Raw genomic sequence first — 72,089 nt, forward strand, 5'->3', positions numbered from 1 at the left:
GAGCATACTCGATCCCTTTTTATACTTTATTACCTTTGGGATGCAATACATGTACTTATATCAAATATACAAACATATGTGTTATACTTGTAATCCAACGTGTTATACTTGTAATCATACGTGCTTAAACCTATATGCTTATACGTAGTCATTACTATGAAAGATTTGTTTAAAACATTTTCGTATATTTATATTCAAACTTGTATGCTCACCAATGCTTTTTGTATTGAACTATGCTTTAACATGTATTGGAGGTTGACTATATAAATAAAGATGCACGGAATCCAATATGAATGCCTTTGAAACTCATTTTAAATAAATTGTAATTTGTTGTATTTCGTTTCCACACGTAAAATATTTCTATAAATGAAATGAAAATTTTATTGTTTAATACATGTTGTGTTTCTATCTTGCTATATATTCTAGTTCAATCAATGTAAAAAGAAATTATTAAATACTTGTCACAAATAGCGTTATAAAGTCTCTTGCAATCTAGTTTTCGTCTCACTCCGATGTTTCCGTCATCGGTTGGGGTGTGACAACGGTGCCATGCCGCATCGCTGCTTGAGGTAACTGCTGTTGTTTCCGCGTCTTTGCTCTGGTCAAGACATGTGTGGGATGCGGTGCTAGGCCGCATCGCCACTTATGGTGACTGTTGATGTTGTCCAGATCCCTTGTCGTGACGAAAATGTTCACAGGATACGGTGTCAGGCCGCATCGCTATGTGTAACACCCATTTTCATACACAAGGTAAGTCTTCTCATCACTTGACCGATTGGATTCGACTGCTGTGTTCGCGCGTGCCCGCACGGACACATATAAGTTCTTGCCGGTGGGGGTTTTTTATAAGGGTAATGGTCACTCGCGGCCATGTTGGTGCGAGATCTGGGACCATACCCCTTCAGGACGCAACACAACAAAGCATTCCAAATGATACAAGACATAGTAATGTACATGGACAGAACATATGTTCCTAGTAAACACAAAACTCCAGTTCGCGAGCTTGGTCTTAATCTATGGAGGGATAACGTTATCCACTCTGTTAATATCCAAACAAGGCTACAAGTCACACTCCTGGATAGTGTTCAGAAAGAAAGAAATGGAGAAGTTATCAAGAGAGATTTAATGAGAGACATAATCAAAATGTTAATGGACCTTGGTCCTTCTGTCTACCAACAAGTCTTTGAACAGCCTTTTCTTGATGCTTCTGCCACTTTTTACCGAGGAGAATCTTAGCGGTTAATCGAATGTTGTAATTGTGGGGAGTATTTGAAAAAAACTAAGAAATGTTTGAATGAAGAAATTGATTGGGTGGTGTGTTATTTAGATGCGAAAAGTGAAGTGAAGATAACAAATGTGGTTAAAATGTAAGATTAAATATATTATGTATTAATATTTAATCTATAGCCATTATAATCATTTACATAATATAGATCAAAATATTTAATAACCTATTAAGATAATTAGTTGGTAATTGTTGATGAACCATATTACCCTTATTAACTAATTAGGTTTCCTCCTAGGTGCTTATATAAGGAGACTTATGTGGAGGTTAAGGGGTTAGACAGTTACACAATTAGACACACCCCATAAGCATAACATCATAATTTCGACCTCCTCTCCTATAGCCGATACCCTTTTCGGTTTTCTTAGTCACCATCATCAGTCAGCACCCTAAGGAGGAACCAGATCACCTTGACAAAGATGTCGAACTCCATGTCGTCTTCTCTCACTGGATTCTCCACTACACTGTCTGCGGTGACAGGTATGTTTTCATGTTTTCCATTATGTTTAAAAAGAACTGATCCAACATGTGGTATCAGAGCATATGTTGATTAGTCAGTTCTGTTTTCGTATCCATAATTCTGGGATTGAAATCATGAAAACAGAAATTTTGAAAATCTTATGAACATCACAGCCGTTTTCGAGTCATATAAAACCACTCGAAATCTCTTTTTCGAGGAAAAGAACTATTTTAAATATATCGAAATCTAAACAGTTAAAATTATGTCCGAAATCTGTTTTAGAAAGCCTTAAAAATTCAGGTTTCGGGTTCCAGAATTTATGTTTTATTTTTAGGGTTCATCATGTTCTTAGGAAAATTCGAAAATTCTATTATGTTTTGGAATATGATTCGGATTATTAAGTGTTTTTCCTGTTTTGATCTGATTTTGTCCTCTAAAGATTTTTCGAAAACTGTTAAAAGATAAACAGATTACATTTTTCGAAATGTTTTGATAAAATTAGATCATCTTAAAACAGGAAATAATATCTCATAATCCCTTAGATTTCGAATTTTCAGTTATGTTATCACAATAAACAGTTGTTAACAGGAAGCTTCGAGATCATCAGATTACGACCCATCAGTCTCGACTCGAGACCATAAGGTCTCGACTCGAGACCATAAGGTCTCGACTCGAGACCATAAGGTCTCGACTCGAAATCATAAGGGCTCAAAGGTCTACAACTCGAGACAAAGGTCTCGACTCGAGACCATAACGTCATAACTCGAGACCATAAGGTTGCGACTTGAGACCGTGGTTGCGACTCGAGACTTCATCATGACTCGAGATCTCATAAGATATAGTAGTCGAGACCATGGTTCCCGACTCGTGACAACAAGGTTGCGACTCAAGACCTCATAACTGACTCGAGATCTCATAACTCAGTCGAGACCTGACTCGAAACCTCATTATTTTAGGTTGTTTAAATGTGAACTAATGGGTAGTTTGCTATTAAATAATTGGTTTTGTAATTACTTAGTTAATTAATCAGAATCAGATAATGTTTTGCAAAACCAAAATAGCTTAACTTGAATGAGCTTCTGATGTATCATTTCTGGCCAAAGCTGACTTGATACATCTACTTATCATTCAAGTATTACGAAAGCTATGTTAAGTGTGGGGGGGGGATATTGCACGGTCCTCCCAACCGCTGGAGTGATCCCACTCCACAAGCTAGCTTAGCCCCATAGCTGCCTGGCGGTGAATACCCCATCCCGAGCTGAGTCCGTTTCCTTCTGGGAAGAAGGTGGCCGATTGTCCCCGTGCCTGGACTCGAACCCGGGTCTCTATGAAGAGTAGGGGTGAGGCTGGCCAACTGGGACACCCCAGTTGGTTAAAGCTATGTTAAGTGTGCATCATAAGCATGAATGTTTTAATATCTGGCCAAAGCTGATTTAATTCTTTCATAGATGGCATACTTAACAAGTGCATAACTAAAGTGATTGTCTCAATTTTGGCCAAAGCTGATTTGTTACAACCACTTTGCACATATGCTTAAATGATTACACTTCTGGCCAAAGCTGTTTTGTCTTCGTTTAAGTAGAATTTTTAACTAAGTCTATTATTTTGATGTTAGTAATAGACAATATCACAGCTTCATAACGTAAAATGGTCATTATTTATGCCTGCCTTAGTTTAACGTGCCCTTAGATCACATTAGGACTTCTTCCTTAGTATCATAACTTGCTCATCTTATTTCCACTATCAGCGCCCAACTGCGAGATTCCACCTTTGACTGGTGATAACTTTGCTGCATGGAAGGATGCTCTCATGCTTACACTTGGATTGCTGGATTTTGATTATGCTCTAAGAGAGAAAAAGCCAGCGGACCTTACCACTCAAAGTACTGCTGCTGAGCAGTTAACTCATGAAAAGTGGACTAGGTGTAACCGCATGTCTCTCATGTTTATGAAGTAGTCCATAAGCAATGCAATCAGGGGAGCTATTCCTGATTTTGAAGATGCTAAAACCTACGTGGAACATGTGGAGGCGCAGTTCAAAGGGACGTCTAAAGCACACGCTAGTACCCTTATCCTCAAGCTGGTGACAACTAAGTATGATGGGAGGAGCGGCATTCGCGAGCACATCATGATGATGAATGACATGGCCGATAAGCTGAAGGGGCTGGAAATGGAAATCAGTGATGGTTTCCTCGTTCATTTTATCATCACTTCGCTTCCTTCGTCTTTTGAAGCATTCAAGATCAACTACAACACTCAGAAGGAAAAATGGACGATGAGTGAGCTGGTCGCCATGTGCGTACAGGAGGAAGAGCGTATGAGGATGGATCGCCATACTGATGTTGCAAACTTCACTACCTCCAATCCTAAGAAAAGGAAGAACAATTATCAGAGGAAGGATGCTTCAAAAGTCCAAAGGCCTAATCCTAATCCTAATACATGTGCACCTTCCAGCTCTAAGAACTCCTTAGGCAGTATCCGCTGCAAGTTCTGTAAAAAGACAGGACACATGCAGAAGGAATGCCCTGACTTTAAGGAGTGGCTGGCTAAGAAAGGTAACGATTATTTTATGATACTTGAGTCCTATAATTTAAGTGTTCCTGCTAATTCTTGGTGGTTTGATTCTGGTTCTATGGTTCATGTTACCAATTCAACTCAGGGATTCCTTTCAATCCGGAAGCTGGAAAGAAACCAAAGAACGCTTAAGGTTGGGGATGATCGAGAATTAGAAGTGAAGGCCATTGGAACATTACAATTAGTTATGAAAACTGGTTTATGTATTAAACTTTATGATACCTTATATGTTCCTGAGGTAACTCGGAACCTTGTATCAGGACCAAAGTTAGACATGGACGGTTTTATTGTTTCCCATGGTCATCGTAAACTCTCTATCCTTTATGATTCTGTTCTTTATGGTACTGGTATTCTGGATGGTGGTCTTTATAGATTAGAACTAGAAGATAACTTTTCCAAATCTTTGTTGTCATATAACATTAATGAATCACTCACAAAGACGGAAGAGAAACGAGACTTAGAGACTTCATCCATGTTGTGGCATCAGCGTTTAGGCCACATTTCAAGAGAACGATTAAATCGTCTCGTAAAGGATGAAGTCTTACATCCTCTCGATTTCTCTGATTTTGGAACATGTGTCAAATGTCTTAAAGGTAAAATGACATTAGCGAATAAGAAAGGTGCCACTAGGAGTTCTAATTTATTAGAACTCATTCACACTGACATTAGTGGTCCCTACCAAATCGATGGCATAACAGGACATACTTCATTTATCACTTTTATTGATGATTATTCTCGTTACATGTACTTGTATCTTATTAAGGAGAAATCTGAATCTCTTACAACTTTTAAAGATTATAAGGCTGAAGTTGAAAAGCAATTAGATCGTCAGATTAAAGTTGTGAGATCAGATAGAGGCGGTGAATATTATGGAAGACATACTGATGTGGGTCAAGCTCCTGGTCCATTTTATGAGTTTTGTAAGGGCCAGGGGATTGTGAACCAATACACCATGCCTGGTACACCTCAGCAGAACGGTGTCACTGAAAGAAGAAACCGTACCCTTATGAACATGGTGCGCAGTATGTTAGCCAACACTAATTTACCATTATTCCTCTGGACTGAAGCGTTAAAAGCAGCTGTTCATATACTCAATAGAGTTCCTTCTAAGTCTGTCCCTAAAACTCCTTATGAACTTTGGACAGGAAGGAAACCGAGTCTTAAATATATGAAAGTATGGGGCTGCATTGCTGAAGCAAAACTTTACAATCCTTTCCTAAGGAAACTTGACCCTAAAACAGTTACCTGTTTCTTTATCGGGTATCCTGATAATTCTAAGGGTTATCGTTTCTATTGTCCTTCCCATGTCACCCGTATTGTTGAAACCAAGCGTGCTGCGTTACTGGAGGATTTCAAGGTCAGTGGGAGCAGTACCAACCCTTACGAAGAATTGCAAGAAGTACAAGACGCGGGGGGGGGGGGGAGAGACTCGTCGCTTACCATTACTCCGATTACTCCTCTTGTACCCAATGCAACTACTACACCTGAAGCTACTGCACCAACTCCAAATTCACCTCTACAATCAGAACCCATTATACCTCATGACGAAGGTACATCAAACGCTCAAAACCAAGACAACGCTGAACCCGATAACCCACTCAGGAGGTCATCTAGGCAAAGAAGGCCTACTAATTGGGATGATTATGTTACCTACCTGACTGAAATGGATCCCGGAAAGCTCAATGATCCTATCTCTTACAATGAAGCCATTAGCAGTGATCAGTTTTCTGAATGGAATAAAACGATGATTTATGAGCTTGAATCCATGAAGAAAAATGACGTTTGGGATTTGGTAGAATTACCCAACGGAGTCAAACCCGTAGGATGCAAATGGGTGTTCAAAACAAAACTGGATCCGAATGGGAACGTTGAACGCTACAAAGCGAGATTGGTTGCAAAGGGCTACACTCAGAAAGAGGGAATTGATTATCAAGAGACGTTTTCACCTGTCTCTCGTAAAGATTCATTAAGGATCGTCATGGCCCTAGTAGCTCATTTCGATTTGGAGCTGCATCAGATGGACGTTAAAACCGCTTTCCTTAACGGAGATTTGGACGAAGATGTTTACATGAAACAACCTGAAGGCTTTAAACCTGAGGGTCAGGAGCATCTAGTCTGTAAGTTGAAGAAATCCATTTACGGGTTAAAACAAGCATCACGTCAGTGGTACCTCAAGTTTGATGAAGTCATGAAGAGGCAAGGTTTTATGAAGAATCAAGTGGATCAATGCACCTACCTCAAGATGAGTGGGAGTAACTTTACTATACTTGTCCTTTATGTAGATGATATCCTATTGGCAAGTAATAGTTTAGACATGTTGCATGAGTCGAAGCGTTTACTCTCGCATAACTTCGACATGCAGGATCTTGGAGATGCTTCTTATGTCATTGGCATCGAAATTCACCGAGATAGACACAAAAGGATCTTAGGATTGTCCCAGAGGGCTTACATAGATCGTGTCCTTACACGTTACAACATGCAACAGTGCAAACCCTCCGTCACTCCAGTAGTTAAAGGAGATGTTTTCGGTTCATTCCAGTGTCCGACAACAGAGGTTGAGAAGGAGCAAATGAGCCAGATACCTTACGCGTCAGTAGTCGGGAGCTTGATGTATGCTTAAGTCTATACTCGCCCAGATATCGCTTATATTGCTGGAATGCTAGGCCGTTATCAGACTAATCCTGGCCTAGATCACTGGAAAGCAGCTAAGAAGGTACTTCGATATTTGCAAGGGACGAAAGACTATAAACTGACTTATAGAAGAAGTGATCATTTAGAAGTGGTGGGCTATTCTGATTCTGACTTTGCCAAATGCAAAGATGACAAGAAATCCACTTCGGCTATATCTTTATGTTAGCAGGCGGCCCTATCTCATGGAAGAGTCATAAACAACAGTTGACCACAACTTCCACAATGATGGCAGAGTACATTGCTGTTTATAATGCAACCTGTCATGGAATGTTGCTTAGAAATCTGATCACTTGACTCAAAATCGTTAATTCCATTTCTAGACCATTAAAGCTTTACCGTGATAATTCAGCTGCCGTTAGTTTCTCGAATAGTAACAGTTCGACTGGAGCTGGTTTATATCTCGATACAAAATATATATTTGTACGTGAACGAGTTGAGGAAAATAATCTTTGTATCGAGTATATTAGTACTAAGGATATGCTTGCGGATCCGATGACTAAAGGTCTCCCTCCTAAGGTTTATGAAGAACATGTTCGGAATATGGGATTTAGTAAAGACCTTATTTAAGCATATTGTACTAGCTTATGTTTTATGATTAATGAAATTTCCTCAGTTTGATTTTGTATGTCTCTTAGAATATGTTCAACCGGTATAATGGCATATAGACAAATAAAGTTACAAGTCAAACAAAGGGCTTACGCGTATTTTGATCAAGACGATTAGGTTTTAAATTAAGGCTATAGTATGATTAATGGGGGTCCTGAGTCGCATAATGATTCAACGGTTGTATTTCTCTGCTATAGTACTTATTTAAGGCTAAAATGAGTGTTAACTCCTGATCAGGCTTATCTAATACTCATAGTAAATGATTACTCGGCTAAGTGGGAGAATGTAAGATTAAATATATTATGTATTAATATTTAATCTATAGCCATTATAATCATTTACATAATATAGATCAAACTATTTAATAACCTATTAAGATAATTAGTTGGTAATTGTTGATGGACCATATTACCCTTATTAACTAATTAGGTTTCCTCCTGGTGCTTATATAAGGAGACTTATGTGGAGGTTAAGGGGTTAGACAGTTACACAATTAGACACACCCCATAAGCATAACATCATAATTTCGACCTCCTCTCCTATAGCCGATACCCTTTTCGGTTTTCTTAGTCACCATCATCAGTCAGCACCCTAAGGAGGAACCAGATCACCTTGACAAAGATGTCGAACTCCATGTCGTCTTCTCTCACTGGATTCTCCACTGCACTGTCTGCGGTGACAGGTATGTTTTCATGTTTTCCATTATGTTTAAACAGAACTGATCCAACATGAAAAGGAAATGATTGAAAGTCAAATGAACTGTTTAGTTCACATGGAAAATTCTGGTTTGGTTGATATGATTATCGAAGATAAGTACGATGATTTAGCCTGGATTTACAATTTTTTTCGCAGGCTGCCTAATGGGTTATCAGTGATACGTGATGTAATGACTTCTCACATTCGGGAAACAGGTGAACAACTGGTTATCGATCCTGAACAGGTTAAAGATCCCGTGGAGTTTGTGCAGCGGTTATTGGAAGAAAAAGATAAACATGATAAAATCATCAATCTTGCGTTTAACAACGGTAAGACGTTTCAAAACGCTTTAAATTCTTCGTTTGAGTATTTTATTAATTTGAACCCACGGTCCCCAGAATTTATCTCCTTGTTTCTAGATGACAAGCTTAGAAAGGGATTGGAGAGCAAAGAGGATGTCGAGGTTGCACTAGATAAAGTAGTGATGTTGATCCGTTACCTAAAAGAAAAAGATGAGTTTGAAAAATATTACAAACAATATTTGGCAACACGACTTCGTTTGGGTATAAGTGTATCTGAGGATGCAGAGAGAAGTTTAATACTGAAGCTAAAAACCGAATGTGGGTATTAGTTTACTTCAACACTAGAAGGTATGTTCACTGACATGAACACCTCTTAAGGCAAAATGCAAGGGTTGTTGGACTAATCTTGATCGTTGACGGGTTGCATGGGGCGAATTGAAGGTTGAGTTGGTTTAGAGTTTTGAGTCAAGGTTTGTCTTGTTTTAGTTCGAGTTCTAAATAAGGGTTGAGATATGTATGAGTTTTTATTGATGTGTGTATTTAACAAGTTGACGTCAACCCGCGCGTTGCGGCGGGTTATTGATTATGATTTATGAATCAGTATATGAAATACAAAAATTCTGTAAGTTTTTGCAAAACATTTTTTTTCCTATTTGCCTAACATCTAGCTGACAACACCACATTGATGCATTTAACTTAAGAACTTAGTTTTCATTTTGACCTGCACCAAACACATTGAATAAAAGTAATAATATTTTTTTCTAGATGTATAAAAATTATATTAGTTGATTAAAACATAAAGTTTTTGATTTAGGAAGTCAATAATAGTTAGGGTTAATGTAAATGAGGTAGAATCTCAAATTTTCCGAAGAACACCAAGAAACTTTAGTGTTTTTGTTTGTTTTTTTTTTCAACAAAACTTGTGGATTTTGTGCATTTTGAGAATAGTAACCAATAAAACACCCAAAATACCATATCTTTTATTGTAAACTTATGACACCCAAAATACCATATCTTTTATTGTAAACTTATGACCTATGATATTTCCTTAATTTATTCAAATCGTCTTGAGATGAGGATATGTGTCTAAGATCTGAATATAGATATATATAAATATAAATGAGATAGACCGTGGATAATAATAATAATAATAATAATAATAATAATAATAATAATAATAATAATAATTTATTAGAAGCATAACCACATGCTTTTCACATTGTATAACTATAAATATGCTATGTCGGTGGCACCTTTTTTTATTTATTATTTTCTTTTTTTTTTCTTTTCCTAGCAACCTTTGACTTTTCTTTTTTTTTTCTTTTTTCCTTATTTTACGTTTTCGGCCCTTATGCTTTGTGTGTTGTTTCTTAAATACCAACTTCTTTTACAACTTACAGTTTTCATCAACTTTTTAACTTTACGTTTTTGCCCCTTGAACTAATTTTTTGTGGTTTTATTTTCTTACGTTTTTTTCCCCATCTCTTGTAATGTACGTTTTCGGCCCTTATGCTTTGTTTGTTGTTTCTTAAATACCAAGTTCTTTTGTAATTTACAGTTTTCGTCAGCGTTTAAACTTTACGCTTTTACCCCTTGCACAATTTTTTTTCTTTCTTTTTTCTTTCTTTTTTGTGGTTTTGTTTTTTTTATTTATAACCTTTAATTTTCAGCATCGACTCTTACAACCTCCTAACTTTCTAAATACTTTTTAATCAACTTTGACGTCTTTATTTTTATTTATGTGTCGCTATAAACTTAAGTTGATTAGCATTCACAATGACAACCTTTTTACTTTGTAAATACTATTCTAATCGAGTTTCACACTTGATGTAAGACATGTGTCGACATACTTTTGTATCAGATCAAAAATCGGGTCGCCCCGCTGCGGAGCGCATGTGTAACACCCTAGTTTTAACATAAAAAATGGAGTGCATATTGAACACTAATCTTCACTTTTGAACCCATGTTCTACAACTTCCCCTTTTAATAAAAACAGTGTGCTACATGTTGTCGATTAAAACCACTAATAATCTGGATTCCCTCTAGCCACTGTTTCATAAAAACCATTTCAAATCCCAAACTGTAATCTCAAATCAGATATAGCCCCTCTCCACCACCGCAACCTTTAATCGCCAGTGTCAAACAATCGACTCAGACAAAGTTTTCACGCCTTGGGAGTAGAGGATAATGGCCGGCGGTATACCGTTACTTGCCGGAAACTCACTTCAGGCGGTTCTTGTGGTGGTTCTCAATCGCTGGTGTGATGAACTTTGTGCCGATTAAGGGGCAGACATATTTTGCAAAATTTTGGAATTCAAGATTCAAGCATAAAAACGTATGAAGCCATTGAATTGAAAGGGATATCGGCCAACTCACAAACTTTGAGGATTATAAAGGGTGTGAAACGGTGGTGACGGTTGGAGGAGACACGTCTGAGTATGAAGTGATGATCATAACGGCGCTTCGGTTTGGTTGCAAACCACGTCGATTTGGCTGCATACATATTCATTTGAATGTTCTTGTCGGCGTGGCGTTACGTTACCAATTTTGATTTGAATGTAAAGTTCAAGTCGATTGTTACCATATTGGTGTACATATGTTGGGTGGTGTGGCGGTTGAATTATGACGGAGAAGGGGCGTCGATAGAGTTTACACCGAGATGGGTTGTTGCAGCCGTTCACTATCATGGTTGCCTGGTTGGTGTCTCACTTGGCGGGAGATGCAAAGAGGTTGGAATGGAAAGTGGTGGCCAATAACCGTTTTCTGAGCGATGTTTTTAATAACCGAGAAAGTGGTTGAATTCTAATATATATATCAGTAAATTTTCTAATCGACACATTGCTCAAACGGTGTCTTTATGAAACGGTGTCTTTTGTATAATAAAATCTGATAATAGCCACGCATTATTTGTAAAGGAAACGGTGCCTTCGGCGAAGTGATGCGATGATACATTAAAGGCAACTCTAAGTTGCTTTTTATATATATATAATTAGTGTTCGAGTCATAGTAGGTTTTATTGCTGTGTGTATTTAAACTAAGGTTTTGAAAGTATTCCATCAGAAGACAACCTCATTGATACCATAAACCTCTCCAATTCGTTGTTTTCTTCTTCTCAAATTAACAAATAAAAGTTTTTTTTCTTTCTAAAGACTAAATTACAATTTTTGTACTTTATGTTTCACCAAATTATAGACCATATCCTTTAAAAATTTGACTTCCAATCATCGTCCTTTGTTTGAAAAGTTTTCTCGCTTATTGTCCTTTACACTAACCTCCATCCAATTTCTTTGTGTACGTGAAATTCCCCTTCATTTCTATTAAACTAACTTCACAAGTTGATGTTGACGAGGTTGGTGAAGTTTGGAACCAAGATTTGAGTGTTGAGAGGGTGTTAAGGTTAGAAAGTGGAGTTTGTGGTTGATCCCACATTGGTGGAGTTTATGAAAGAAGTTGGGGTGTGGGGTGTATTAAGATAGGAGTTGGGGGTAATTGTGAAGTTATCTTTGCGCTTGGGGCAATGACGCAGCTAATGAGGTAATAACCGAGGCACGTCAATTGCTGGTTGAAAACTATTTCCAAACCCCCTCCTCAGCTTTGGGTCTCCCTTAGCCGTCGAGAATTTCTGGAAGGACTCCCTCTTGAAGGAAAAGTCCTACAATTACTGGTTTTACTTTTTTTTTTTAAAAAACAACCATATTATGGTCGGTTTTTAAAAACTTGTGTGGTATACATCTATTGTTATTTAAAGGATTTCATTGATTCATATGAAAATGAAATAACAATGAATTTCTTACCTTCTTCGAGAATTTATATATACCTTTCAATAACAAGTATTATATAACAGTTTTTTTTTTTCAAAATGATGTCTCGTTCTTTTAGTTTGAAGTAAAATTATGTGAGTTGTGAATGAATAATGTATGAAGACCGTTTGAGCATATACACACCGTAGAATTATTTATGGTTAGTGCTAAGATCTTTTGATGTGTAAATATGTTTTGTATTAAAAGAAAAAAAATAAATCTTTTAGGAGTTGCACCCTCTATCTATAATTCTATATCAATACTATATATATATAAACATATCCAAAGGGCAGAAATGGTCATTTGCCACTTTTTCAACATTTAAAACTCATAGAGCTTAAGGTACAAGCATATAATACATGACAAAAATAATTAAAGAGAAACCCTAAATCTTTCCGATAAACAAGCGCGGCCAACAAAAACCCAAATTTTCATTTCAAATTTCAAATGGAGAGCCCTTTTCATTTTTGTTCTCTCTCTCCCTCAAAGATCTGGATTTGGATCTGGATTGGATGTGCTATCTCTTCACAATTCACCAACGCCAGAGGTGTCACACCCCGATTTTCACGTGTCTCACCGGTGGGCCCGGTGGGGGGATTATCGTGACGTAGTTGGCAACAATATAGTCAAACCACACAATATATGAATGCACAGCGGAAGCATAAAGATAATTATATTTCAACCATTGTTGTAATATCAAATGTATCACGAATAATCGAAAAGTATCCACAGGGGATCAAATAAAAATATAAGTATTGTTCAACAGACGTAGGCATCTTAAGCTTGCGAGACTCTTTATGATGCTAAGGAGAAATATCCAGCCAATTACGCATAGTACCTGCATTTAGTCTTTTTGGGAAAATACGTCAGTTTACACTGGTAAATAAATTCAACCGACACTTTTGAAAATGTTTATTAAAATTGATTTGAATGCACAAGGCACAAACTCTTTTATAACTTGGGAGAATTATTTAAATATATAATCTTGTGAAAGAATTACATGTTCCTTATGCGTTCAGTAGCCCGGATCAAGTCCGGGTTAAAGATCAATAGACACACCACAGCGATCTATTTATGCACTAACGAGTGTACGCCTACACTCCGCCCTTAGGTCGTGGCCATTTCGTAAAATGATACCAGGGATATCCGGGACATGGTCATTAACCCCCCAAAGGCTTTTATGTAACAAGACTGTTTAAACGAGCCGATCAAATTTATTCAATTACCCACTCAATCGGTGGATAATTTGATGCCCGATCAAGCGGTATACTATATACCGTAACCCAAGCCCGTATAACGGAAAATAAGTTAAAAGTATTTACCTTTGCAAGTATTAATCCTTAATCGAAATAAATTGCAGATAGCTTTTACTGGTCTCCTAATCTGGAACGAAGGTTTAAATTAACCTATTAGAATCCTAACGGGTCTTTAATTTTAGCCGTAGCTTAGACCGGTCAGTTTCAACGGATAGTTACGGTTTAATCGCATGAGAGGCGAAAACCGGGAATGGAATGTGATTTTTGACCCAACAAGTTTTGAAGACTTGTTTTATATGGGTATAATAATCACACTCTGGATTTTGGGGTCAAAACAATATGGTTTGACCCGTTTCGGCTAGCTTATGTAAACTAGTTACATAAGTCGAACCGTGCGCGCAAATGGCGTAACGGGTAACCGTAAGAGTCCTACACTGGTTTCCTAAGTCAATATGCCTTAAAGAGGTTGTGGTATCAGTAGGATACCTTCCATAATGCCCGTAACGAGTTTAAGTTCATATTATGCCCCGTAGGGGTATTTCGGTCTTTTTAAAGATTATCAAAGAGGTTTATGAGTTCTACAGGAAATCTGAGTTTCCCGAACAGTTTATAAAGTCTAAAATACTTTATTTATTATTTAAAATCAGTAGCAACTGGAATCGGGTCAAAAGACCTTGTAGAACTCAAGTTATGGCCGAAAAGGGTATATTCGGTATTTACCGAACCGTTGCCATAACCGCAGGTTATGAGCAGGTTAAAAATAATTAAAAATCTTTAAAAATCCCAAAATATTATTTTACATCAGTGTGTAAAAGGTTTGGTGTCGAAATCTGGGTTTAGATAGGCGTTATGCTAATTGCGCTATTAAATTACTAAAGTTTCCGTAATTTGCGCTATTTAGCATAACTCCTATTCTGGACCTCGGATTGACGTGAAATTTTAGGGACATGCTTAGAAATCAGTAACTAAGGTTATGATTCTTTCACATGTCCGAAATTCTCGTTTTAAATCAAAAAGGGCGTTATGGTCAACTTTTAAGCATTTAACGGAAATGTGTAAAAGACTCGGACAACAACGAACCGGTCACAGAGGGTTATACCATCATGTAACCTGGTCATAAGAGAGTCCTAAGGCATATCTAAATCAAACTTTAACGGGTCAGAACTGAAGTCAAAGCAAAAGTCAAAGCTTTTGCGACTTTCGGCTCCGAACCGGGTCAAAACAGTAAATGGTCGGATCAAACAAGCTTAGACTAATTAATATACTTATTATCATGTTTTATGAGTGTTTAAACAGGTTACATATCATCTACATTACCGATTATGCAAGAAATCGCAAAATAGCATTTCTGTTGACTTTTTCTAAGCACGTTTGACTCGACATTTGGACTAGTTAAAGTGGGAATCAGAGGGTGCCCTTTTTGGGGTTTAAAGCCCACATGATTACTATCATATAACTATCTTTGATTCGACAAACCACTGGACCATTTGTGATTTATCGCAAAGTCAATCGTAAATTACGACGGATTGACTTTTAAGCTAAAAGTATGGAAAAACGAAACCACAAAGGGTTAGGCAACTTACAGAAGCTTGGTGCACGACTAAGGATGTTAGAAGAGTGCTTGAGAGCTCCAGAGATGATCAAGAGAGCAGATTTGAGGTGTGGTGAACATTGGTGCAATGTATGTCCTTTTATAGTGAAAATTTGGACTTAAGATCATTACAACTCACCCTACATTGGATCTTGGATGATCAGCAGGTGGCCCTGGGTGCTAGGGGGCATGTAGAGGGCGCCCATGCTTCAATTAATGCACATAATGTCGTTCACAAGCTCAAACAATGCATCTGTCCAAAGTTTCTGCATCTGGGGTCCTCACGCGGCCCGCATTAGGATTCAACAACTCGGACGCGGGCCGCATGAATCCTAATGTCAGAAAACGAATCAACAGCTGGCTCGCGGCCCGCATTAAATTACCCGTAACCTTAACGCGGCCCACATTAGACCTGATTTTCAAGATTTTCAAATCTTTTGTAATGATTAACCTGACCTTTCGGTTTCGAAGGGGTAACTTTGCGATTTGGCCCTCGATTATTTACCGTTAAGGGCCTCGTGCCTTTTACCCGCATTGTTAAGTCCCCGGTTAGTTTAATTACTATCCGAAAAAGCCTTAACTTTTATTGTTGACGCTTTTAACCCCTCGCGTACGAATTTGATCATAACTTTCTCGTTTTAAAACGGAACTTCGTGAAATTTATATAGTATATTCTAGTGAGCGTATTTTACTGTTACAAAGCCTCGGGTTTGTCAAAGGGTCACTCAGAGGTATAAATTAAACATGTTGACACAATTAACCCCTGTGGCTTGTAATCTCTCATTTCCTTCTGCGTTTCGCTCCGTACGATCCATGATTTATTCGTTTGAAGGTACGGGCATCATTTAGGGTTACTATACAGTATATTTATCCTCCGTTGACATTTATAACCCTCGAATTTACATACTTTCAAGGTTTGTCAACTTTAGTCCTTTATTTAGTATTTAAATGCCACGTGTAAACTCAAGACACGTGTCTATACATCATTGGACACAAAATTTCGAGGTGTTACATCCTCACCCCCTTAAAATAAATCTCGACCCGAGATTTACTGAAATAAATAAGGGTATTTCTCTTTCATCGTGGATTCGACCTCCCACGTGAATTCGGGACCTCTACGGGCATCCCATTTGACCTTAACAATAGGTACATGCTTCCTTCGAAGCTTCTTTACCTGTCGATCTTCAATCGACAAAGGTTTCTCCACAAATTTCAAGCTCTCATCTATATGCACATCTGTATGGGGTATTACCAGTGATTCGTCAGCGAAGCACTTTTTCATATTGCAGATGTGGAACACATTGTGGATTCCATTGAGCTCCTCCGGTAAGTTTAACTTATAGGCAACTAACCCGACATGTTCGATAACCTCGAAAGGTCCTATGTATCTCGGGCTTAGTTTGCCTTTCTTACCGAAACGCATCACCCCCTTCCAGGGTGATACTTTAAGTAGCACTTTTTCACCTACTTCGAAGTGAAAATCCTTACGCTTTGGATCCGCATAACTCTTCTGTCTATCTCGGGCAGCTTTGAGACGCTCTCGAATCTGGACAATCTTGTCCTTCGTCTCGAAGACTATCTCTGGTCCTGATAATTGGACATCTCCAACTTCCGCCCAACAAACAGGCGATCTACACTTTCTACCGTATAATGCCTCGAAAGGCGCAGCCTTTATGCTGGTATGGTAGCTATTGTTGTAGGAGAATTCGATTAATGGTTGGTTCTTATCCCAACTACCACCCAAATCGATAGCACATGCACGTAGCATGTCTTCCAACGTTTGAATAGTACGCTCACTCTGACCGTCTGTCTGAGGATGGTAAGCCATGCTAAAATTCAAACGTGTGCCCAAAGAGTGCTGGAAGCTTTTCCAGAAATGAGACGTGTATCTAGTATCTCTGTCAGAGATAATAGACACAGGTATGCCATGTAAGGCTACAATCTTATCAACGTATAACTGGGCCAACATGTCGGAGATATACGTCTCCTTGATGGGTAAGAAATGAGCTGACTTAGTCAGTCTATCGACTATAACCCATATTATATCATTTCCTTTCCTCGTCTTGGGTAACTTGGTAATAAAATCCATAGTTACACATTCCCACTTCCATTCGGGAAGTTCAGGCTGTTGTAGCAAGCCTGACGGCTTTTGATGCTCAGCTTTGACTTGCGCACAAGTCAAGCATTTTGCTACATAAGCGGCTACAGACTTTTTCAAGCCTATCCACCAATAATTTGCCTTTAGATCCTGATACATCTTATAAGCTACTGGGTGAACAGAATATTTGGAACTATGGGCTTCCTGGAGGATAACATCTCGTAGTCCTCCATAAATTGGAACCCATATTCGTCCATTTAATCGTAAGATTCCGTCCTTGCTAAGAGTTAACTGCTCCTCAGTTACTCCTAACTTTTCTTTAGGGTAGTTAGCTTCCAACACAGCTTCTTTTGGTGCAGCTAACAACCTTTCAATCAAATTATTCTTCACTTCAATGCTCTTGGCATTGATTCGGATGGGTTTCACCCTTTCCTTTCTACTCAGGGCATCGGCGACTACATTCGCCTTGCCGGGATGATATCTGATTTCACAATCATAATCATTTAAAGTTTCCATCCAACGGCGTTGCCTCATGTTTAGTTCCTTCTGATTAAACAGATGTTGAAGGCTCTTATGATCAGAATAGATCACAAACTTGATACCATACAGATAATGCCTCCACAGCTTTAGTGCGAACACAACGGCACCCAGCTCCAAGTCATGGGTGGTGTAATTCTTCTCATGCACCTTTAACTGTCTCGAAGCATAGGCAATAACTTTGCCTTTCTGCATGAGCACACATCCCATGCCAGTGTGTGATGCGTCGCAGTAAACTACGAACTCTTCGGTACCTTCAGGTAAAGTCAGCATAGGAGCGTTGCTCAACTTTTGCTTCAGAATATCAAAGGACTCTTGCTGCTTAGGGCCCCAAACAAATTTTATCTTCTTCTTGGTCAGGGAAGTTGAGGGCGCAGCAATCCTTGAGAAATTTTCAATGAAACGCCTGTAGTATCCTGCTAACCCCAGGAAACTACGAATCTCGGTAGGCGTCTTTGGCTCTTGCCAATTCATGACAGCTTCAACTTTAGCGGGATCCACTTGGATACCACGCTCGCTGACAACATGTCCAAGAAATTGGACTTCTCGAAGCCAGAATTCGCACTTAGAGAATTTGGCATAGAGTTTCTCATGATGCAGGAGTTTGAGAATACAACGAAGGTGTTTCTCATGGTCAGCTTGGTTCTTCGAGTAGATAAGAATGTCGTCGATGGAAACAATGACGAATTTGTCCAAGTACGGCTTGCAGACGCGATTCATGAGATCCATGAACGCAGCCGGTGCATTAGTGAGCCCAAAAGGCATCATTAGGAACTCGTAGTGACCGTAACGAGTCCTAAATGCGGTTTTATGTACGTCCTCATCTCTGAATTTCAGTTGATGGTTGCCTGGCCTCAAATCAATCTTCGAAAAATAACTTGCCCCTTGTAACTGATCGAACAAATCGTCGATCCTCGGCAAGGGATATCTATTCTTTATCGTGACCTTATTAAGTTCGCGATAATCGATGCACAGACGCATCGATCCGTCCTTCTTCTTGACAAACAGAACAGGTGCTCCCCAGGGAGACGAACTAGGTTTGATGAAACCTTTAGCTAGTAGCTCATCCAGCTGGGTCCTCAACTCCTTCATTTCGGTTGGTGCTAATCTGTAAGGTGCTCTAGCAATAGGTGCTGCTCCAGGGATGATATCAATCCTGAATTCCACTTGCCTATCCGGTGGTAGACCAGGTAGATCCTCAGGGAAAACTTCTGGATATTCCGAAATGACGGGGATGTCTTCTATCTTCGGTTTAGGCTCTTCAATAATCACCTGTGCCATGTAGATGACACAACCCTTCTTTAGACATTTTGAAGCCTTGAGCATAGTCACTTGCTCAGGCAATCCGTACTGGGTATCTCCCCGAATGGTAAGCGACTCACCAGACGGAGTCTTTATCACCACTTGCTTTATGTTGCAGACGATTTGGGCCTGGTTGTGAGATAACCACTCCATACCTAATACTAGGTCAAAACCGGCCAATTTAAAGGGAAGTAGAGATAGAGGAAAAGAGTGGTTCTTAATGGATATCACACATCCATCTAACACAGTGGAGACGGTTTCTATGGTGCCATTCGCTAGCTCTACCTCGTAGTTCACATTTAAGGTTTTGACAGGCATATTCAGCAATTTACAAAATTTATGATCTACGAAAGACTTATCAGCGCCCGAATCAAAAAGTACTCTTGCAAAGATATTATTTACGAGAAAAGTACCTGTGATCACGTTATCATCTAGCACTACTTCTTTCGCCTCCATCCTGAAGACTCTTGCATTGGTCTTCTTGGCCTCTTCCGGCTTCTTGGCATTTTTAGGGCAGTTGCTTTTAATGTGCCCTTTCTCGTTGAAGCCGTAGCAGGTTGCATCCTTTATCTTTTTGCAATCCACGGTCTTGTGGACCTTGGACTTGCATAACCCGCAAGCATACGACTTCGACTGAGTCTGCGAGTTTGATTCGAGTCTACACTTTCCAAAGTGATGTCTCTTGCAATTCTTGCACTTGAGCTTCTCACCAGACTGTTGCCCATCCTTCCTTGACTCAGACCCTCTCTTGTTGTCACCGTTTCCGCGGTGTTTCTTGTTCGACCTTCGTGAAGTATCATCTTCACGCTTTCTCTTCTCAGCCTCTTTGTTCCTCAGCGATCTTTGTCGGACCGCATCCAGAGTGAGGGACAAAGATATGTCGGCTACAGATCTAAAGGTCGCTGGCCGAGAGGCCTTCACGCTTGCCTTTATTTCGGGGGCTAACCCACCGATAAAACGAGCTATCCTTTTTGGCTCCGGAGTTACCAGATACGGAACCAACCGGGACATCGTGTGGAAGCTTGTGAGGTAAGCTTGACAGTCAAGGTTCGTCATAACCAATGACAGGAAGTCAGTCTCTATCTTTTCAACCTCATGTTGAGGGCAGTAATTCTCCTTGATGAGAGAAATGAATTCCTCCCATGTCATGCTGTATAGAACAGCCTTTCCCGAGGCCTGAACCAAAGACCTCCACCAAGCCAGGGCCTCGCCCTTGAATGATTGTGAAACAAACTTTACCACATCTTTCTCTGCGCACCCACTGATGTCCACTACGGTGTCCATCTCGTCTAGCCACGTCATACAATCAACTGCGCCTTTCTCCCCAGTGAAGTCTCGGGGTTTGCATGATACAAAATACTTGTAGGTGCAGCCCCTGGCGCGAGATGCATCAGTATACACTTTTTCTGGACGGACACTGTTTTCATTGGACGAGTGATTATCATCGTCCTTTTTAGGCTTGGACGGTGGTTTGCTGTGAGATTTTGAGTGGGTTTTCGGCTTTGAGTGTGGTTTAGATATGGTTCTGCTCCGGGATTCAGTATACTCCTCGTATTGTCGATCCAGGTTTGCCTTAACAGCATTGTCGACAAGAGCTTTTAATTCAGCGCCCGTCAAATGAACCTGGGCGTTATCGTACTCGTCTTCTTTCGAATGACTATTCTCCCCACTTGGATCAGCCATGGTAACTTGAATCTGCTACAGAAGATAACGAAAAATTTTATTTAGGAGTTTATTATGGAATTGTCTTTTATGGCAATTCATTAACCATGGTAAACAGAGACCATATCTGGTTAATTTGTTACTCACTGTTACTTAGGATTTGAACATAACTTATCCTAATTACAAAAATATTGTTAGTGGCATAAAAGCCTAGTCACGAGGACGTTTTTTATATATTAGCCGGGATTTCAGAGAATCAAGGCATGAAGGTTTGAATCGTAGTCCTTTTACCTTTTCTGACAGGGAGTCATAGACTTCCACTGCCTTTTGTCTTATATGACCATAATTATGGCCCGTATGCACTACATCACTAATGGATGTTTTAATAAGTTTGGCCCGTAGGCATTACATCGCTAATGGATGTTTAATAAATGATCATCTTTATTGACGATTTAACCCATGATTTATAAATCATTAATTTGGGCTTTGGAATCTTTAGAAGGATTCTTATATAAGAATGACGCATGCGATTTTTAACGAATCACATCTGCCATGAACGTTAACATGATTACAGAGGTTAACTTGGAATCTGAATCTTTTAAACAGGTCTTACCATCTTGGCCGGATCTTACAAAGACACCTGGCTAGGTTTCACTCTTAAGATTCTTTATTTAGGCAGATTTAAATTTAAAAGGAATGATTTTGATTTATTTCATATATAATAATAACAAGAATGAAATTTATAACATAACATTCCACAAATTTCAAATAGGATTACATGCTGCCCTAAACGGGACTTTTTAAATACATAAATACCTACACAGAGGTTTATAGAAAAACAAGTCCACGCAGGGACCAATACAAGATAGATGTCCGCGCAGGGACTAAAAGATAAGTCCACGTAGGGACTGAAATACGACAAATGTCCACGCAGGGACTAAATTGTAAATACAACAGTACATAAGGAGACTAATGATCTCGTTTCTTCCTCCCTTTTAGTAGGTTTGCTAGGCCCTTGAGAAATCCACGATTACTCTTACGTTCTTGTTCGAAGTCTCGTTCCACACGGTTTAGACGGTGGAGTATTTCTTCTTGCTCCGGTGGAGAAAAACGTGGCTGCTGCGACGGTTGCTGAACCGGAGGTCTAGGAGGTATTGGATACCCATGAGCTGAGTAATCTGGTCTCCAAGAGGTTCCATGGAGGGCATTATAATTAGCCGCTACCACATATGGATCAGCTTCATAGTTATAGTTGTAGTGCGTGTGAGTCGACTGCTCAAACGGATTGTATGCGGTGGAAGCGCCGTACGCTGGTATCGGATTGTCATATCCGAATGGTGGCGGAGGTGGTGCAACTGGTGCAGAATTCACCTCTGCAGGGTGACCTGAAGGTTCCCCTAATTGTGGTTCTTCTTCAGGTACTGACGGAAAGTGACTCGCACTCGAGTGGCGAGGGGTGCTGAAATGGAATTCCCCTCCTCGGGTGGACATCCGTGCGCCTGATCTTCTATGCCTTGGCGGATCCGGAATTACTGGTTGAACCGGTGGCGGTGGCGGTGGCGTAATTGCCACAAACCGCGAATCCTCAGAAGGATCCTGTTGTTGCTGTTGGTCATGAGGCGAGAAATGATGTGAAGGTGTAAAGTACCAATTACATTGGTCAAACCTCGCCTGGTAGCTGTCGGGACCTTGATAGGGTGTTCCATGGAAAGATGACCCATCAGAAATCTCGATTGGATGGTTGGGAGTACCCCTTGCAGGTTCGACGGGGTCTGTATCCTCGTCCATATCCACTGCTCTATCTTCAGAAAAGTGATCCTCTGGTCCTAAAGGGTTATACCCTATTGGCTCTTGGACATAATCCGCCGGGTTAAACTGTCCTACGAAGAAAGGTGAAGGATCGCCATAAGAACGGTGCGAAGCAGATCGCTGGAGAGGTATAAAGGATGGTCGAGGGTTATTGGGATTGTTTTCCGAATCTGGTCCAAACGAATGACGGTATGAGGGTGTCGAACTGTGCGAGGTAGAATGTCTCGCAGGTTCAAAGAGGTTTCTTCTTCGTCTCTGTGGTTCCTCACTTCTTGTACTAGAAGGAGCTCGCATGTTCGAAGGTCCAGCCTCGTGATCATTGCGAGTAATGATCGTCCCTTTGCCTTTTCCTCCTCTTCCTCGTCTGATTCCTGGTGGCATATTTCCTGCTTTTAAAACTTTAAATAATAATAAACAATAAAAAGACAAACTGGAATAACAATTCGAATTTGTCCTGTGTTCTTGTCTAGACTCAAGTATGTGCAATTGTGTCATTGAGATTAAACACATGAGGATAGTGTTTAATTCACTCAACGTTGGCTCTGATACCAACCTGTCACGCCCCGATTTCCACGTGTCTCACCGGTGGGCCCGGTGGGGGATTATCGTGACGTAGTTGGCAACAATATAGTCAAACCACACAATATATGAATGCACAGCGGAAGCATAAAGATAATTATATTTCAACCATTGTTGTAATATCAAATGTATCACGAATAGTCGAAAAGTATCCACAGGGGATCAAATAAAAATATAAGTATTGTTCAACAGACGTAGGCATCTTAAGCTTGCGAGACTCTTTATGATGCTAAGGAGAAATATCCAGCCAATTACGCATAATACCTGCATTTAGTCTTTTTGGGAAAATACGTCAGTTTACACTGGTAAATACATTCTACCGACACTTTTGAAAATGTTTATTAAAATTGATTTGAATGCACAAGGCACAAACTCTTTTATAACTTGGGAGAATTATTTAAATATATAATCTTGTTAACGAATTACATGTTCCTTATGCGTTCAGTAGCCCGGATCAAGTTCGGGTTAAAGATCAATAGACACACCACAACGATCTATTTATGCACTGACGAGTGTACGCTTAGGTCGTGGCCATTTCGTAAAATGATGCTAGGGATATCCGGGACATGGTCATTAACCCCCCCCCCCAAAGGCTTTTAAGTAACAAGACTATTTAAACGAGCCGATCAAATTTATTCAATTACCCACTCAATCGGTGGAGAATTTGATGCCCGATCAAGCGGTATACTATATACCGTAACCCAAGCCCGTATAACGGAAAATAAGTTAAAAGTATTTACCTTTGCAAGTATTAATCCTTAATCGAAATAAATTGCAGATAGCTTTTACTGGTCTCCTAATCTGGAACGAAGGTTTAAATTAACCTATTAGAATCCTAACGGGTCTTTAATTTTAGCCGTAGCTTAGACCGGTCAGTTTCAACGGATAGTTACGGTTTAATCGCATGAGAGGCGAAAACCGGGAATGGAATGTGATTTTTGACCCAACAAGTTTTGAAGACTTGTTTTATATGGGTATAATAATCACACTCTGGATTTTGGGGTCAAAACAATATGGTTTGACCCGTTTCGGCTAGCTTATGTGAACTAGTTACATAAGTCGAACCGTGCGCGCAAATGGCGTAACGGGTAACCGTAAGAGTCCTACACTGGTTTCCTAAGTCAATATGCCTTAAAGAGGTTGTGGTATCAGTAGGATACCTTCCATAATGCCCGTAACGAGTTTAAGTTCATATTATGCCCCGTAGGGGTATTTCGGTCTTTTTAAAGATTATCAAAGAGGTTTATGAGTTCTACAGGAAATCTGAGTTTCCCGAACAGTTTATAAAGTCTAAAATACTTTATTTATTATTTAAAATCAGTAGCAACTGGAATCGGGTCAAAAGACCTTGTAGAACTCAAGTTATGGCCGAAAAGGGTATATTCGGTATTTACCGAACCGTTGCCATAACCGCAGGTTATGAGCAGGTTAAAAATAATTAAAAATCTTTAAAAATCCCAAAATATTATTTTACATCAGTGTGTAAAAGGTTTGGTGTCGAAATATGGGTTTAGATAGGCGTTATGCTAATTGCGCTATTAAATTACTAAAGTTTCCGTAATTTGCGCTATTTAGCATAACTCCTATTCTGGACCTCGGATTGACGTGAAATTTTAGGGACATGCTTAGAAATCAGTAACTAAGGTTATGATTCTTTCACATGTCTGAAATTCTCGTTTTAAATCAAAAAGGGCGTTATGGTCAACTTATAAGCATTTAACGGAAATGTGTAAAAGACTCGGACAACAACGAACCGGTCACAGAGGGTTATACCATCATGTAACCTGGTCCTAAGAGAGTCCTAAGGCATATCTAAATCAAACTTTAACGGGTCAGAACTGAAGTCAAAGCAAAAGTCAAAGCTTTTGCGACTTTCGGCTCCGAACCGGGTCAAAACAGTAAATGGTCGGATCAAACAAGCTTAGACTAGTTAATATACTTATTATCATGTTTTATGAGTGTTTAAACAGGTTACATATCATCTACATTACCGATTATGCAAGAAATCGCAAAATAGCATTTCTGTTGACTTTTTCTAAGCACGTTTGACTCGACATTTGGACTAGTTAAAGTGGGAATCAGAGGGTGCCCTTTTTGGGGTTTAAAGCCCACATGATTACTATCATATAACTATCTTTGATTCGACAAACCACTGGACCATTTGTGATTTATCGCAAAGTCAATCGTAAATTACGACGGATTGACTTTTAAGCTAAAAGTATGGAAAAACGAAACCACAAAGGGTTAGGCAACTTACAGAAGCTTGGTGCACGACTAAGGATGTTAGAAGAGTGCTTGAGAGCTCCAGAGATGATCAAGAGAGCAGATTTGAGGTGTGGTGAACATTGGTGCAATGTATGTCCTTTTATAGTGAAAATTTGGACTTAAGATCATTACAACTCACCCTACATTGGATCATGGATGATCAGCAGGTGGCCCTGGGTGCTAGGGGGCATGTAGAGGGCGCCCATGCTTCAATTAATGCACATAATGTCGTTCACAAGCTCAAACAATGCATCTGTCCAAAGTTTCTGCATCTGGGGTCCTCACGCGGCCCGCATTAGGATTCAACAACTCGGACGCGGGCCGCATGAATCCTAATGTCAGAAAACGAATCAACAGCTGGCTCACGGCCCGCATTAAATTACCCATAACCTTAACGCGGCCCGCATTAGACCTGATTTTCAAGATTTCCAAATCTTTTGTAATGATTAACCTGACCTTTCGGTTTCGAAGGGGTAACTTTGCGATTTGGCCCTCGATTATTTACCGTTAAGGGCCTCGTGCCTTTTACCCGCATTGTTAAGTCCCCGGTTAGTTTAATTACTATCCGAAAAAGCCTTAACTTTTATTGTTGACGCTTTTAACCCCTCGCGTACGAATTTGATCATAACTTTCTCGTTTTAAAACGGAGCTTCGCGAAATTTATATAGTATATTCTAGTGAGCGTATTTTACTGTTACAAAGCCTCGGGTTTGTCAAAGGGTCACTCAGAGGTATAAATTAAACATGTTGACACAATTAACCCCTGTGGCTTGTAATCTCTCATTTCCTTCTGCGTTTCTCTCCGTACGATCCATTATTTATTCGTTTGAAGGTACGAGCATCATTTAGGGTTACTATACAGTATATTTACCCTCTGTTGACATTTATAACCCTCGAATTTACATACTTTCAAGGTTTGTCAACTTTAGTCCTTTATTTAGTATTTAAATGCGACGTGTAAACTCAAGACACGTGTCTATACATCATTGGACACAAAATTTCGAGGTGTTACAAGAGGTCAAATATCTAATCTGAAATCTTTCCCTCTCATTTACAATCTAGGTTTTCATTTTCAATTTCTCTACCTAGGTCAAATCTCAGATTCTTAGTTTTTGAGTTTCTCGAATCTCGGAACACTAACTGATATGGTTTTGTTTTCATGTAGAATAATAATGAACCTGAACCAGCTCCGTTGGATCCATCAGAAGTTGCGGACCTAGGGAGATGATTTTCACAACTCTGGTTGATGCTCTCTTTTTCGTGATGTGTTACGAAACCTGATAGGGTTAAAACCTTGGGGAGAAAGAAAACTAAGAGATAGAGAGATATTTGACTCAAATTATGCTTGATTTTCATTCCATACATAACCCCAAATAAATAAATAAAAAACTTACATAGGACACCTCAAACTAAACCAAAATAGCATACTAATCCCTTGACTTAACAATAGTAATAAAAATAAAAATAAGATACGTAACAATACTCCCCTCTTAACCTACTTTTTGCCCTCAAAAAGTACTTCAAGAAACATTGTCTTCATCCTCTTCAGTTGCTTGTTTTTCATCATCTACCACTTCAAGTATGTAAAGTTGTTTTTTCTTACATTTGTGCCCCGGAACGAACCTTTCGGTACACCAGAAACATTCCCCCTTTGCCCTTTTTTGCTCAAGTTCATCACTCGTCAAACGCCTCGATCTAAGGATTCCCGGTGTAGAACTTGATGGCTCGGTTGTTGGACTTGGCAACAAGGGTAGTCTTGAACCATTAACGGGAGGTGTTATTTTGACGTCTTCGGGTTGCAGCCCATCCTCCATAGCGTTGAAACGCTTCATTAAGCATGTGTTGTTCATAGTTTGAATTCTTGCTAACCATATGCCTCACGTAGTGTCTGAGGCTTGAACATCTTTACCGGCCCTTTTATTTCCGGCTTCAAACCCTTCAAATATAGGCTAACAGCATAAAGTTCGCTAACGGTAACCTTGTTAAGCAAACGATCGAAACCTGGATTATATTCTTGTAGACCCTTGGCGTCATCAGTAAGTTGAACGAGAGATGCAATCTCTTCCATAGGGTCTTCAAACATTGCATCAGAAAAACAGGCAGAGATCGAACGAACATAGTCCGCCCATGGGACCTCGGCAACCGTGGCATTACGGGTCTTCAAGTAGGCACGGTGCCATTGGAGGACATCGCCTTCCAAGTGAACCGCAGCACAGCGTAATTTCGAGTCATCGGGGGTGTCATCCATCGAAAAAAAAATGTTCGCAACGATAGGTCCACCCCTCAACATCGTCCCCCGAAAATTTAGGGAAGTCGATCTTACCGATACGGAATGGTTTGGATGTTCTTGAGTCACCATCTGGGCCGGAGAAGGACCCGAAGGAACTACCCGACGACTGCACGGCTTTGTCACGCACCGCCTTCAAAATCTCTTCCTGCTGCTTCGAAGATTGTTCCTGTTGCTTCATCAGGGCCGCTAACGCAGCTTGGATGTCGCTGATTGCCTTACCATGGGACTTGAGGGTGTTGTCGATTTCATTATTGCGGGTGTTAGTCATGGCGGCGGCAAGGAATTCCGATGAGGAATCGGACTGGAGCTCTGATACCTTGATAGGGTTAAAACCTTGGGGAGAAAGAAAACTAAGAGATAGAGAGATATTTGACTCAAATTATGCTTGATTTTCATTCCATACGTAACCCCAAATAAATAAATAAAAAACTTACATAGGACACCCCAAACTAAACCAAAATAGCATACTAATCCCTTGACTTAACAATTGTAATAAAAATAAAAATAAGATACGTAACAAAACCCTAGGGAGCGCCTTTCAGGTTTGTGTTCTTTATTTTTTTAGGATTTTAAACTTTATTAGGTTTTTCTGATTTGTATATATAGTATAGGTATTTTGGTGATTGTTTTTAGATAGGGATAGATTGAATTACGGCTTACAAAAGGTGAAGAATGACATGATTTTGAGGTGTTAGGGTCTAAATGTTCTGTTACTATATAAATAGCTTGACAATTAGGTCAACTTTTTAAAGATTGTTCTAAATGCTCCACTTACCTGGTGTCTTTATTTTTAATTTCTTATTTCGGTTTGTTCTCAATTCTATATCTGCGCCGTTATTTCTAATTGTTGTCATTTATGTTGCATTATAATGTCATATGACTATATTTACAATGTGTTTAGTGTAATATGTTTTTTTAAGCTCAAAATTACTTGAAGCTACTAGCAGGGGAGGCAAGCTTGTTGGATTATGAATGTTTCGTCATTAAAATACGAAGAACTACACTTGTATGTTGAAGTTTTAAGAAGCATTATTTTTTATTTCTTTGTACCAGCCAGTGCCACATCAGCAATGTTTATTATGGGAATGATTTCAATATTCATAGGAATTTCATTGCTGGCACCTGATGACTCGAAAGGTATATATTTGCTCCATCATTACAAATTCAGCTTGAGATGACAATATGGCTAGGTTGGGTCGTGTTGTGTTGTGTCGTGTCGTGTCGGGTCGGATCGGGTTGTGTCGTGGGTCAAAATGGGTATTCGGGAGGACACACCAAATACACTATCTAAGTAGGATAAGGTATCATTTGAAAGCTGTATAGGATGCGATGATAGTTCACCTCTAATAAGCTAATATTCATTTTCTCAGGTAGATGGGGACAGAAGGCATTCAAGTGGACGAGACTCTACAACAAGTGATGGGTCAACATTCTTATCTGAGCGCACTGGGACACTGGGTACACAGCCTTTGCGTGAGTCTTCTGAACTAATATTACTTCCTTTTTTTCCCATTAATTAATAAATGTTATTATTCTATATCTGGCATTTTATTTCTAATTTCTGATGGGATTTCTTTGTTCTCATATGCTTTATCGTTATTTCGGTTATTGGAATCCTTTTGAATAGCCAATAAGGGAAAAGGTGTTTTAAGACCAGCTATTGATTAAGTTATTGCAAATAAAACGATTTAGGATCTTGTTTTTAAAAAACGAGAGGCGCACAAAAGTGACGAGGTCTAAAACCGAGACGCGAAGCGCGGAGCGCAAAAGCGGCGGGCTATTCGTACCCGAGGCGCAACAGGTCCACCAGCTAGCTAACTGGACTTTTCTCATAGTTTTTTAGCTTTCTCTATCTCTACCAAAAATATTGCTACAAGTAAATAAAACGATTTAGGATCTTGTTTTTAAAAAACGAGAGGCGCACAAAAGTGACGAGGTCTAAAACTGAGACGCGAAGCGTGGAGCGCAAAAGCGGCGGGCTATTCGTACCTGAGGCGCAACAGGTCCACCAGCTAGCTAACTGGACTTTTCTCATAGTTTTTTAGCTTTCTCTATCTCTACCAAAAATATTGCTATAAGTAAGGGTTTTGTATGATTTTAGCGGCATGTACAAGCCCAAAAACCCAAGATACAACAGTTAGATGCATAAAAATGCCTCAGATAGGAGAGGCACGCGCCTCAGGCCAAAAAAGCCCAGAAAAATCCCAAAAAAGTGCCCCTTTTTTGCGCTTCTGGTAATTGTATGAGAGGCGCGCGCCTCATGTTTTATCTGTAAAAAACAATGTTAAGAATGGTATCTATTGACACAGGATTGGTATGTAACAGGAGGGAGCTCTCGGGCTTGAAAACAGGGGCAGCGGCTTAACTTCTGCGATCTTAGCAAAGGTGTTTTCCGGCAAAGAGAAGACTAGATCGGATATTAGTGAAGTTAAAGATATTCGTTGGTACCGAAGAAGCTGTTAGGTTTGTAATTGCTTTATTATTTTGTGTTTGTTATGGTGGTTGTAAAATTATTTATTGGATTATTGTGAATTTAATGTTAGGTGACTGATGCGATTGAGATGTTGGTCTGTATGTCACATAGAGTTTAAGTAGAGGGTATTATATACTTATCTTTGCTGCAATAGATTTTTCATGTTTAATAATTTGAATTACAATCTCTTATTCTCAAGGTTGGTTCCGAAAACCCGATTCCGATTTAGCGGCCGCATGTTATCTTGTTCTTTGCAGGATTCAAATGAAAACCAATGAAGTGCAAACATCAACGCTGACGCCACCGATTTAGCGGCCACATGTTATCTTGTTCTTTGCAGGTGACTTGATTTGATTAATTTTAAGATGGTTTTTTACTGTGTTTTTAGCACAACTAGAAACTAAGTAATCACATAACAAATTTTATTAACCACATGGACCTGCAATATTTGATCGACGTATTAAATTATTAATCATTTCTTGATCGAAAATTGTTTGCAACAATCAACAGATCGGCTGGATTTATGGATCGGTTACAGAGGATATCTTAACGGGATTCAAGATGCATTGTAGGGGATGGAGAACGATATACTGCATGCCAGTAAGACCTGCATTTAAAGGTTCGGCTCCTATCAACTTATCAGATCGGTTGCACCAGGTTTTGAGGTGGGCCCTTGGATCGGTTGAGCTCTTTTTGAGTAGGAATTGCCCGTTGTGGTATGGTTGGGGTGCCGGCCGCTTTAAGTTGCTTTAACGACTTGCGTATATAATTAACACCATTGTTTATGCGTTCACATCTCTCCCTCTTGTTGCATACTGCACATTGCCCGCCATCTACCTTCTGACCGGAAAATTCATCATCCCAACGGTAATTATTATTGTTATTATTATTTTTGCAACTAAACATGTTCAGGTCAATTTTAAGTCGACCATTCTTTTCTAAACATGTCATGTTCTGTTGACTTGACGAGTTTACAGTTTGACCCGTTCAACCTGTTTAATTTTATAGTTATTTCTTTTGAAAAGGTCATTGAGTATTTTATATGAAAATATAAAATACAAATGGTCATCAAGTTATAGCTTAAACACAATAATTTTATATAAAAATGTATTTTTATTGTAAATTTGTAACTTTTAATTATTAATATGAGAAATAAATATAAAATAAAATAAAACTTTGGTTGAGTGGGATATTATCGTGTCATATTTGGTTTCGTCCCGCCTATCCGCGTACATGACCTGTTTAACACCCGCTAATTATCTTACAATCAGGTGATGGCTATGACACGGAGCAACATATGCAAAAACGGGATGATTTCTCTCTCGCGAGGCGGTGCAACGATATACCATGCATCGGTGTTCCTTTACTTCTGGGTGTTCTCAACACCTGTGGTTTCACTTGTATTCGGAAGCTATTTATACATTTGTATCAATTGGCTTCACTTACACTTTGATGAAGCATTTTCTTCCTTACGAATCGCCAATTACAAGGCATTCACATGGTTCCACATAAAAACAGATGGCGATCTCGAAATATTCACTCTGGCAGTCGACATGGTACACAATTCTCTCCGTTCTTTAACCTTAAAACATGCTAAACAATAATCTAAACTTGTCGTTAAAACAATTTACAAGGTCCCAAAGGAATGGAAGCTGGATCCCGGGTGGGATAACGAGGTGCAACAGCCGCATCAAGCAAGCCATCACCGAAAGTTTCCGAGCAAATGCTTTTCATCAAGATCCTGTAAATACTGTACGGATTGTCGATCATTTCGTTATTCAACCTACTCACAGACTGCAGGTAGCGGCAGTAAATGGGCCGGTGTCTTACTGACAGTTTAGATCATAGTTGTAGGGTTACTTGTAATAGAAGTTATATCATCATACTCATGCAAATGACAGTTCATTACAAAACTTTAGAAGCAATACATTAACTTTTCGTTTCACCGCATGATAGTTAGACGAATTATTGTTCCCATATACATGAAACACTTGCTTGTTTCTTTTAAGCATTTGTTCTTCTCATCTCTCGACCAATGCTGCAATGAAAGATTATATAAATTAACATCGTAACATATAAAAAGGTTAAGAAACATGTATAATAAAACTTAAGCTAGGTTAAGACCTGTGCCAACGCGTTAAGCTTATCTCGCATGCCCTTTAGCAACTCTTCAGGGTCCCCGGGCCACTTGCAAATCGCGAGCTCTTTGCCTTCTAGCAACTTTTCAGATACCTAAGTCCGGTATCAAAGAGTTAATTATATAATAACACAATATATAGATGGTAAAAGAACACACCTTACCTTTCTTGCAATCACTTGACCGCCTGCAATGTGTGAGAAGTAAATATTGTAGAGATGACAGAAGAACAAAGGGGGACTTTTGGTTGCAAGTTCTTCCAAATACTTGACATACTTCTTGCTTGTAAACAGAGGTTCAGGTATGGTTACATCTTGTTGGCCAAGCCATTCTATATCCTTTGTAATAATCAAGTTCAAATCCATCATCAAACTTCATGAACATTGTGCAATAATAAAATAACAGTATAACTTTAAAAAATCAAATCCTTCATCAATCTTCATGGTAGGTAATTTAAACTAGCCCCTAGGCACGCCTGGGCGCTCGCTTTAATAACTATGGCTTCCGTTGCATTACGAATTTGGTTTTGGTTATGGCCCAAAACCAAACCGCCCCGTACATAGCCCTAAACTCACCAACCTAAGTGATATGTTTCCCGCTACATCGTGCGGGTCAACGCTAGTCTCGTAATATAATAAAGATAAGGTTTATTATCATTAGAGTAAATTATGATTTTGGCCCATGTGGTTATATCACTTTTACCCTTTTAGCTCAAAAAAGAATTTTTTATCATCTGAGCCCCAAACGTCTTTTTTTCTAACCCTTTTGGCCCCTAACACTAACCTCATCCATTAAATGTTAGGGGCCAAAAGGGTTAGAAAAAAAAGGACCTTAGAGCCCAAAAGGGTTAGAAAAAAAGATGTTGGGGTCTCGGATGTTAAAAAAATCTTTTTTGAGCTAAAAGGGTAAAAATGATATAACCACATGGACCAAAATCGTAATTTACTCTAATCGTTAATTAGTCTCATCCTCCATAGACTACTCCAGCTGGATTGTACTAAGGATGTTTGTATGTGTATTTTTGGACTCCTTTGAAGTTAAACGTGTAAGTTTTTTTTTAATTGACACTTTAGTTTTAAAGAATCCAACTATATTGAAAAGGGATCAATAGCCCTGGAATATTTTAGTTTATGATCATACCTATTATCTGGATGGCAAAAGATCAAATACAAATAATCTTAACATACTAAACATACAAATTGAAGGAAAACCCAAAAAGACAAGGTGACATTTTTGTAATTACCACCAACTATCAAAGTTACAACCAAAAATACCTAAAAAAATACAATTTTTTTTTAACATTTTTTATTAAAAAATCGCTACATTTCGTTAGCAAAAAAAAAAAAAAAAAAAAAAATTTTTTTTTTGCTGCTACTAAAAGTAGCGATTTTTTAATAAAAAATGTTAAAAAAATAAAATAAAATAATTTGTGTGTTTTTTTTTTTTTATTTTTTTAGATTTTTTTTAGGTTTTTTGGGGGGTTTAGTTTTTAGCATTTTAGTTGGGGGGGGGGGGGGGGTTAGGGTTTTTTTAGGTTTTTGGGGTGGGGGTGGGGGGGGGGGTTAGGTTTTTTTTAGGTTTTTGGGGTGGGGGTGGGGGGGGGGGGGGGTTAGGTTTTTTTAGGTTTTTGGGGGTGGGGTGGGGGGGGGGTTAGTTTTTTTTAGGTTTTTGGGGGGTGGGAGGGGTAGGTTTTTTTTAGGTTTTTGGGGGGTGGGGGGGTGGGGGGTTTAGGTTTTTTTTGGGGGTGGGGGGAGTGGTTAGGTTTTTTTAGGTATATTTGTAGAGTAGCTTTGATAGTTATTGATAATTACAAAAATGTCACCTTGTCTTTTTGAGTTTTCCTTCAATTTGTATGTTTAATATGTTAAGATTATTTGTACAAGAACTTTACCCTTATTTGGATATACCAAGAAAAGATATGAAAAGTAAACTCAAAAACCAATCAACCAAATTATGGTCATACATTTGGGTCAAAGTCAATTACCTCAAAACAAACATGTAATCTTTATGCAATAACTAAAATAATTGTGACATCAAAATTTTGTTTATTAATTTTTACATGAGGTAGTGTCGTGTGTATACATACATAGAGAGAATAATTAAAAGAAACATGTAATAAACAAGCTGAAACTAGGCCAAACTCGAACTTATAAACTTAGTTAGAAGTCGAGTTCAAGCTTTGGTCAAAAAAACTCTAAATTTAAACAAGTTAGGATCAGCCTCGTTCAAGCACATGCATTTGTATTCTATTGTACACACATAGGTAAAAGGACACCCACATTAGCGATCGCAGACAACGCTGGTGACTCAGCATGTCACCAATTCTAGGGGAACCCAACGTCAAAAAGCTCAATGTGGAAAAACCCATAGCTTTTGCATGACGTTTTGTCACAAACAATACTTCAACCGCCAACCTCCCTTCGAAAAAGTCATACGAATACCGCTAAAGCACTGGCCCTTTTTAGAAAAAGGATTAAACACTGTTTTGCTTGCATCCGATCTTGAACCGTAAATTACCGACCCGAACCCTAACAAATGGGCATTTCCCCCAAATCCTAAAAACCCACAACGAATTCAAGAACACACACTTGTGTATGAACCGCGGGATCAGTTTTTACCTAACCGTGTTTACAGGTAAATGGTGTATTAGTAATTAAGATTTATGGGTTTGATTTCTTTTTCCATTTTGGAAACTAAAAATTTAATCTTTTTATTATGTTTAATTTTCAGGTTTGCTGTATCAAATAGGCAGTGTTGATTCAGTGATGGTGCCTGCAACCAATTGCTATGTTCTTGACAACTCTAGTCACATTTATGATTTTGTATCCTGCTTATATGTATTTATAGCAATAATATTAGTGTTTTTATATGATGTTTTTGGAGTTTAAATGGCGGTTATATAGTGAAGGAAAGATTTGTTTTGTTTAAGATATTATGCAGAGTAACTGGAATGGGCATAGTATGATGGAGGGGTAATGTCATTAATCTTGATGGTTGTTGTAATTTGAGATGGGTTTTTTTGATCCCTGCTGAATGCGGCTGATATTTGTTTCGTTGTGTTTAGAGTACTGACTGTGCGATTCGGTTCTGTAAAGATGTGGAAACGAGATCACAATCGGTAACCTTTAGTGCCTTACTTCCTTTAAGTTTGACAACAAAAAGTCCACTTTGATGTTTTGTATGTATGAGTGAAAGTGGTTGCTCTCACAAGTTCATTAATGCTTAACATTTAAAATTATCTCATATTCAAGTGATGGAAAGTGTGTGTGTGTATATATATATATATATATATATATATATATCTTTTGAATTTTTAATTTGTACATGATGGCAACTGTATATGTATGGGCTTACTGCAGGGATATGTTGGTTTTGGCAAATTTGAGGGCTTCAACTATTTTGTTGCCGGTTCAGAACGTTATAATTTTGTTCAAGTAAGCGGAATTTGAGAATTTGTATAAGAAATCCATCAAAACTTTTTTCTTTTTTTGGTCTTGCCTAATTGCTTCCTCAAGATCTGTTATTCAAATATTCATTTGAGAGAAATCTTGAACGTAGCCACTTTCAATTTTTCTTAGGTGTGTTATACCTTTAAGTTCATTTCTGATTCACACATGTAGTCATAAGATTCGTGAATCTGTTACATATCTCTTTGTTTCTTGGAATATCACGCCTCATCATCGATTGCAATATCTGTGTGTTTTTTAATTTATTTAAATAACAAATGAATAAGGATTAAGGCAAGTAGGTGAGGGAACCTTGGGTTTTTTCATGACTTGAAATCTGAAACCGACTCATATTTATTTTCTTTGGCGGAACCGATGGGGCTATTGAACTCGAATGCAGGATATCATGTTATCAACCGAGACGCTTCTTCATTTTTGGTACCTTAATACGCGAACTTGATGTATTCAAATCATGAGTAAGGCGTATATTGATGATGTTAGGTAACTAAAAAAAAACATAAGCGAAATAGTGCCGTGTAGTATATTCAGAGTTTATTCATTGATACGGTTTGTGTTGTTTTTGACTACCTACGTTAAATATCATATGTGGTGATTGCCCAAATGCACAGTGCAAAAGTATATGAGTTCTTTTGGATTTATTTTTGTTTCAGTTGTTTAAAATAGCTTGGCATGCTTTAGAAATGTCTGCTGGATCGTAATAATTAAATACATATTTATATTTAATTATTTGCGTAACAAGTTAAAAAATCACATGGTAATTTAGGTATAAATATGTAAATTCTTACTTCAGATGTAGTAAGTAAATAGTATTGGCAAAGGTCAGATTTCCATAGTCTGTTTTTTTTTTTTACAAAAACGGTTAACCGAACATCCTTTTGGTATTTAAGATTAACAGATACGTAAGTTGTAACGGGTTATACATGTATGATTTTTGTGACTGTAGATTCATTATAACCCATGCTGATTACTATTACTTTTTCCGTCTTTTCAGGTGAACTTGGATGCGTTTGCAATGTTTCATTTGAGTCAGATTGCAGGTTTTTTCTTAGCCAAAACTCTTTTTTTCTACATGATAACTTGAGTTAGACATATTAATGATATAGTATGTAATTATTTCCTATATTTGAGTGCAGAATTATCATTGAACTTGCAATTCCGTGTGAGAAACCGGGCTCACGAGGTTTGAAGGATTCACAGTGGGCTATCATCCACGGTCATGGGAAATTGTAAGATAATATATAATATATAATACTCCCTTTCTGCACCATTAGTTGGAAGTCACATTAGCAAAATATTATTTATCATTAACCCACTGCTAACGACTCATAGGTATACAACGGCATGACTCAATACGGTTACGAAAAGGCTTACATGGACTACAGGTCTTGCCCCTTGTCTAAGTTAAATATATGGACGGACATTTGCTATAATCCATATTTCATAAATATTGTTATTACTTTCCATGTTTTTTCTAGAAAATCATTACCTTTGTTTATTGCAGCTTTGATACGGACCAGAGTCGTGTATATGACTGCAGTTGCTTCTCTTTCTCAATTAGTTCAAAAACCAACTGTTACGGTATATTCGTGTACATAAACTAATTTTGTTTATAGTGATTAGCTTCAATTTGACGATAGTTTTCTTTTTGTATTTTTACTAGGTTTCTCCTAAGACCGGTTTGGAGGTTACTTTGTCTGGCTCCGCGGCAACAGGGAGTCCACCAACAACTTTGTCTCCAACGTTATTGAATATCGATTGCAGATGTACAAAATCTTCTATTGCTATATTTTAGAGGTCAAAACGGGTTATTACGGGTCGAGGCGTGTTTCCCAGACACTTCTCTTAAAGTATAATCATTTATAAACAAACTGTGTGTAAAATAATCATCTAATATAGGAGCCCTTATGCATTAAAAGCTCACTTTTGGCGACTTTTGATCCATATGACCAAGTTGACCCGTTTTAGCTGTATTTTCATTTGACCCTTTTGACCCGTTCAAGATAACGCACAACGCGAATGGGTCAGAATTGCCACCTCAACTATATTTCACTGTCTACATCTTTTACAAATCGGATATCTGAATTCATGATGTATATTCAGGTCAAACGGCACGTGATGACCCGTACGAGGTTCAGCTAACTATACCAGTGGAGGGTTATGATCCCGTCCAGTTTAGTCTTACAAAAATGTGCGGTAATGTTCAGTTTTTTTATCTTCCTTCTTTTTTGAGATGCAAATCCACTTTCGACGGATCATTTAATCTGATGAATGATTTTTCTTAATAATTCAGAATCCAAGCAAAATGAAACAGGAACATCTTCGAAAGGATGGGCTCTATTTGGAATCTTTTCTTGCATGTAAGTAAATTATCTTTATTTGCACAATTCTTTATCATGGACCAGTCACATATTTGAAGATGGTTTATTGTTATTTACAAAATTGAGGTGTTCATTAACAAAATGTGGTGGAGCAGATTCTTTGTCATTTCAACATTGTTCTGCTGCGGTGGCTTTATTTACAAGACTCAAGTACAAAGACAGGCAAGCATGCTATTTACTCGTTCATTAATTTTTTTTTTTTTTTTAAATATGTATATTTTCTCATGAGTTATTGTTTAATAAAAGCAGCATGGAATTGATGCACTGCCTGGCATTGACCATTTTATCTGTATGTTTGGAGACTGTAAGTTAACATTTTCACGTATAGGCATATATGTATGTATATATGAAATACAAAATATAGTGTTTTTAATTGGGGTATTGGATTTTAATAATCCCAAGTTTCACTAATTGGCCGGTAATAATCCCAACTTCAAAAATTGCCTACAACAGTCCCAACTTGTAAGATTTTGGCCACCAATGATCCTTGTCTAACTGGGTTATAACCTTGTTGGGCTGGTGACCTGCAACTTATTCCAGCGACCCGTTTTACCCCTGAAACCACCAAACGAGACCACCACCAATCATCTCCGACCTCCTGTAATATTCTCCGCTTCTCAAAAGTTTAAAATTTCCACCATCTACGCAACTCCGGTGACCTGCAACTTATTCCGACGAACTTCTTTACCCCTGAAACCACCAAAGGAGACCACCACTTGTCATCTCCAACCTCTAGTGACCTTCTCCGCCGCTCAAAACTTCAAAAAACTAACTGGGTTATAACCCAGTTAGACAAGGATCATTGGTGGCCAAAATCTTACAAGTTGGGACTGTTGTAGGCAATTTTTGAAGTTGGGATTATTACCGGCCAATCAGTGAAACTTGGGATTATTAAAATCCAATACCCCTTTTTAATTCAATTTCACATGTAAACAATGCAGGTGAGTGGTGGGGGAGGTTACATGCGGGCGGATGATTTTAATGGTGCGTATGCAAGTCAAGCCTCATGGACCCGTGAGCCTGTTTCGGATGCAGGATCTTCAAGAACAAGTGAGAGAAGATATGGGACCTAATCACCCTTCTCAACGTGTCATGGCTTATACTGCTCTTATACGTTAAACTCAAAAGAGATTATGATAGTTTCTGTATGTCAGTTTTCTTTGTATTTCTGTATCCATCTATTTCAATTTTGGAAACGAAAGTATACCTGATACATTGTGTTGTAACAGAAGCCACTTGGGTATATTTTGACAAAATCCCATTGTGTTAGTATTTTTATAATTTCTTTTCGAAAGTTGGGTCATTTTGGGCAAGCTAACAGGAGCTTTTGGTTGGAAATAAGCGTATAAAGGAACCGAATGCACTCTGAATGGATGTTCGTCTTCTTTTGTTCAACTTTAACTGAACAAACACAAACACTTGTATCATTTTCGTGTCCATGTTGGTTTATATTTGTTCATGTTAGTTTATATTCTAAATATTGGACTGCATTCTTAGACTAGGGTTTATTAGTGTAAGCCCACGGGATCGATTAAGTTTCTAGGGTTCCTTGTGATCTCTATATATTGTAATCAAACATATCAATAATATCAATCAAGTCTTTCATATTCTTACATGGTATCAGAGCCCACGCTCTATACCGTTTCCGCTGCGCCACACAGAAATAATAAAACCCTAGCCGTCACCACTTGAGAAAAACCCTAGACAGGGCGGCGTGCCGCCACTGCCGCCGCCCTGTCCGGCCTTCGTTCGTTTCCTATCATTTTTTTTCTTATTTAACGTTCTAAATAAAGTCTCAGTTACGGTTCCAAACAGTATCCCCTGTCCGCCAAACTGTTCTAAATCTGTCCGCCAAACTGATCTGAAAATTGAGCCGCTACATCGCGCCGTTCTTTTGTAGGACTACGGTCCTCTGGCGCCGCCGTTTAGTTGAGCCGCTCTTTCTAGCAGGACTACGGATCTCACTTCTTTTCGCCCTCTATCACCGGCCTTCGCCCTCTATCTTTCTTGGGTCTACGGATCTCACTTCTTTTCAAAGTCCTCGCCTGACTACGGTCATCGGTGTTCGGTTCGACACACAGCTGCACGACCACGGTCGCCAGATGTCTATTTGTTTCTTTTCTTTCTTTCGTTCACCGGTCCACGGTCGCCGCCACCGATCTCAGCCTATCAAACCACGGTTTGATCAGATCTCTTTCTTTGATCTACGGATCTCACTTCTTTTTGAAGCCGCGCCTGACCATGGTCACCGGCCTTCACCATCTCTCTTAGACACACTGCGCTCGACCATGGTCGTCGGTTGTCTTCTACAGTCTTTCTTCCTTGTTTGTCTTGCCATGGCCGACTGGGGTCTTGCTTGTCTTGTGTTATTATTCCGGGAACTAAGAAACTAAAGCAGTGGAAGCCGTACACCGATTTAATGTGAAGTAGAATACGGATTGTTATTTCTTTTGGCAAAACCAGTTTTTTTTTTGGCAGAAATTTGGACCTACGAGTCAAGAACCGAGATTGAGATTAGTTTATTTTTATTGTTTTGTTGGTTTTTTTTTTCCAGTCTAAGCGTTTGATTTTCTACCGCTCAGACTGCGGGGGAGTATTGGACTGCATTCTTAGACTAGGGTTTATTAGTGTAAGCCCACGGGATCGATTAAGTTTCTAGGGTTCCTTGTGATCTCTATATATTGTAATCAAACATATCAATAATATCAATCAAGTCTTTCATATTCTTACACTAAACGAATAAAGAAAAGTAAACAAAAGAAGAAAAAAACACAAACCTGCCGGAAGGTTAAACAAACCGAAATCAAATTGTTTACAAGGCCATGAGTGGTCCTTTTGAGACGGACCTGATGGATTTATCGATTATGTGTTGAGGTTGAGCTTTATAGCTCTTAATGATTTCATCACCCATGTTGGGGTTGGTCTATGTATAAGGTAGATTTAAGATCGAAATCACCTACGTGAGTGTGAAGGTGGGGCCGCCTTCTATAGGAGATACGGGGAGCACTCATTAGTCCCAAGGTTTGCGCATGGCCCATGAAAGCGCATTGTAGCATCGCGGAGGTTGCATGGAACAACGGGCTTGGTATGTGTTGTGGGTGTCTCGACCAAGAACATCCGGTTCAAGAGTTATTCACTTGATGGTATTTTGTCGTTGCCTTACTTCACTACGTGTCAATTCAAATCGAAAGATACTTACACTTGAGTACCAATATAAACAACTTGTGATCTGAAGAGATGTGAACTGCTGAAGAGATGTGAACTGCCTTGTCTGCCTTTGTGGGAGGTTGTTGGAGTTGAAAGTCATCCAATGGAATAAACTACATTTATCTCACGTTGGCAAAAAGGAAATATATTATAATTATTTTCTTGATTTAATTACTTTTATTAAATTTTGTTACCTGGCTGTTTTATACAGTTTTTATATTTTCCTAAAACCGCTGGCTTCTTCCCTAATTTTCGGATCACTCGTTCCATAAATCTCCATCTCTGGTTTATCTTGCACACAAGAAAATCAGTTAAAAAAAAAACTGTGTTAACCTTGGGGAGCGATCAATGAATATACTATCTGCACCACGGTAGTGCCTAAATCGCTTTCGCTTTCAAGGCAGTGTGATTACGCACGACAAAGTCTTCTGTTCATTCTTTCTTCTTGTATATTTTTTGTTCGTTTATTTTTAGTAAATAGATATGATTCGTATTTGTCACCAAACAAGAGTGAATAAAGAATAATAACTTTTTTCGTTTTGGTATAATAATATTTATATTGGCAGTTCAAAAAAAGAATTTTGACCTGTTTTTAGAAACTGTAGTTCACAAAAATTTAAACAAAATTTAATAAACCCGGTCCAACGGTCGTGCTAAATATTCGCGCACAATGGAAAATCAAGCGCCTCTTTCATATTTATATTTATGAACCCTAGATCCTAAATCACCCTAACCCTGTTGTTTGATTAATGAGCGTTTTCTTTAGAGAAAACAAGAATTGCGGGTTTATTTAGGGTTCCTCAATTGCAGAGTACAAAATCACACACCATACAACGGCTGTTTCAGATGTCATGAACTTAAAAACCCCTATTCGAGTATTTAGGGTTTTTCAATCAACTTGATGTCGTCGAGAATCACCAGGTACGACAACCAATTTATCCTTCTTCCTTTCCATTGTACGTTACAGAATCGTACCATACATCAGTTGATCTTTGATTTGTTTTGAAATAAACAAGAATTTTCAGGGTTTTGTGAGAATTGCGAGTTTAAGGTTTTTCAATCATGGAATTTGACGATCATCTGCGTAGAATTAATTAACAGGCAAGTTTCTTCCGCAATGGTTTACGATAATCTTGATCTTTTGAATTTGTTAATTTTCTGGGTTGATTAGTGATCAGATCTGCAGGGTTTGTAAAGATAATATAGATCTTTTTTAGATTTTTTAAACAAATCGCAACTATTTTCTCTTGTTTTTTCAGTCTTTTCCTTTGTTTTGAACTTGACTTCTAAAGAATTTTCTTGTTTTGTATGGTGTTTTATAATACTGAACTCACATATGAGAACTTGTGATCCTGTTACACGAACACTTAAAAACCCATTCCAATTGTTATGTACTTGTACTTTGCTGTTGATTGGGCGTATGTATGTTGTGTTTGTAGCATGTATTGCTTTCTCGATGGAAGTTCTTTCTGTTGTTTTCATGTTTGTTATTGTTCTATACCTTCCTGAATCTTTTTTATATTACGTTTTTTTTTGCTAACCACGTTTGTTCAGCACTCTCATATTATTGAAGTTGTTTCACTTCTAAGTTGTTTTAATGTTTTCAACACTCCCATGTTATTTTTGATGTTTTCTGCTTGTTCTTATTTTAGTTTTGAATTTAAATTCTAAACTTATTTGATTTTGTAGTTCTGTAAAGATATTGTTTCATTTATAAACTATTGTACATTTCGTGTTCTATATCGTGTTTTACAAGACTGAACTTACATGTGAGAACTTGTGATCCTGTTACAAGAACAACTGAAAACCCATTTCAATTGTTTTGTACTTTGAGGCTTGTACTTTGCAGTTGATTGGGTGTACGTAGGTTGTGATCGTAGCTTGTATTGCTTTCTTGATGGAAGTTCTTTCTGTTATTTTCACCTTGGTTTGTTCTATACTTTCCTGCATTCGTTTTATTTTACGTTTTCTTTTTTTTTGGCACTCCAGTATTGTTGAAATCGTTTCACTTCTCAGTTACTTCAATATTTTCAAAACTCACATATTATTGTAGATGTTTTCAGTTGTTTTTATTGTTCTTGAATTTGAATGTTAAACTTGTATGATTTTATAGGTTTGTGAAGTACAAACTGTTGTTCTTTTATTGTTGTTTTTACCTGGTTTTTAACAAGACTGAGCTCACTTCGAGAAATAGCAACACTGTTACCGGAGCACCTAAAACCCCATTTTAACCTGTCAGTGTACTTTGAGGCTTGTACTTTGCGGTTGATTGGTGACGAAGGTAGCTACTGTAACGTGAATTGCTTTCTTGTTAAAGTTCTCTCTTTTGATCTTTTTGATGATTTTTACTTATGTTACTATCATATTTTTTTTTTTTATTTCTTGGTAATGAGATTCTTTATATATATTTTAATAGGTTTATGGTTTGACAATTTTATATTGTATTTTACAAGACTGAACTCACTTCGAGAAATAGGAATTTCATTACCAGATCACCTAAGAACCCAATTCAACTTGTCTTTGTACTTTGAGGCTTGTACTTTGCGGTTGGTTGGGTGACGAAGGTTGCTATTGTAACGTGAATTGCTTTCTTGATAAAGTTTTTTCTTTTGATATATTTTTTATGATTTTAACTATGTTTTATATAACTTTTATTTCTTGGCGATGAGATTTTTTTATATGATGTAATAGCTTTTTGGTTCGATAGTTTTATATCAGTCTTTTCCTTTGTTTTTAACTTGACTTCTAAACTTATTTGATTTTGTAGTATTATGAAGGGGTTTTTAAGTTATAAACTATCGTAATTTTCTTGTTTTATGTGGTGTTTTACAAGACTGAACTCACATGTGAGAACTTGTGATCCTGTTACAAGAACACCTAAAAACCCATTTCAATTGTATTGTACTTTGCAGTTGATTGGGCGTACGTAGGTTGTGTTTGTAGCATGGATTGCTTTCCTGATGGAAGTTCTTTCTGTTTTAATGTTTTCAACACTCCCATATTATTGTAGATGTTTTCTGCTGCTTCTTTAATTTAAATTCTAAACTTATTTGATTTTGTAGTCCTGTGAACAAATTGTTTATTCATAAGCTAATGTACTTTTCTTGTTCTATATGGTGTTTTACAAGACTGAACTCACATTTGAGAAACTGCGATCTTGTTACAAGAACACTTAAAAACCCATTCCAATTGTTTTGTACTTTGAGGCTTGTACTTTGCAGTTGATTGGGCGTACGTAGGTTGTGATTGTAGCTTGTATTGCTTTCTTGATGGAAGTTCTTTATGTTATTTTCATGTTTGTTTTTTGTTCTTTACCTCCCTGAATCTTTTTGATTTTACGTTTTTTTTTCTTTCCGCATTTGTTCAGCACTCTCATATTATTGAAATTGTTTCACCTCTCAGTTGTTTCAATGTTTTCAACACTCTCATATTGTTGTAGATGTTTTCTGCTGTTCTTATTTTTCTTTTTTGAATTTAAATTCTTAATTTATTTGATTTTGTAGGTCTACGAAGAAATTGTTAATTCATAAACTAGTGTACTTTTCTTGTTTTATATGGTGTTTTACAAAACTGGACTCACATGTGAGAACTAGTGATCCTGTTACAAGAACACCTAAATCCCCATTTCAATTGTTTTGTACTTTGAGGCTTGTACTTTGCAGTTGATTGGGTGTTCGTAGGTTTTGATTGTAGCATGGATTGCTTTCTTGATGGGAGTTCTTTCTGTTATTTTCACGTGTGTTTTTTTTTTCTGTACATCCTTGAATCTCTTTGATGTTACGTTTTTTACAGCCATATTTGTTCAACACTCACATATTATTGAAGTTGTTTCACCCCTTTCAATGTATTCAACACTCCTTTATTATTGTAGGTGTTTTCTTCTGTTTTTATTGTATTTGAATTTGAGTTCTAACCTTATCTGATTTTGTAGTTTTGTGAACTATATAAACTATTGTACTTTTATTGTTTTTACTTATTTTTCAACAAGACTGAGCTCACTTCGAGAAATAGGAATTTATGTTACCAACGCACCAAAAACCCCAATTCACTTCGAGAAATAGGCTTGTACTTTGCGGTTGATTGGGTGAAAGTTGCTATTGTTATGTGAATTGCTTTCTTGATAAATGTGTTTTTGTTGTTGACTTTGACTATGTAATTTTCATAACTTTTATTTCTTGGTAATGATATAATTATTTTATATAATGTAATAGCTTTGTTGTTTGACAATGTATTAATTATTATTTTACAAGACTGAACTCATATTCAAGAGCTAGGCATCACATAACTAGAGCATCTTAGAACCCATTCCAACTTGTATTTGTACTTTGAGGCTTGTACTTTGCAGTTGATTGGGCGACGAAGGTTTCTACTGTGGCATGAATAGCTTTCTTGATAACGTTCTCTCTGTTGATATTCTATTTTTGATGATTTTGACTATGTTATTTTCATAATTTTTGGCAATGATATATTTTTTTATGCAATTTACATCTGTATTTTCTCTTATTTCTTGGAAATTCCTTGATCAAGTTGTGTTGTTTAACACTCCCTGTTATTGGAAGTGTTTCATTTCCCACTTGAGAACTTGGGAATTCTCTAGAACACCTATACTGATTTCAACGTATCTTGTACTCTGAGGTTGATGAGATGTAGGCTATTGCAAGGTGGTTTATTTGATTTTGTAGTTCTGTGAAGTACAAACTATTGTACTTTTATTGTTGTTTTTACTTATTTTTTTGTTTGAGGGACATGAATAGCAAAACAGACGGAACACTTTTTACTCTTATTGAGAGATAAGGTAATAAATGTCCAAAAGTGTCATTAAACTAATGATCGGATTCTACATTTTCTTTGTAGAATTGCAACATGCTGCCATAGAACTAGATATCGTTAAAGTTACGATCAGATATTTCATTTTCTTTGTTGTGGGGGGACAAAAGACCACAGGCTAGCTTAGCCTCATAGCTGCCTGGGGCTGAATACCCAACCGAGAGCGAAGAGCTTGGCCGCGGGGATGCGGGCACCAAGATTCCAACCCGGGACCTCTAGGGAGAGGGTGGGTGAGGCTGGGCCAACTGGGCTACCCCAGAAGGTTCATTGGCTAAGTTAGTGTGATGGTTGGTTCTTTGAAGGTAACTTAGCGTACAATTTTTTTATATCAACATTACACTTAAGGGTGGATTATCTATTTTTGGTTACTAACGCGAGCATGAATTTTTATATTTTACTACAGTCCCATACATTTGTTGTTTTGAGGTGTTGTTTGTATGATGATGAGGTTTAGGGGTGGCAATGGGTCGGGTTTGGGACGGGTTTAGGTAATTCCAACCCCAAACCCGGTTAGATAAGCTTATTCCAAACCTGTCGGGTTTCTAACAGGTAAGTATTCATCGGGTATCGGGTATACCCACGGGTTTCGGGTAAAACCATAAATTTAAAAATATTACCTGTTGGGTATACCCGACCCAAAACCCATTGGGTATCTATTGAGTAACTACTAGTCAGTTATGTTCAGTATTATCACTATAAAAAATAACAAATAACTACAATGTATACGAAATAAAATATCTATACGTATAAAAATGGATGTATCATATATACAGGGTACACCGTACACTTTATCGGGTAATTGGGTCTGGTAAACATGTATATCACCAAATCCCAAACCCTGTTAACCGACCCCAAATCCGTCCCAAATGTGTTAGATTTTGGGTTTACCCATCAGGTTCGGGTTTGATTGCCATCCCTAAATTGAGGTTAGCTGCATTTGTAACAATAGGTTTTGTTGTTTGGATATATAGTAAACATGTTTATTAAGCCATGAAACCTTTATTGGTTCTTCTAAAGCCAGTTTTGGATATCAGTGTAATTGCTAGTAATTTGGCCAAATGGTTGGGTTGCCTGGGCTGAGCAATGGGTCGAATCAGTCATGTTTTAAGTTCGGGTCATAACGGGGGTAGGCCAACCTAGGTATGGCTTTCAAGAAAAGCATTGTAAGTGGTTTTTATGAAATTGAGTACACTTCCTATGGCTTTCAGTTTGTTTGACCTGTTTTCTTTTTATTTAGTTAAGCCCTTTAGTCTTTAGCTTAATCCATTTGACATGTCAAGTGTAAGACATGTATGGTTTGGAATTGTCATTTTTATGTGTAGGTTCGTTCGTGATAGGGCTACACTGTATTACCTAATGGGGAATCATGATATCAGTTTTGTGCCCAAGGAAGCCACTTGCAGAGAAAAAAAATCTGCTGGTAAATAGCCCACTGCTCTTTTCTAGAGTTATCTTCATTTGGAAATAATAATCCTATAAAATTACAAACTTTTTACTTGTTTTTAGAGGTGGCGATTTTGACCATTTAAAAATGAATTGGCTGATGGGGGACTTGGGGCTATAATGGGATGAACGGGTTGAAAACATCCAATGTATAAACCCTTCAAAGTCATTATATTCAAGTGAATAGATTCTTTTTAAGATGATACAATATTTGTTCTCATAATTAGGCACTAATTATTATTAATAAAGAAAGTGTTTGGACTTGAAATCCGGGCCGCGCATTTTGCTGCTTCTACTTGTTTTTCTTTCATAGTGGCTTTTTAAAGTGTTCCTGTATGTTGGTTTAAATCTGTAACGGTCCTCAGCCCCCTGGAGCTGGTGCTGACTGAAGCTGAAAAAGATTATGCGGTAAATGCTATGATGCACATATTCAACAAACATGTCGTGAAATACGGTACCGGAGCAGTTACTGGATAAGTAATCTCATCCTAGAGAAATCTTCTTCTCTAGTACTTCTTTATATATTAAAATAATTTAAAAAATCTCTCACTTCAATCATGGATGCTTATTTGTCATTGTGGTTATAGATGCTTCTGAAGCGGAATAATTTGCTGAGGTGGCCACGAAGCCATTGAAAGCCCTTTCATATGATACATCTGGTCGAAGTTTATGGCATTTGAATATCCATAAGGGGTCCCATCTTAGCTGTTGGTGGATTTTTTAACGTGTTGAAGGTTATCGTCAAAGAGGTAATAACTTCTCATCTTATGTTGTTAAAAAGTACGAGTTCCCAACTTGACTCATTTACATTTGTCAAAAGGTCTAAAAGTATGTAAAATATTCTAAATCGTTTTATTAAACAGAGAGATAACATAATGGTATTGAACTTATGTATATAACAATAGAGATCTTTGAGAAAGTATTTTGTGTCAACCTATTCTGAACTGTAAAATATCTTTTTTACCTGACTTGCCTCACGTGCCAATTTTCCTCCTCTATTAAAATCATTTCATGACTTTCACCTGACTTTTGGACTTTATTTTTACATGAGAATTACAAATATGAAACCCCATATTTTGTTTTTAACAAAAATTTTCTATTTTTGCGTTCAGAAGCTCCTAAACTTATAAAAAGTGATCAAATGTGCCCATTTCGCATGATTAGGTCCTTAAACTTGTATGAAAAACAAGATGCAGAAATTATCTTCATTCTTCTTTTTGATTGCGGTGGCCGAAAGGATGGGTTGAGTAATGGGTCAAAATGCTCAAATTTTAAGTGAAGGCCAAAACGGGTTGGGCCAACCTAGAATCAGTCTTTTTTTTTTTCATTTCATCATCTTTAAAGTTATAAATGTGTATAATATGACTTAAGTAAATTAGTTAGATCTTCTTTAATATAAGTATTTTAAGAAAAAGGGCTTGTAGCCTAGTTGTACCAAGGTTTACCTCAATACCTCCCTAAGTGGTTTAGCCGTTTAGGGGGTTCTAGCCCTGTGATTCTTTTTTTTAAAAAAAAATTTAGGCGTAGGTTTAGAGGGTGCGTGAGTTAGCCGTTCAATAATAATAATAAAAGCATTTTAGAAGGTCTTTAAGAATTTGAGTACAACACGTATAGCATCCAATCTGTTCGACCCATTTGATCTTTTCTTTATCTTGGTTAAACCATATGACCAGCTAGATGTAAGACATATATGGGTTCAAACTGCCACCTCTTTGTTGACGTGTAGCTTCGTAAATGATAAAGATGTAAAGGACCTTCTCTTTGGATCACTAGGCATCCCCTAATCAATCTAGAGACTAGTTTGAAGATTTGTGTAAGATTGTAAATGCCTTAATTGATGCTCATAGTTTTTGATTTTTATTAATGATAGTCTGCCACAGTTATGTGTTTTTACTATACATGGATTGATGCCCATAGGCTCTTCTGAAGCAAGTTTTGGCTATCACACACTGTACTTACTAGACGTTTTGATAGGAACTGGAAAATCAAAGGCTGATTTTATTAGAAAAAAACTACTAAGATTGTTGGTCCGATTCGAGAGGGGCTAATTTCCAATACAAGAACATTGATAATTAAAATTGACAACACATTGAAAAGTAAAATAGGAATTGGAATACTTAAATAAGAAATATAGCAGTTACTAATCCTAAATTTCAGCCCCCACATTCTGCTTGGTCTGTAATTGGGTTAAGCGTCCAGCTGGGCTTATTGGCTCCTGTTGGAATCGTATCACTTCTATTCTCAGAAATTATCTTTTTTTGCCTTTTTATAGAGGTGGCATAATGGGTGGGTCGGGGTGGGTTGTGTATTGGGTCAAAATGGTCAAACCTTAAGTGCAGGTGACAGCCAGTTGGGCCAACCTACAATCACTCTTTATATCCTTTTATTCGGATATTAATGTGCATATTAATTAAAGTTGTTAATGTGCAAAATATGACTCAACATAAAGTTTAATACTACCAAAACAGTCTAGATCTTTTGTTAGTAAAGACATTATAAGAGGTCTAAATGAGTTTTGAGTATACTGTATGGTTTTTTGATCTATTCGGCACATTTTTTTTGGTTAAACCATTTATCTTAAACTATTGGTCCTGTTATATGTAAGACACATATGCGTTGAAATTGTCACCTCACCTTTATATGTGTAGGCTCGTGATAGGGCTTAAATGTATTTAAATACACTTGTAGAATACTTTAGTTGTTGAAACCGATAAAGATGTAAAGCACTTTCCTTTTGGGTCACTAGACATCCCCCCCGGTCAACCCAGAGACCAGCTTGAAGAATTATATAAGTAGCTTCTCATAGTTTATTGATTTTGCTAATGATATTGTCTGCCACAGTTATGCGTTTTTATTATTCGATGTATACGAGAAGCTACTATATTCTTTTTTCAAAATTTCCACCTGTCTATATAGAGGTGGAAATTTTGACATTTTAATAATGAATTGGTTGATATGGGGGCTGGGGGTTTATATTTTATCTTGAACAGAAAAAATAGCTTATAATGAAACCGGTCCAATGGATTGCATTCTTAATGGAAGTTCTTTCTGTTATTTTCAACTTTTTTTGTGGTAATGAGAATTTTTAGATGTAATTTACGTGTATTTTTGTTCGAAACTTCTTTGAATCTCTTTGATTTTACTTTCTCTGGCTAGTTGCATGGTTTAATGTTCATACTGAGAAATTGTTTTATTGTTTTCACCCTATCATATTATTGGAGATGTTTTATATACTTAATTTTGTACGTGTTTTATTACTTTTCAATAGTGATGCTATGGTTTGACAGTTTTTATAGTATTTTACAAGATTGAATTGACATTCGAGAAATAGGAATGCTAGTTGCTAGCGCACCTAAAAACCCAATTGAACTTATCTTAGTACTTTGAGGCTTGTACTTTGCGGTTGATTGGGCGACCAAGGTTGCTACTGTAACGTGAATTGCCTTCTTGATAAAGTTCATCCTGTTGATATTCCGTTTTTGTCGATTTTGACTATGTTATCATCATAATTTTTATTTTATATAGTTTAATAGCTTTGTGGGTTAAAAATTTTCTGTGGTTTTTACAAGACTGAGCTCACTTCGAGAAATAGGAATGGTGTTTCCAGAGCACCTAAGAACCCAATTCAACTTGTCTTTGTACTTTGAGGCTTGTACTTTGCAGTTGATTGGGTGACGAAGGTTGCTAGCGTAACGTAAATGTCTTTCTTGATGAAGTTCTTTCTTTTGATATTCTATTTTTTTATGTTTTTGACTATGTTATTTATATAACTTTTATTTCTTGGTGACGAGATTTTTTTATATAACGTAAAGCCTTGTGGTTTGATAGTTTTATATGGTATTTTACAAAATTGAACTCATATTCAAGAGCTAAGCATGCCATTACTAGAGTATCTTAGAACCCATCTCAACTTGTCTATGTACTTTGAGGCTTGTACTTTGCAGTTGAATGGGTGACAAATGCTGCTACTGTGGCGTGAATTGCTTTCTTGATAAAGTTCTTTTTGTTGATATTCTATTTTTTATATTCATAACTTTTATTTCTTAGTAACGAGATTTTTTTAGTATAATGCATTAGCTTTTTTGCCTGACAGTTTTATATGCTATTTTACAAGACTGAACTCACATTCGAGAAATTGTAATCCCGTTACTAAAGCACCTAAAAGCCCATTTCAGTTTGTCTTTGTACTTTGAGGCTTGTACTTTGCGGTTGACTGGGTGATGAAGGTTTTTATTGTAGCGTGGATTGCTTTCTTGATAAAGTTCTTTCTGTTTATATTCTGTTTTTAATGAATGGTACTATGTTAGTTTCATAAGTTTTATTTCTTGGTAATGAGATTCTTTCATATAGTTTAATAGCTTTGTGGTTTGACAATTTTATATGGCATATTATAAGATTGAACTCACATTTGAGAAATAGGAATGCTGTTACTAGAGCTACCTATATAATATCGGCTAAGACTATAAACCCATTTCAACCATTTTTTATGATTTTAACTATGTTATTTTCATAACTTTTATTTCTTGGTAATGAGAATTTTTTTGATATATTGTAATAGATTTGTGGTTTGACAGTTTTTATAATATTTTACAATACTGAACTCACACCTGCTATGTAGCACGGGGACTCCATTATGTGGCCGTACCCGTCTCGGGTACTTGTCGGGGACGGAAACACCATGGGTACTCGTCGGGGACGTTTCCTAAACGTTTCCAATGTCGGGGACGTATCTGGTAGAAGTATCCAGCCCGTTTCCATTTATTTTTAGGGTTTTTACCCTTTCAAATTCCACAACCGGCCATAAAATAAATAGACCTATCATATTCGGCTTCTCTAATCTTTAAACTCTCAAGTCTCATCATCTCTAATTCTCTATCGATTGCCGATCCCTCACTAGATGAACCAGAATTTGAAAATGATTTGATTATTGTAAATTAATTACCTTTGGAAGATGTAGTATTTTTGGAATTTGTTTAATGTATTTTTAATTTTTTATAGTTTTTATTGCCGTACCCGTATCTTGGAATTTTGAGTTTTGCCGTTCCTCGTTCCCGTATCGTCCCCGTACCCCGATCCCGTACCCGTTCCAGTGCTACTTAGCACACATGAGAACTAGGCCTGCTTAGCACACCTGAGAACTAGGCCTGCTGTTACTAAAGCACCTAAGAACTCGTTTCAACCTGTCTTTGTATAAAACTTGCAGTTTTTATGTTTTTAACTTTTTCTATTCTTCTTTGAAGATACGAACTATTGTACTTCTATTGTTGTTTTTACTTGATTTTTTTATGGGGGATATGAATAGCAAATCAAGATGGAATGCTTCTTATACTCAAATTAAGAGGTAAGGTACTAAATGTTCAAAAGTGTCATTAAACTTTTGATCAGATTCTACATTTTCTTTGTAGAATCGCAATGTTCTGCTATATAGTACTAAATGCCATTAAACTTATGATCGGATACTTCATTTTCTTGGTGCGAAGGGACCAAAGACCTTAGGTCCTAGCATATACATAAGGCGTATATATAATCGTGTCATTTTTTTATCATGGAGTGGTCTAGGCGAGTGCTGTAAGCACATTGTGCTAAGTTGGTGTGATGGTTGGTTCTTTGATTTTATTTTCTTATGTCAGCATTACTCGTAAGGGTGGGTTTTCTATTTTTGGCTACTAAGGTGGACTTGAATGTATATGTATTTACTTCAGTCCCATATATTTGGTGTTTTGAGGAGTTGCGTGTATGATGATGAGGTTAGTTGCATTCATAAATCGTAACTATAGGTTTTGTTATTTGTATATGGTAAACATGTTTTTTTCTTCAAGCTATGAAACCTTTATAGCTTTTTTTTAAAGCCAGTTTTGGATATCATACACTGTAATTGCTAGTTATTTTTCCAAAGTAATAAGCCAGTTTTGGGTATCATACACTGTAATTACTAGTTATTTTTCCAAAGTAATCCATTTTATATTATTTGTATATTTGCCATTATGGGAACCTACTAAAGAACCATGATATCAGTTCTGTGTCCTATGCAGTTAATGCGGTAAAAAATCAGATATCGGCATCGGTATCGGTGATATATCACGATATTAACTGCATAGTCTCTATCTAAGGAAGTCAAGTATGAGCCACTTGCAGAGAAAAACTCTGCTGGTTAAAAGTCCACTGCTCTTGTGGCGGAGCCCACGTCACATTTGATGCCTTTGATAAGCTACTACATTCTATCTTAGAGTTTTCTTCATTCGGAAATAATTTTATAAATTACCAACTTTTGACCTGTTTTTAAAGATGTCAATTTTGACTATTCGAACATGAATTGGTCAATGGGGGACTCGGGGTTTATTTCATATCTCTAGCGGAAAAACAGCTTTTATATTGGAACGGGTCAAATGGGATGAATGGGTTGAAAAAATACCCAATGTGTATTATAATGTATAAACCCTCCTAACTCATTCTATTCTAGTAAAGTGATTTATAAAGAAATAAATAACACAATATTGTAATCATACTTACGACACTAATTATTCATAAAAAAGTGTTTCAAGCCAGCCCCATCCGACCAGTTTTGGCTCGGTATTCGGGCCTTCCACATCTACATGTTCGTTCTTCCATTGTGGCTTTTTATTGTATTCATGTATGTTAGTTCAAATCTGTAACAATCCTCAGCCCTTGTGGAGCTAACTGAAGCTGAAACATAATATGCAGTAAATGCTATGAAGCTGCTTTTTCTAGTAGATTATATATTAAAACAAAATAAAAAATCTCCTACCTCAATCATGGACGCTTGTTTACGTCATTGTTGCTGTGGATGCTTCTGAAGCGGAACCAAGTCATCGAATGCCCCACCTCAGTTGTTGGCAGATTTTCTAACGCCTTGAAGTTTATCGTCGAAGAGGTAAGAATTCACATCTCATGTTGTTACAGAGTACTAGGGCCAGCAAATTTGACCCATTAACTATTAGATCGGTTGATTTGGGTTACATTTGCCAAATGGTCCAATTGGTATTTTTAGTATGTAAAATGTTCTAAAACGTTTTTACTAAACAGATTAGGGTATTAATTGAGATAATATAAATGCTGTAATCGTATTGGACAAAGTAGTTCATTTCAATCTTGTTACCTAGTTTGTCCGATGTGCCAAATTTCCAACTCCTACATGACAATATAAGTCCCTAGACTTCATTTTTACATGACTATTTACAACTAAAAAATATCTGGACTTTATTTTTAACAATTCTTGTTTTTGCGTGTTGAAGTCTATAAACTAATAAAAAGATTATTAAATATGATCCTTCTGCGTGTATAGGTCCCTAAACTCATATGAAAAACAAAATGCAATCATCAGCCAAACTGGTAAGTGAACATGTTAGGAGTTATCTTCTTGTATTTTTGATAGAGGCAGCCAAATGGATGGTTTGGGTAATGGGTCAAAACGGTCAAATTGTTTGATCTATTCAACCTATTTTCTTTTTTATTAAACCATTTATCTTAGACTATTTGCCTTGTTAGATGTAAGACACATATGGATTGAAATTGCCACCTCACCATTTTATGTGTAGGTTCGTGATAGCATTACTGGTCAACCTAGAGATGATATTGTGTGTCAGAGTTATGCATTTTTATTATTTGATGCTCTATTCCAAAGGTTTTTTTTATTATTATTATTATTATTATTATTTATTTTTTATATAATTTGGGCAGTGTTTATACAGAGGTGGCAATTTGGACCATTTAATAACAAAGTGATTGATGGGGGACTGGGGTTTATATTTTATCTCGAACGAAAAAAATAGCTTATAATGAAAAAATGTTTTGGCCCTGTGTGCAAAACATGTTTTAGCCCGTTCCCCGAGCCGCTCATTTTGCCTCTTATACCTGCTTTCATTTGTCATGGCTGATTTTCATGTTCTTGTATGTGGCTCAAACCTTTTGCTTGTTTTTAGAGGTGGCAATTTCGACCCTTCGAAAATGATATGATCGATGGGGGGATTCAGGGAAATATTTTAGCTTTAGTGGAAAAAAAGCTTATCAAATGGGATGAACGGGTTGAAAAACGTCCTATGTGTGTTATAATGTATAAGCCCGCTACAGTCATTCTATTCAAGTAAATAGATTCTCTTTAAGATAATACGATATTTGTAATAATAGTTAGGCACTATCGATTCATAAAAAAAGTGTTTTAGGCCAACCCAATCCGACCTGTTTTGACTCGATTTCTGGGCCGCCCATTTTGCCACTTCAACTTGTTTTTCTTCATCATAGCTTTTTGTAGTGATCCTATATGTTGGTTCAAACCTGTAACAGTCCTCAGCCCCCTGGAGCTAACGGAAACTGAAACAGATTATGCAATAATGCGATGGCACACATATTTGACAAACTTGTCTCGGAATACAGTACTGGGGCAGTTACTGACTTACTGGATATGTAAGTTTATCTTAGAGAAAACCACTTTTCTGGTAGTTTATATATTAAAATAAGTAAAAAAATTCTCACCTTAATCATGGATGCTTGTTTGGGTCATATAGTTGTTATAGATGCTTTTGAAGCGGAAGAATTTGCTGAGGTGGCAACGAAGCCACTGAAAGCCCTTCCATATGAAACACATGGTAGAAGTTTATGGCATTTGAGTACCCCATAAGGGGTCCCAGCTCAGCAGTTGGCAGATTTTTTGACGTCATCTTAAGGCCGCTCCATATACATATTAACGTTGGTTATTTTAGTAAAATCATAAATTTTTGTATGCTTATATCTACAAGAAAACCAATAATATCACCCCATCTGAAAATTTTACCTTTCTTAGAGCAAACATGTTGTGGGTGGCCACTTACCTTGTATTCTCACTATATTGTTGTTTGCTACAAACAGGATCCGAGCTACCATCTTCTCATGTGACTAGAATTTAACTATAAGTTGGATGGAGTTAGTGTGGTGGACCAAAAGCGAAATAACAAAGATACCTCAGCATGAAAATTGCAAAACATTTGAATTTTGTAAAATATAGCAATAACCACTAAACCACAAGGACCAGAACCGCAATTTACTCAAAAAAATTATACCTGTTTTTAACAAAAATTTCTTTTTTTTTGCGTGTTGAAGTCCTAAACTTATAAAAAATATCAAATATGCCCCTTTTGCATGATTAGGTCCCTAAACTTGTATGAAAAACAAGATGCAAGCATTAGCCAGATTGGTAAACATGTTAGAAAATATCTTCATTTGCTTTTTTATAGCGGTGGCTGAATGGGTGGATTTGAGTAATGGGTCAAAATGGTCAAATTACGGGCTAGGCCAACCTACACTCACTCTTTTTGTTCATTTCTTCTATTTTTAAAGTTATATGTGTGTACGATATGACCTAACTAAATTAGTTAGATCTTCTATTAATAAAAGTATTTTAAGAAAAAGGGCTTGCAGCCTAGCGGTATCAAGGTTTACCTCTTTATGTGGTCGAGGGCTTGGTTTAAACAAGCGGGAAGCGCACAAAAATGATGAGATCTAAAACCGATTTTTAAAAAGCGAAGCGCAAAAGCGGTGAGCTTTTCGTACGCAAAGCGCAAAGTGATTATATAATTTATTTTATATATCCCATAAGTGTTTAGCATCCAACACCTATGATTTAGCTATAATTAAGCTTTATATATGTTTTAAAATGAAAAAAACATAAATGTACAACAGAAAAAGCCTGTTGTACAACACTCAGAAGCATAGAAACACCCCATGTACAAAAAGCGTGCGCCTCAGCTGCGCCTTAGGTCGATTTTCACCCTAAAAAGCGCGCCTCAGCTGCGCTTTTTGTACATCGTGCGCCTTATGTTTAGCTTTGACCTGTTAGATGTAAGACATACATGGGTTCAAACTGCCACCTCACCGGTTTATGTTTAGCTTTGTGGTAGCGCTATACTGTATATTAAATTTTCAATACTCTTGGAGGAGATGGTTTAGTCGTTGAAATTGATAAAGATGAGGTTCTTTAATTGGACATTATCTTTTAAAATACAAACTTTATACCTATTTATAGAAATAACAATTTCAACCATTTGATAATGAATTGGTTGATGAGGGACTGGGGTTATATTTAGACCCGGCAAAATCAACCCATACATTCAACTTTGGGTTAGGATGGATATTATTTTTGTAGTAGATGGGCAAGTTAACAAGAATAACATCGTGGGTCAGGATGGGTTTCTCTGGGTAAACCCTAAAACCAGCGCATTCTTCTTTTTCTCTCATCTCCCACACCCAAATCACCACCATCCTACAACCTCCATTCCACCATCTCCGACCAACACAACTCCGCCTCTCAACCAACACCGTACTCGGAGCACGCCTAAACCACCATACTCCGACCATCAACCACCGCTTCTGCTCACGACCATCGCCGCCAGCCCGCCGCCTTCATTTCAGTCCAACTAAATAACCAATTTAGACTGCATTCGGTCGAGCCTAATTGGTTGTTCAACATCACGATCCCTTATCTCCGTCGCTTGTTGAGAGGGAGGCATCTTAAATTACAGATTTTTGTAATTTTTAACACTCGCAATTAACGAGAAACAAACTTCTGGTACATTTGTTTGATGGTACATTTGTTTAGTTAACGAGCAACAATTAACGAACCAAATGATCAACAATCGTTTGATGGTACATTTGTTAGTTAACGAGAAACAAACTTCTGGTTCGTTCATTTACACTCGTGAACATTCGCAAACACACACATTCACACCCTAACCATATGAGGTTTACATGATTGAAATCTCAATCCTAACAGAACATAATTTCTGTTTTGTCCTCTGATTATCATATTATTTTTCATAACAAAATAAGTTCTCAAAGCAAACTTATTGACCTCTCATTCTTTTGACCAACTTGTCATTTTAAGCATAAAGAAAAGTTATAAGTTAAGCCTCAGTTTATTGTTGTGAAAAGTCATCTTGTATTTTTTAACTTGGTAAAAAGGCCTAGACTATACCAAAAACAAAAGAAAATCTAACCTGTCTTGTTATAATTTGATCATCTTGAGCCCCCAAAGCTTTGACACATAATCTAACAGAATTTATGTCATCAAACATTGCCCCATACTTCAACAGTTTTGTGGTCTCCAATTTTTGTATTGTCAATGTAAAAAGTTGGTTTGGACCATCTTCCATGTACCCAGTTCTCACTACTTTCACTTTCATGATCAATCATCCTTAGCTCATCATAATCTTGGATCCATGATCCACTTCCTGTCATTGGTTTGATATCATCTTGGTAAACAACACAACCCAAGGACATCAACTGACAGATACCCAGCCCACACAGCATCAGTGTCTGTAGCTGTATGTGCTGCTGACCTGACACTTTGAAGTTGATTTTAAGAGATGTTGTCAATTTGTCTAATGGTGGTAAAAAACGAGAGCATAAGGCAAGGCCTGTATATCAGAAGTCTAGATTAAAAATTAGTTGGTGTCATTATCATACACTTGTCCTAGGCATATACATCGTATTCGATATTAGGCTGCTGTAACTTTTTTATTTTTTTGATATTTTATTTTTTTGAATTTTAATTTTTTTTTGATTTTTTTATTCTTTTATATTATTATATTATTAGCCTATCATGCCCAAATCCATTGTTGGTGCACTACATCTGTTGACTTCGTCTTGTATCAAGTCTTTGTATTAGATTGTTAGATCAGGGCACATTTTACTAGAAAACAGGAGATTGTATATGTGTTTGTAATAGGTTTCGCTTAAAGGGACACATAGGAAAGGTTTCGCTTATGTGTCATTGTAGTTCCGCTTGAGTGTCAGTTTGAAGGTTTCGCTTGTGTGTCAATGTATGTTGAAGCGGAACCTTGAACACTATATATAGCCTCATAAGCGAAACATTTAAAAAGTCTTGAAAACTGTACCGAAGTGCTGCCGGTCCAGGATTTGAATGTAAACTGTCAGAAATCAATGCAAATAGAAGTTTAAAGTGATTTGCTAGCTGTTACTAAGTCAAATACTTATTTTCCGCATCTGTATTTGATAGAATATCCTCTGAACGACTCGTTCGGGTCGAGACACGATCCTACAAGTGGTATTAGAGCTTCAGGAGGAGGAGTTCTGCAGAGAATAGCTGGATTTCATCAAGATTTCTCACTTCTACACCTTCTTTCTTCAGTTCAGAAATTGTCAACGGTCAAAATCAGCTCAAAAGTTCAAGGATTGTGCATAATAGGATATAGACAAATCCTGGAAAGTTTGGTGTTAAAATTCGCATTAAAAATGGGTCAAATTAGCTTTCGAGTTAGTTCCGCTTATACGGACAATCAAGTAGTTTCGCTTTTGTGACAAGTTAGTTCCGCTTCTAGATACACTTCATCAGGAGGTTCCGCTTCAAAGAACATGTTAGGTCCGCTTATTGTTACATAAGTTTAGAAGTTCCGCTTCAACGTTCAGTGGTTTCGCTTCAAAGTTCCGCTTCTAAGACACTTTGTTGTAGTTCCGCCCAAGAGTTCCACTTGAACAGACAGTTCCGCTCTTCTGTACCAGATAGTTCCGCTTCAAGGACCATTGAAGTTTCGTTTATTGAGACAAAACTTAGTTTCGCTTCAGTGAACGTTTCAGAAGGTTCCGCTTATTTGGGCTTAGTGGTTCCGCTTATTTGATCTTACTAAGTTCAGCTTATTTGGTCTTACTAGTTTCGCTTGTTTGAACAATTTGTTTCGCTTTTAAGATTGTTGTGAAAATTATTAAAATTTGAAAATGGACGAGGAATTTTTCAATGCATTCGCTACACCAGTTACCCCAATGAGTATTGTTCAAAACACGATGTTGGAAAACGAAACGGGAACAATGCAAAAACCGCCCAAACTATTGAATATCGAGGAATATAAAGGATGGCAAGAACGGCTTGAAAATTGGGTACAAGCAAACTACTTGGATGCTTGGGAATGTGTGGAAACGAAGTATGTTAGACCAAAGAACGACGAAGATGAAGAGGTTGTGATTAAAGATTTGATTGGAGATGATAGGAAGAAATACAAAAACGAGAAAATGATGCTAAGTTTGCTACACCAAGCCATAAAGGAAGATATTTTAGTGTTATTGCAGCATAATGGGAGTTCATATTCGATCTGGAAAGCGTTAAAATCAAAATTTAAAGGAAGTGAAGAGATGGTTAAAAACAAGAAATCACTTCTAAAGAAAGAGTTTGATTTATTTCGTGGATTGAAGAATGAAACTACAAAAGAACTCATTGAACGATATTGTAATTTGCTAATGTGCATGAAAAGATTGAGCATCACAAAAACAAATGATGAACTGATTGAAAAATTGGCTGATGCATTACCCTATGAAACTTGGGGAATGTTTTTGATGATGTTGAGAAACAAAAAGGGGTTTAAAGACTTGACATTGAGCAAATTCATTGAAAAGTTAGAAGCTCAGGAAATGGAGCAGAGAAAGATTGTTAGAATGAAAGATTTTGATGGTGAACAAGATATTGGATTGTATTACAAAGCAGGGGTGAACGCGAAATCTACAAATCTATCTCCAAAAATAGAGACTGCTTTCAATGCCAAGAATTCTCCTGGAGGTTCATCATCAGGATCAAACAGCAAAACAAGTGTCACATCATTTCCATCTTTTGATCCAAACATTTTAGCAACGAAAAATGGGAGAAAACTTCAGTGCAATATTGTTTTAAATCTTGAGAGTGATCAAGATTATTCTGAGGAAGTTGCTAAAAGTCAAATGTCTTTATTGGGAATGGTTTTAGAATCTTACAGTTGTTTTGTTGCAGGTCGTATCGGGAATCCAATGCTAACAAATGAGGATTACGACTAGATAGATGCTGAAGAGATGGAGCTGATGGACATAAAGTGGTGTTTGGCTAGTGTGTTACGGAGAGCTGGGAAATTTAACCAGATCACGGGGAGAGATGATCTTCGTGAGGCTAATGTTTCTACTTTAGGTTTTGACAAATCTAAAGTCACTTGTTTTCGTTGCAGGGAGAAAGGTCACTTCAAGAGGGAGTGCACCAACCGTGAAGCAAGTGAAGCTCAGAATCCTTTCAACAACAACAATGATTATTATCGAAAATCCATTTATCACCAAGTTGGTCAACAATCATCTCAACAACATAAACATCAAGCTCAAACTGCACATGGAAGAGATGTGATTGAAGATACTGGAAAAAGAGCTTGCGTGGTAAATCAAAATGAAAAGAAGTCATTCAACTGAGATAAATATATTCCAGATAATGCAAAAGCTTGTTTGATTGATCAAGAAGATGAAAAGCTACCCGAGGGATTTAGCTGGGAGAATTTCTCTTGGGATAACTACATTCCTGATCAAGCTACAACTCATACAGCTTTTGTTGCCAGAATTGAAGAAGACAGTGATAGCGATGATGGCACTAAGTATTATGCAAAAAGAATGGCTGAACATTTGAAACAAATGGCAGAAACTGATAGTGAAGATGAGAAAGTCAAGAAGAAAAAGAAGAAGGTGAAAACACCGGTGAGCAGTGATGATGAAACAACTCCGGTGATTCGAAAGAAAGTGAGAGTTCCAGAGTTCAAGATTGATGAAGAAGCTGTTGTTAAAAAGAGTCCAATAATTTGTGAAAATTGTGAAGTTGTAAAGAAACAAAATAGTTCTTTGATTCACAATATGAACAGATTAAAGGAATCTTATGATGTGCTCAACAAAGCGATGGACATGTATAACGACACAAGTGAAGAGCAGGCTACAGCAATGAAAACACTTCAAGGAGCTTTCATGGTCAAGCAAAAAGTTGTAAACAACTATATTGAGAAGTGTGCTGAACTCGAACGGAAAATAGAACTTCAAAGAATTGAAACTGAAAGAGTTAACCGTTTATTAAAGAGTTACTCATGTTCGTCTTATGTCATTGACAGGATTTATCCGATGGCTGAAAGCTTGAAGGCATTTGAGGACAATGATATAACTGAAGAAAAGAAAGGTTCTGAAGAAAAGGTTGAAGAAAAGACTCCAGTGAAGAAGATTAAAAAGAAGAAAGACACTGAAAAGACGTCATCTGGTAAGAACCAAGGTGTCAATTACAACAGATGTCCACCCCCGCTGGAAAATGGATATCTGGCTAGAAATCCAAGTGATGAAAGAGTCAAAAAGGCAACAAATTTACAGTGGGAGTCGGAGTCGTCTATCAATCTACCAGATAGTATTGATGTTGTGTTTACATCGTCTGACACTGATCAACAGTCTCAATTAATAAAGAAAGTCGTGGATCATGTGTTAGAAAACGATGAAATAGAGAAGTCAAAGTCAGAGTTCGCGTCAGAGTCAAAGTCTGGGTCAAGCACTCCGTGTCAAACAGAAAAACAGGACAAAATAGTTTATGATAGAAAATTTTTGTTATCAAAATCTAATTTAGATGATGGATTGTTCAAAGTTGCATACACTTTGAATGATTCTGACAAATTATATTCTGATGAGGAATTTCCAATAAGAGGTGTCAAAACTGAATTGATAAACAAGGTTTTCACACTCACAAAAATTAATATTTCTGAAATAAAAGACTTATGTCTTAATAAAAAATCTAAAAAATACACCTCAAGAGTACAACAAAGATTAAACAAGAAAAATAATTACAGTTCTGATTCAGGTTTCCAAAAGAAATCAAATCATAACGGTAATTTCAAAAAGAAAGGTCTTGATTTTACTCCTACAGAAAAACAGAAAAATGAAAAATATGTTCGTGATTTTAAATCTAAAATGACTTTTATTTCAGGAACGTCATCTGAAGAAGAAGAAAAGAAAGATTTCTGGAGGCAGTCAAACAATGAATTCCTTGCAAAGAAGCAAGATGAATTGAAGAAGATGGCTGAGGAGAATACAGATGGGAGAACCTGTTTCCAGTGCAACACTGTTGGACATATTGCCCGAGATTGTTCTAAGGCAATAAAATCAAAACAGGGAGTATCTCGTAAACTCAAGAAAAGAGTAGTTGAGTTCGAACCACCAATTGATAGAACAAAATTGTTTCAAGATTTTGCTTTTGAAATTGGTGAGAGTTTGAACAAGTTTTACAAGAAGAGAGCTAAATCTGACAACCAGAAATGGGTTGTTAAGAAAGTTGGTAGCGATGATTCTGATAGATCGAAATCAGAGGAGCTATCTTCGGGCGATGAATCTGACTCCACAAAGTCAGATGAGCCACAAATTGTTTCAAAAAGTGAAGCTGTTTTAAAAGATGAAAAATTAGTTCCGACTGTGGATGATGACAATTTTCCATTACTCTGGGCTGAGAATTATAAAAAGAAAATTGGTAAAACTGAAATTTCTAACCAATTTTATAATGATAAACAAGAATTGATGCTGAGAAGGTCTTTAACCCCAAGGTAAAACATATCTTTGGGAAGATGATTGATCGAAAAGTCAAAGGGGTTAAAGAATTTTATGAGAAGAAAACAAAGAAAGGAAAGGTTGAACCATCCCTAGTTTGTGACTGGGATGGTACATATTATGAACAATAAGTTTCTGAACTTGCCGGAGCTCCTAGGTTGGTAAGCGTGGAGCATGAATCGGCATCTTTCTTGAGATTTATTCGGTAATGTCAATCATACAAACGGTAAAGTGGTTTGTTTGTGTTTGCTTACTAGTGGTATTTGTTGGTTATAATTATAAGTGGTTAGGAGAGTTGATATACTTGATTGCATATGGTAAATCAAGGACATTAATTTGTACTTGTATTTTCCTACAAGTAATTGAGAGACAAGATGATGAACCACATCCCCGAATCTATTATTGATAAACCTACAAGTGGTAAAATCAATCAAACTTATTTTCCGGAAAAACCATTTTGATTAAAACAAACTTAAGTGTTTTGAAATCTAAATGGGAAAATAGTTTGTTGATAGGGGGAGTTCTGATTGTTTATGTGCTAGTGAATGGCGAATTGATGCAATTCGATATCGGTTGTCAAGTTTTGTACAGTTTGTTTAGTGTTCAAGTGTGTCTAGAGCTTAGATAATTTTTTTCAAATTTCTTTAATGTGTTTGCATTTTAGGGGGAGTAGAAAATTTCAGAAAATCCAAAAACATTAGAAAATTTGAAAAATACAAAAACATGAAAAATTTAAAAATGAGTTTTGTTGTGTAAAAGAGGAAATGATAGTACATCAGTGGTCTATCACAACATGCTAAAGAAATGTAAAGTAAAAATGTGTGATAAACAATCTTACTGTGGATGTGTCAGTAGGTTTTCGCACATTTAGTAAATTGAAACGAGATATAAACCTAATTCAAACTTGCTTGATTCGTGGGTAACTATTCTTGAATATATGGGTAACCCCCGAAATCTTGTTTGAAAGGTCCCGTATTCTGAGATACTAGGTCTTTATACTCAGTGATATCTGGGGTATTATCCCGGGACTTCTGTTGTATGGAAGTACTGACCTAGTCCCCGGATAATGCTTTCCGCAAAATGCTTGAAACAGAGCATCGCCCTCAGCAAGCTGATGAAACAATAAAATTGATAGTCGCTGCTGTTGTAATCAAAAGATCCTCTAAAGGGGACACACCAAAAGTCGAAGCCGTCATCTCTCTGCGTATACGGAAGTATCTGTGACAACTCGAGTTTTCGACTTCCATTTTCACATTTATTGCACGTTCATTGTTTGTTAGTTGTTTACTTGCACAATTAGTTTGCTGTGAAACTGTAACGTTTTGATTCAGTTAAGTATATTGTATTTGAGCATGGTTATGTGTTAGTGTTGAAAGATTTGTCAAATGTATGAACTTGGTGGTGAAACTGTGAATTATTTTGAAATGGTGTACTTATGTAAAAGATGATACTTGGGGATGTATAGAGTAATTAGTGAAATCCTAATGATTCTTAACCCTAATCATTCACTAATCACTACACAAAAACCAAAACACGTACTTTCACTTCTCTGATCTTCTCTGGCATTCATCATCTTCATCATTGGCATAAGCTATTCATCACTCTTGATTCTACACTCTAACTAGAATCAATTCAAGGTAATTGTTTATTGATTGTTTGATTGTTCTCAATTCTTGATTCTTGTAAATCCTAGTTCTTCATATGATGGTTCTGTGTTTTCGATTGATGCTGATTATTGTGATATGATGATGATTAGTTGTGTAATTGTTTGCTTGTTGTCAAGATATGTCTGATATGATGAAAATGTTAATCGTTGATTTGATTTCTACTACGCACTGTATGAGTTAGGGTTTCTTGATTGTGTGAAAACCAAAAACGTAACTGTTACAATCGTTACATTGGGATTGAATATCTAATGAGTTATGTTTGTCAGAGTTTTGTGTGAATCATGCCTTGAATCCGAGTTTGTACATTGTGCACTAGTCCGACTTTTATGTGATTTAAAGGGGGGTCCGACCTTTGAAAGAGGGATGTGATATCCAAGTTTTGTGCCCCTCTCTTGTCCGACCTTTGCACTAGTGGTCCGAGTTTCTTAAGGATGATGTTGTCCGAGTTTTGGCAAGAGGATATGGGGTCCGACTTTTAGCCCCAAGACCCTTAGTCCGACCTTGTGAAGACCCCCCAACCCCTGTCCGAGTTTTAACCCCCACCCCCCTGTCCGAACTTGTGCCTAGGGACCCTTTGTCCGACTTTTATGAAGGGGAAACCCCCCCCCACTTGTCCAAGTTTTGTTGTAGCATAGGATGGTCCGACCTTTCATGATTATACATGTCCGAGCTTTTGCTTGTGATAAGCGTTGGCCGAGTTTCGTTATCTGTTAACTGATTTACCCTGTTAACTGTTAAGTTCTTAACTGTGAGTTCTGTTCTGTTCTGTATGTCAGGTATGTGGTATGTAATTGAGTTGTGTTAACCGTGTATGTAAGCTCAGTGTGTGCGGTAACCCTAATAGTTCTGATTTACTCCGTCGTATGATGTATTATTTGATGAACGTGAAATAGTTGTTATGTGCTACATGGCGATGATTGCTTAAACACTTCGTGACTTAAACGACATGCAACTGATTTAATATACATGCATACTATAGGACGTGATTGATTATTCGTGAGCACATAGTTAGCATACCGAGCAAACCAAGGTAAGTTCACACAGCCAAGGCATGGGGTTCCCAGGGTGGGAATGGGATTTGATTACTTACTTGTACTTACCTAGATAATGGAAATTCGTGATATGATCCTCGGGTGAGGAAGGTTATTGATAAGATACTACTAGACTAGTGATACTAATAGAACTGATCTTCGCATACACGCCGGGGTTGGCTGCGATATTATGACTAATCTTCGCACACATGCCTAGGAAGGCTGCGAACTATACACTAAACTTCGCACAGGTTCCGGGTGGTCGTGATACAAATATACCTAGTCTAGAATACTTGGAAACTTTCCCTAATCTTCGCATACATGCCTAGAGGGCCGCGATACGAACTAATACGATACATGACTTAATGAACGAACACAAGGCTTATTATACTATTACAATTACTGAACTATAAACTGTGAACTCGCTCAACTAGTTGTTGACTCTCTGCTGCATGCCTTGCAGGACCTTAGGTACATATGGAGCTTGCACAGGGAGGAGCAGGTCGTTGTGGAGCATGGATTCGTGGATGTTTTGTTACACTTTATAACACTTGAATTTATTACATACATTGGGTTTTCATATTATGCTTCCGCTACTTAACTATGTTTGGTTTGAACATCAATTGTATTGAATTGGGTTTTACGAACTACTTGATTATTATATACTATGTTCAATATGATTGATGGCTTGATCCTGGTCAGTCACGCTCCCAAGCGGTGATACTCCGCAGGTGGATTTTGGGGGTGTGACAGTATCGACCTGAGCTCTCACGGCCCTCGCATATAACCCCTTTACAGATATCATCTGTGGTATACTCACCTGTAAGACTGAATATTGGGATCTAGATACAGGAGTATATTCGAGTGGAGTGATACACAATTAAGTTTAAGTTTCTAAAACACTAATATCATATCTCGAATCGATTGAAATTTGTGTGAAAATTTAAAGTGGACCAATATACTGACAATCTAGGTAAATTGTTTAGAACTGAAAATGTTTAAAGCTTAACGGTGTTAGTGATTTGTCTCAAAACTGATATGATCCTCTTGCACAAACTCACAAAAAATATTGTCTGTAAATATTTCATTTCTGCATTTTCTTGATTTACAAGTGGTGTCGGTTATTATCTTTCAGAAAATACAAAAAGATTTTAGTGTGTTTTAGCATAAATTTTTGAAAAAGTCAAAAAAATTTTCGACAACTGATATTGAAAAACAGATTTTCAAAAGTCTAAGTGCTAAACATGATGAACAGATGGTTTGGGAAATTATGATATTTTGATAAAATGATACAAATCTCAAGTGGTTCATCTGTATCTGAGTGATTGATTGATTTTGATTAGTTTCTAGTGGTGTCTATATACTTAAATGTTTGTCATAAAACTTATGTTTGTGGTAGAGTTTTATTCAGGAAAAGTCAATATTTGAGGGGGAGTGCATATTGATGATGAAGAATCTTTAAATATGTCAATATTCAAGAGAAAGAGATGAAGATATAGAGAGAGAAGCCCAGAAACTGATCAAGACTGAAGATGTGAAGACACAGCATTGTCGTGACTCGATGGACGACTCCGTCAACATCTGAGGGGGAGTCTGTTGGTGCACTACATCTGTTGACTTCGTCTTGTATCAAGTCTTTGTATTAGATTGTTAGATCAGGGCACATTTTACTAGAAAACAGGAGATTGTATATGTGTTTGTAATAGGTTTCGCTTAAAGGGACACATAGGAAAGGTTTCGCTTATGTGTCATTGTAGTTCCGCTTGAGTGTCAGTTTGAAGGTTTCGCTTGTGTGTCAATGTATGTTGAAGCGGAACCTTGAACACTATATATAGCCTGATAAGCGAAACATTTAAAAAAGTCTTGAAAACTGTACCGAAGTGCTGCCGGTCCAGGATTTGAATGTAAACTGTCAGAAATCAATGCAAATAGAAGTTTAAAGTGATTTGCTAGCTGTTACTAAGTCAAATACTTATTTTCCGCATCTGTAACCCATTTCTTAACCCATCCTAACCCATTACCCAAACTTGCCCAACCCACCCATTTTGCCACCCCTAGTTATATTGTATCTCGAACAGAATTAATAGCTAATGATGAAACAGGTCAAATGGGATGGGCCATTTGAAAGACGTCCCGTATGCTTTACAGTACATAAAACCTCTCAAATCATTTTATTCATGGATGAAAAGCAGGTAGAAGAGGCAAAATGGGCTGCTCGGGTAAAAAGTACCAGAGTTGACATTTTGACCCATGTATTTTTGGATTGGTCGATTTAGGTTACAACAACAGCAACAGCAACAACACAAGCACCAGCACCAGCACCAGCACCAGCACCAGCACCGGCAACAGCAACATTATTATTTAATAAAGGAGATTACAACGGTCCTATATATAGATACTACTAATTACAATCGAATACTCTTAACAATAAATAAATTGGCAAACCAATAACTTAGTTTAACATTCCCCCGCATGTTGAGGGCGGGGAACGAGCTGCAACTTGGACCGTAATGATAAGAATCTCTGTGTGGACTTTGTAAAGATATCAGTTATTTGATCATCAGTAGAAATAAAGTTAACCTTCAACATCCTTTGAGCAACTTGTTCACGAATAAAATGATAATCGACTTCAACATGCTGCATGAATAATCGGATATGCAGAAAGATAGGTCGCACCAAGGTTGTCATACCAAAGTGTCGATGGTTTATCAACCATACCAAGTTCACGAAGTAGGGATCTTAACCAGATCAGTTCTGCCATAGTATCAGCGATAGCCTTATACTCTTATTCTGTAGAAGATCGAGATACGGTGCGTTGCTTTCTAGCAGCCCATGAAACACGATTGGAGCCCAAGTAAATAGCGTATCCCCCCGTGGACCGATGATCGATAGGGCAACCAGCCCAATCTGAATCGGAGAAAGCTTGAAGATTGGGCCATGTTGAATCAGAAAAGGCTTGTAGATGACAGCCTGAATCATGATGGAATAGTAAACCAAGTTGAGTCATTCCTGTTAGGTAACGTAGAATGCGTTTGACCGCAGCCCAATGGTTTTCAGTAGGTGCATGCATAAATTAACAAACTTTGTTAACTGTAAAATCAATATCCGGTCTGGACAAAGTGGCATACTGAAGCGCACCACAGTTTGCCAAAATTTAGACGGGTTATCAAAGAGGGGACTATCATCAGGAAGCAAAACATCAGAAGTACTCATACGAGAAGCAACCGGTTTGCAATCAGAGAGACATGATGTAGAACTTCAATTCCCAAAAAATAATGCAGTTGTCCAAGATCCTTGATAGCAAATAAAGAAATGAGACGTTGAATGATATCATACACATACACAAGGACATAGATAATAATGCCATTTGAGTTAAGAATAAAGAGTGACGGGTCAGTTTTGGACCCGTAAAAACCCAACTGTTGAAATGTCATGGACAACCGAGTAAACCAGGCACGTGGAGCTTGAGCTCATATAAGGACTTGTGTAATAGGCACACATGATCAGGTTTGGTGGGATCAATGAAACCAGGTGGTTGTTTCATATACATTGTTTCTTAAAGGTCACCATGCAAGAAAGCATTTTTGAACGTCCAATTGGCGAAGTGACCACTTATTCATAACAGCAATAGACAAAACAATGCGAATAGTAGTAGGTTTAACTACTGGACTGAGTGTTCCATGATCCTCCCATTTGGATATGTTTTCAACCTGTAAACTGATCTGCAATCAACAATATAAGCATTCCTAATAGGAGGAATGTAGTGCAGTCAACTCTTCAGCCATAGCTTGACGCCACTACGAAGATTTGTTGGCAAGGGTAAACGAGGTAGGCTCAACAGGTAAAGTGTGAGTGGTGGTGGTAGTGTAAGCAACAGGGTTATATCGGGTGGTAGGTTTGGGGTTGGGCCGAAGGTTGGTGGTGGGTTGGAATGGGTTGTGTTGGGCTGTGGTGCTGGGTTAGTCGTCAGATTTGTTCTGGGCTGGTAAGATGGGTTCGGTAATGGGTGACGGAGACGAAGTGGGATCATGATTGTAATGCTCCACATTTCCGCACTTTCTTATTTTAGCAAGTCATGTTGTACTTTCCATATTTAGACTCTTGTACTCTCTTTGTAATCTACTTTCGCTTCATTTGTAATTCGAGACTATTGATCATAATGAAAACGAAGCTATTTTAATCATGTTGTGTATTCATATTAGACTTATGTGCTATTGGTATTCAAATTTCACGTTTGAACGATGTATTATTCAAAACTTTTGATTCGTTATTACGCTCGATGCTCGTTAAACTAGTTGAAACTCGTAAAATAATGAAACTCGAAAGTATCACGAAGTGATTAATCGTTGAAAACCTTTTATCCTTATAAATATGGTTATTTATAAATTGTTTAGTTAATTAAATTAATTAATTTTACAATTTAAAAAGTTTATTTTTATAATAATCTAGTTAGACTCGTTAGATTTTAAAGTAGTAAACTAACCTAGTTAGTTTGTTTCATAAAGTTAGTTTTCTTACTAAACAGTACAACACAACATTAGTTCTAATTAAATTCTAGGGGTTATTTGAGTAATTAACCAAAACTTTAAACTACAGGGACTGTTTATGTATTTCCTGAAAGTTTCATGCGTTGAAACAAAAAGAATTTAATTCGAAAAAATAGATGCAGACCTCAGGACTCGAAACCGGGTCGACATCACACACACACGCGCACAAACCGCTGGGCTGCGGACTCAACATCAAACAAATCCGGACCCATTAATCCTTTATGCATTCGTTAACTGGGCCGGATTCACAGCCTAGCGCGGACAGACCGCGTTTTGGGCGGGTATTAATGATTTTTTTTAGTTTTAAACAACTTTTTAACATTAATTATGCAACGACAACCTACCATAACCCTTCCCTATAAATACCAAGCCATTCCCAAGCTTAAATCACTTTGCAAGCTCATCTAAATCACTCTCAAAACATCAAAAATGCAGCTGATTATCACAAATTCGAGCAGATTGTTACCTCTTCACTAAAGTGAGCATAACTTCTTCGTTTCTTATCCGTTTTAGCTCATTCTTTTTCCTATGTGCTTGGTTTAACCTTAGCTTCGATTCCATGGGTTTTTCGCAGTAAATAAGTCCCTGGAACTCCGGCAAAAAGGCTCCAAAGTCCACTGATTGTTTTTGTTTTCATGAAATCTTTGTTAAACTTAACCAAACTTGAGTTTTCTCATCTCAAACCTATGTCCTAATGCTCATAATCAAATGAATGGTTAGTTAGGCTTAAAAACAAGGCTGAGAAATGTTAAATCAGAGG

The 72,089-nt window shown here is 37.4% G+C and overlaps 1 protein-coding gene, 3 long non-coding RNA genes, 1 other non-coding gene and 2 pseudogenes across 9 annotated transcripts; 6 read left to right on the forward strand and 1 right to left on the reverse strand.

Moving 5' to 3' along the window:
• The first annotated feature begins 8,351 nt into the window (after positions 1–8,351).
• On the forward strand, positions 8,352–9,115 carry LOC110896706 (annotated as a pseudogene).
• A 2,997-nt stretch (positions 9,116–12,112) lies between these two features.
• On the forward strand, positions 12,113–12,265 carry LOC118485308. Its single transcript, XR_004875612.1, has one exon. It is a non-coding gene; the product is annotated as a U4 spliceosomal RNA (small nuclear RNA).
• A 16,168-nt stretch (positions 12,266–28,433) lies between these two features.
• On the forward strand, positions 28,434–31,575 carry LOC110894940. 4 transcript variants are annotated; one of them, XR_002566802.2, is made up of 7 exons: positions 28,434–28,939; positions 29,173–29,275; positions 30,128–30,265; positions 30,346–30,400; positions 30,533–30,615; positions 30,786–31,142; positions 31,547–31,575. It is a non-coding gene; the product is annotated as an uncharacterized LOC110894940 (long non-coding RNA). The 4 variants fall into 4 exon arrangements; XR_004874109.1 differs by lacking the exon at positions 30,346–30,400 and having other exon boundaries at positions 28,925–28,939; positions 30,475–30,615; XR_004874111.1 differs by lacking the exon at positions 30,346–30,400 and having other exon boundaries at positions 28,925–28,939.
• Positions 31,576–32,131: 556 nt separating this feature from the next.
• On the reverse strand, positions 32,132–32,777 carry LOC110894939 (probable inactive heme oxygenase 2, chloroplastic). The gene is made up of 3 exons (XM_022142193.2): positions 32,577–32,777; positions 32,400–32,507; positions 32,132–32,313 (listed from the first exon to the last, which is right to left on the reverse strand). Exons 1-3 carry the CDS (start codon positions 32,775–32,777, stop codon positions 32,218–32,220), a joined length of 405 nt encoding a protein of 134 aa, XP_021997885.1. The 3' UTR covers positions 32,132–32,217.
• Positions 32,778–35,370: 2,593 nt separating this feature from the next.
• On the forward strand, positions 35,371–36,032 carry LOC110896711. The gene is made up of 4 exons (XR_002568105.2): positions 35,371–35,384; positions 35,477–35,530; positions 35,772–35,846; positions 35,991–36,032. It is a non-coding gene; the product is annotated as an uncharacterized LOC110896711 (long non-coding RNA).
• A 201-nt stretch (positions 36,033–36,233) lies between these two features.
• LOC110892881 lies at positions 36,234–39,551 on the forward strand (annotated as a pseudogene).
• Positions 39,552–46,275: 6,724 nt separating this feature from the next.
• Positions 46,276–56,767, forward strand: LOC110894938. Of its 2 annotated transcripts, none has more exons than XR_002566800.2 (8): positions 46,276–47,454; positions 47,614–47,711; positions 48,100–48,211; positions 48,322–48,483; positions 54,437–54,626; positions 55,038–55,084; positions 56,036–56,155; positions 56,257–56,767. It is a non-coding gene; the product is annotated as an uncharacterized LOC110894938 (long non-coding RNA). The 2 variants fall into 2 exon arrangements; XR_002566801.2 differs by having other exon boundaries at positions 46,276–46,593.
• The last annotated feature ends 15,322 nt before the right edge of the window (positions 56,768–72,089 follow it).

Source organism: Helianthus annuus, chromosome 12 (genome assembly GCF_002127325.2).
Source record: "Helianthus annuus cultivar XRQ/B chromosome 12, HanXRQr2.0-SUNRISE, whole genome shotgun sequence".
In the NCBI taxonomy this organism is placed as follows: Eukaryota; Viridiplantae; Streptophyta; class Magnoliopsida; order Asterales; family Asteraceae; genus Helianthus; species Helianthus annuus.

Excerpts from the sequence above, each read along its gene's own strand:
- LOC110894939 (XM_022142193.2), bottom strand. The coding sequence starts at position 32,777 with ATGGATTTGAACTTGATTATTACAAAGGATATAGAATGGCTTGGCCAA. Across the intron at positions 32,508-32,576 it reads GTCAAGTGATTGCAAGAAAG|GTATCTGAAAAGTTGCTAGA; the intron begins GTAAGGTGTGTT and ends TACCGGACTTAG. Across the intron at positions 32,314-32,399 it reads AGCTTAACGCGTTGGCACAG|CATTGGTCGAGAGATGAGAA; the intron begins GTCTTAACCTAG and ends CTTTCATTGCAG.